We start from the raw sequence: 72,089 nt of genomic DNA on the forward strand, positions 1-72,089 counted from the left end.
ATATAATCCACCTTTAATTCATTTATGTGCATGGTGTGGGGTAAGGGTCAGAGTTCATTTTTTTCTTCCAACTGGCCTACCTATTGAACAAGACCATTCTTTCCCTTCTCACAGAACATTAGCAAAGTAGTGGTCATAAATCAGGTGATTGCATAGGAATGTGTATGTTTCTGGACTCTATTCTTTTCTGTTGGTCTATGTCTACCTCCTCGTGCCATACCATGTCTTAATAACTACAGCTTGTAGTAATTCACAAACTTGATAGTGTAAAACATCCAGCTTTGTTTTTCTTCTTTAAGAGTATCATTGTTGTTCCAAGTCCTACACATTTCCACATAAAGTTTAGAATAATCTTGCCAATTGCTAAAAATAAAAATTTTCCTAGAATTTTTATTTGGATATCGATGAATCTTTAGGTCAATCTAGGGAGGAATGACATCTTAAAAATAGTCTTCAATTTCATTAAACTGTTAAACCTCTCAATTTATTTAGATATTTTTTAACTTCTCTTAGAATTTCTTCTCTCTCTCTCTCTCTCTCTCTCTCTCTCTCTCTCTCTCTCTCTCTCTCTCTCTCTCTCCTCTCTTTCCATATATGTTTATTCATTTATTTTGCAATTTCATTGTTTGGTTTTAATATCAAGGCTATGATGGTTTAATAAAAATGTTAAGAAGTATTTAGTCTTTTCTATTTCCTGGAAGTTTTTATTTAAGTTTGGCATTGTTTCTTTCTTATTTGGAAAAATGTATGAATAAAACCATCTGAGCCTGGAGTTCTTTGTGGGAAGGTTTTTTATTTTAATTTTTAATTATGTTTTAAATTATTTATTATTTTTAAGTTATAGTTGAGATTCAATATTATTTTATGTTAGTTTCAGGTGTACAGCACAATGGTTAGACATTTATATAATTTTTGATCCTCCAATTAGTCTACTACCCACCTGGCACTGTAAGAAAGTGATCTAGTTTCTTTCCTTCTTTCTTCTTCTTCTTTTTTTTTTTTTGCATGTATTTGTCCAGTTTTCCCAACACCATTTATTGAATAGACTGTCTTTACCCCACTGTATGTTCTCGCCTCCTTTGTCATAGATTAAATGACCATATAGGTGTGGGTTTACTTCTGGGCTCTCTATTCTGTTCCATTGATCTGTGTGTCTGTATTTATGCCAGTACCATGGTATTTTGATTACTATGGCCTTGTAGTATAGTTTGATATCAGGTAGTGTGATGCTTCCAACTGTTCTTTTTGTTTTCAAGATTGCTGTGACTATTCAGGGTATTTTGTTGTTCCATATAAATTTTAAGATTTTTTTTTTTAGTTCTGTGAAAAATGTCATTGGTATTTTGATAGGGATTGTACTGAATCTATAGATTGCTTTGGGTAGAATGGACATTTTAACTATATTAATTTTTTCTATCCAGAAAAATTGTATATGCTTCCATTTATTTGTAACTTCTTCCATTTCTTTCTTCAGGATCTATAGTTTTTTTAGCACAAGTCTCTTACCTCCTTGGATAAATATATTCCTAGGTATCTTTTTAAATTCAATTATAAATGATATTGCTTCTTAATTTCTTTTTCTGACTGTTTATCATTGTTGTATAAAATGAAACTGATTTCTGAACATTGATTTTGTGTCCTGCTACTTTACTGAATTCATTTATCAGTATCACAAGTTTTTTGGTGGACTCTTTTTCTATACATAGTATCATGTCATTTGCAAATAATGACAATTTTACTTCTTCCTTTCCAACTTGGATGCCTTTTGTTTCTTTTTTTGTCTGATTACTGCTAGAACTTTCAATACTATGTTTAAAAAAAGTGGTGAAAGTGGGGATACTTATCTTCTTCTTGATCTTAAGGAGAACACTTTTAGCTTTCACTATTCAGTATGATGTTAGCTGTGGGTTTATTCTATTGGGCTTTATTACGTTGAGATGTGTTCTCTCTATTCCCACTTTGCTAAAATTTTTTTTAATCATAAATGTATGCTGGATATTGTCAAATACTTTTCCTTCATTTATTTATAAGATCATATGATTTTTATCTTTCATTTTGTTTATGTGGTGTATTACATTAATTTGGTATGCGGATACTGAACCAACCTTGCATCCAGGAATAAATCCCATTTGATCATGGTGTATGTCTTTTTAATGTATTAGTGAATTCGGTTTGCTAATAGTCTGTTGAGGATTTTTGCATCAGTGTTCATCAGAGATATTGGCCTATACTTTTCTTTTTTCTACAGTCTTTTCCTGGCTTTGGAATCAGGAGTTCCCCATCCTCTTGAACTTTTTGGTACACTTTGAGAAGGATAGGTATTATTTTTTGAATGTTTGGTAAAATTCACCTGTGAAACCATTAGAACCAGTACTTTTGTTTGTTTGGGAGTGTTTTGTTTACTTATTCAATTTTGTTAGTAATCATCAGTCTGTTCAAATTTTCTGTTTCTTCTTGACTCAGTCTTGAAATAGTGTATATTTGTAGGAATTTATCCATTTTTTCCAGATTGTCTAATTTGTGGGCATACTGTTGTTCATAATATATTCTTATAATCTGTATTTCTATGGTGTTGTAATTTCTCTTTTATTTCTGATTTTATTTATTTTAGTCCTCTCTTTTTTTCTTGATGAGTCTTTTTAAAGGTTAATCAATTTTGTTTATCTTTTCAAAAAACCAGCTTTTGGTTTCAATGATCTTTTGTAGTGTTTATTTAAAAAAAAGGACTCTATTTCATTTATTTTCATTAAGATCTTTATTATTTCCTTTCTTCAACTCACTTTGGGCTTTTTTGTTTGTTTGTTTTTGGTTGTTCTTTTTCTGTTCCTTTTGATGTTAGGTGATATTGTGTATTTGAGATTTTTCTTCTTTCTTAAAGTAGGCCTTTATTGCTATGAATTTCACTATTAGGACTGTTTTCACAGTGTCCCATAGATTTTGGATTGTGTTTTTGTTTTCATTTGTCTCAAGGTATCTTTTGATTTTTTTTTTCTTGATCTCATTGCTAACCCATGAAGATATAATGACAGAAAACTTCCCTAATCTGGTGAAGGCAATAGTCACACAAGCCGAGAAAGCACATAAAGTCCCCCAACAAGATGAACCCAAAAAGGCCCACACCAAGACACATCATAATTAAAACGCCAAAGATTAAAGACAAGGAGAATCTTAAAAGCATCAAGAGAAAAGCAGTTAGTTACCTACAAGGGAGCTCCCATAAGACTATCAGCTGATTTCTCAACAGGAACTTTGCAGGACAGAAAGGATTGGCAAGAAACATTCAAAGTGTTGAAAAACAAGCATCTACAACCAAGATTACTGTACCCAGCAAAACGATAATTTAGAGGCAAAGAACAGATAAACTGCTTCCCAGACAAGAAAACACTAAAGGAGTTCATCACCAAATCAATATTACAAGGAATATTAGAATGACTCTTTAAGGGGGTAGGGGGGAGATAAAATATATGAATAATAAAATGACAATAGCTATATGTCTATCAACAATTACTTTCAATGTAAATGGATCAAATGCTTTGATCAAAACATAGGGTGGCTGAATGGCTACGAAAGCAAAACCCTCATATATGCTGCCTATAAGAGACTCACTTCAGATTGAAAGACACACACAGACTAAAAGGAAAGGGATGGAAAAATAAATTTCATGAAAATGGAAATGGAAAAAAAAAATCTGGGGTAGCAATACTTATACCAGACAAAATAGTCTTTAAAACAAAGGCTATAACAAGAGACAAAGAAGGACCCAGTAATCCCACTTCTGGGTACTCATCTGAAGAAACCCAAAATGCTGCTTTGAGGGGACATATGTATCCATATGTTCATTGCAGCATTATTTACAATAGCCAAGATGTGGAGGTAGCCTGGGTGTCTGGAAGAATGGATAAAAAGGAGGTGGTACATATAATAATTGAATAGTGTTTAGCCATGGATGGAAATGGGTTTTTGCCATCAGTGGTGGCATGAATGGATCTGGTGGGTATTGCATTGAGTGGAGTATGTCAGACAGAGAAAAACAGATGTAATGTGATTTCACTAATATGTGGAATCTAAAGAACAAAATAAACAAACAAACAAAACAGAAACACATTTGTAGATACAAAGAACATTTTGATGGTTGCCTGATAGGAGGGGGGTTGAGGGGATGGCTGCAAAATGGAAAAGGATTAAGAAGTACAAATTGGTTCGTAGAAAATAGTCACGGGGATGTAGCATATAGCAGAAAGAATATAATGAATAATATTGTAGTAACTATATATATGGTTTCAGATGGGTACCAGATTTATCAGCGTGAATAGACTGGAGGGGGGTGGGGGATAGGTGAAAAAGGCGAAGACATTAAAAAGTACAACTTGGTGGTTACAAAATAGTCATGGGGATGTAAAGTAAAACAGAGAATACAGTCAATAATGTGGTAACAGCTAAGTATACTGCCAGGAGAGTACTAGATTAGTCAGAGAGATCACTTCTTAAATTATACAAATGTCTAACCACTATGCTGTACACCTAAATTTAATACAAAATAATATCGAGTGTTAACTGTAGTTGAAAAATTTAATAGGTGAAAAAAGGTAAAGGGGAATAAGAGGTTCAAATTTCCAGCTATAAAACAAGTTATGGGATGTAATATACAGCACGGGGAATTCAGTCAATAATATTGTGATAGCACAGTATGTTGTCAGATGGTTGCTGGGCTTATCACAGTGATCACCTCTTTACATACATAAATGTTGAATAACTATGGCGTACACCTGAAACTCATATAATATTATATGCTAACTGTATTTTTTAATAAAAATCTTTTAAAAATGAAGTGTTGTATTATTAAGAGCTTATAGTTGCTTTTCTTATCCTGTCTGATAATCTTCATTTTAATGTAATTACTGATATAATTGGATTTAAGTCTACAATCCTATTTATTATTTTACTTGTGTTATGATGCCACTCTGACTGCTTGCTAGGCATTCTGCTCTCTCCCCTTTTCAGGTGTTGAATGTCAATACTTTCCACACAAAAGACAGCAGTCACAGTAATTTAAATGTCTTTAACTCAATCAGGTGTATGTAAAACAAAGGGCAGTCCTTGGGTAAGAAATGAGGCCCAACAGCAAAACCAATTTCTGAAGAGTGAGCACAAGAGAAATATAGCTCACAGTCTGAAGGAGAAACAGATATAGGACCAGAACCCCAGAACGGCATTTTCGAATAATGCTAGGGGATATCTAATTTCAGGCAGCCTATTCCAGTCTGGGGACACCCAAATGTCCACGGTGGGTACTGTGCATGCAACTGATTAAGATGCAGCAGAAATGAGTGCACGTTGCATTTGTTGGTCCCCACCCAGTAAATTCAGATGACCATCTATCAGTTTCTACATTCACTCTGACAGATATTCAATAACTCAATTAAATGGTTTGATTTAATAGTTTAAGGATGAATTTTCTGGGTGTGACTCAGTTCTATTTCTCCACAATTTGTACTTTTTAGTGTTTTATTCCTTTATTGTCCCTGACTTTCATTCTTTTAGATTAATTAAATATATATTTAATGTTTCTCTGTAATTAGTGGTCTAGTTTTACATCATTGTATAATTTGCAGACTTAACTTATTACAGTCTACTTTAAGTTAATCTTTTTATTACTTTCCAAGCAAATGCAAGAACTTTACAAGTTATCTCCATTTACCTCCCCATCATTTGTGTAGTATATTCTACTTCTATATACATCATTAACCCACAGATGTTATCCTTAATTTTGCTATAAACTATCAATATCATTTTATATTTATCCTTGTATTTACATATTTTAGTGTTTTTTATTCTTCTTCCAGTTCTATGCTTCTATCCAGAATCATTTGCCTTCAGCTTAAAGAATTTTCTTTAATATTTCTTATAGTTCTAATGGCTTGGAGAAAATTTTTCTCAACTTCTGTTTGTCTGAAAATGCCTTTGTTTTTGCCTTCAATTTTGATATCCATTTCACTGCCATTTTCTCATAGAATTTTAACTTTTTTTGTTTTTAACTTTAGCACTTTAAAATGTCATTCCATTGTCATTGGCTTCCATGATTTCATTGAAATGTCAGCCATCAATTTTATTGTCCTTCATTTAAATGTAAGGTCTTATTTCTCAGGCTACTCTAAAGATTTTTTTTCTTCGTTTTGGAGTTTTAGAAATTTGACTGTGAACTAACTACCCTGTTTCCCTGAAAATAAGATCTAGCCAGACAATAAGCTCTAATGTGTCTTTTGGAGCAAAAATTTGTATAAGACCCGGTCTTATTTTACTATAATATAAGATCAGGTCTAATATAATATAATATAATGTAACGTAACGTAATGTAATGTAATATAATATAATAATATTATATTATATTATATATACATATATAATAAATATAATATAATTAATATAATATAATATAATATAATATAATATACTACCGTGTCTTATATTAATTTTTGCTCCAAATGACGCATTCGAGCTGATTGTCCAGCTAGGTCTTATTTTCGGGGAAACATGGTAGAAGTGGTTTCTTTGTATTTATTTCCCTTAGGGCCCACTGAGTTTTGTGAATCTATTGGCTTATGTCTTCAGTCATTTTGAAAAATCTCAGCAATTACACTTCAAATATTTCTTTGAACCTGTTCTCTCTCCTCCTAGAATTCCACTCACACATATGTTAGTACTTCACACTGAACCCCACATTTCTCTTATGTGTTATATGTTTATTCCATTCTTTCCTCCCACCCCAGACTCTGTGCTTCACTTTGTTTCTTATTGATCCATCTTTGAGTTCATTAATCTTGTTTTTTGCTGTTTCCGGTCTTATTTTAAACCCATCCAAAAAGATCTTAATTTTGAATATTGTTATTTTACATTTCTAGATCATCCATTGGTTCTTTTTAATGGATTACAATCCTCTGTTGAAATTCTTCATTTTTATCCATTTTGTACATCATTTCTTATATTTTCTTTAACTTATTAATCATAATTATTGTAAAGCCCTGTCTCGATATATCCAGGCCTGGTTTTTCTCTGAGTCTCCTCTTATGCTTTCTTTCTATGCCTCTTATTATCCCCTGAGTGTAGGTCACATATTGTTGTATCTTCAGTAGTCTAGTAAGTTTGATAATATGCTAGACAGTCTCTACAAAAAAGTCACAAAAGCTCCAGATGACATCTTTTACCAGTTAGTATTTCCTCCTGTTTTTCTGTTAGATCAGGGGTGTCCAAACTTTTTTCAATGTTTTTCACCAAGGGCCATATGTGGTAAAATACACAAACAGCCAGACCACTCACTTGAGGTGAAGTGAAGTAAGTATTGCTTCACCTGGTTTATTTAAGTAAACTAAATATATTTTTGGAATTTGCTGTGGGCCAATTAACAATGGATTGCGGATAGCTGTGGCCGCAGTTTTGACACCCCTATGTTAGATAGATAAGTAATGGGGTAATCACCTGTGATCCAGTCGTACACTGAACTCACACAGGGATGGTTATTAGTTTCAGGGTGACTAATTTCATCTTTTATCCAACTTCTTTTTTCAGGAGGGACTGAGGAGTGGCTCTTCTAAGTTTTCTGATTAAGTCTGACAGATTTCTGTCTCCTCAGCCCTAAAAGACTGCAGGGAATTCGATTCTGCATTTCAAATGTTTTGGAGTTAGTTCTTTTGTCTCTGGCTTCCTTCTTCAATACCCTATTTCTTCTCCAACTCTCACCAGAATCCCTGAATCTAGTACTTCAGTAAATTACTTGAGGAGGAGACAACCTGGGTATTTGTGGCAGGCCATCTTTTTCTAGGGGAACTTTCTGCTCTAAGCCTCCTAAGATTATGGAAGATTTCACTGAGTCTTTGAGAAGCATTTGGCATTGTTTTCAAGACTTTTATGCTATTCCAGTTATGTACTACTGCCCAACAAATCACCCTAAAAGTTTGGGGGTGCTTAAAAGAGCAACATTTATTTTGATTATGAGCCCTACAATTTTGGGTAGGGCTTGAAAGAGATGCCTCATCTCTGTTCTACGGGGCATCAGCTGGAATGCCCCAACTGGGTTTGGAAGTCTCTGTTCCATGATGGCTTGCTCACTTGTCTGGCAACTTGCTGCTGTCTGTTGGCTGAGAGCTTAGCCAAAGCTATTGGCTGAGGTTCCACTCTACATGAGCTTCTCCATGAGCTGTTTGGACATTCCCACAGCACGGTGCCTGAGTTCTAAGAGGCAGGAAAAGGAAGCTGCAAATCTCTTAAAGCCTGGTATTAGAATTTGTTACAGCATTATTACTGTAGTATTTTATTTGTCAAAGCGGTCTCTTAGCCTGCTCAGATTCAAGGGTAGGGACATAGATCCCAACTCTCAATTAGAGAAATCTCTAATAAATTGTGACCATTTTTAATTCACCACATACATGCCATCTTATGAGAAAATGTCCTATGAGAAAAATAAGCCACCTTTTAGATTTTCTGAGTTTCTGATACGTCATTTCAGCCTCCTACAAACATCATAAGACTCACTAGTTTCTCTTTTCTTTAGGAGTGTGCCTCTGAATAGGTCACTCCACGTGTAATCCAGTCTCAGCCCAGAGTCTGAAAATGTCCCCAGAGATGAAACTACTGGGGATCATCCCTCCCCTCTGAATTTCATCGTCCTGTCTGAAATTCAAATCCATCTTTGCTGCTTCTATAATTCTTCAACAGCCTGAGATCACGGCAGTTATTGAGACTTCCCAGTAAGGATATATTAACAATGAGGAGAAAAGGGCCCAAGAGAGAATCCCAAGAACCTCCAAAGGTAAAGAAACAAAGATGAAGATTATATCAAGAAACAGCAGCTAGAGAGGTAGGAAGAAAGCCAGGAGAGTGCAGTGTCACAGAAGCTAAGGTTGAGTGTTGAATAGGTGGGAGTGTCCTACAGTAGTCTACAGTGTCACAGACAAGCCAGTAAGATAAGGAATGAAAGCCTCCTTGGATTTAGGGACAGGAAGACAAGATGCAAGAGATATTTTGGTGCAAGGATGGGTATAGCAGCCAGAAGCCATGAATTAAGGAGTGAATGAGAGGGGATTGATTAAGTAAAGACAATGTAAGTGGACACCTCTTTCAATGGATCTAGTAGTGAAGAGAAGAAGAAAGAGAAGATGATAGTTAAAGGGGGCAGGAGACTGAATGAAAGTTTAATTTTTATTTAAACATAGGATAAACTTGAGTGTGTTGGAATGCTAATAGAAAGATGACAATAGAAAGAGACTGAATCTATAGGAGACAAAAGGGATAACTGATGAATAACAAAGTCTTTCCACAGGCAGCGAAGGATTTGATCCAGAGTAGAGGTGGAGAAATTAGACGTAGGTTAGGATTAGTGTTGTGGGAATGATAAGAAGGTGGGTAAATTTTTCTCTTCTATTAAATCAGGAAGTGAGAAGTAAAGAATGAATGCCTGTGGAGATAAGAATAAGAAAGAGAGATATATGAAGAACACTGGGCAGCTTTGAGTCTACTTGAGGTTTATAAATCAGAATCACCAGTCTAAGAGGATTGTGATATAAGGAAACATGGAAGTCAAGCAGTTAAGTTGATTTGGAGTTGGAGTTCAATGGAGTGTGTGTTCCATCAAAGGAACTGAGAGTTTTGGCAAATGAGTGGTGGATGTAATGGTTCAAGAAGTCCAGTGTAGAAAGATGTAAAATTTAGATAAAGTGGTAGAATGGAATAAATTAATCACAGATGTTTGGATGAGGCCAAAGATTAGGGTAAATTTAGAGGTTTATAGCCAGACAGTAAGATATGGAAACATAAGTTTTCAGAGGTAGAAGAGTTCTGAGTGATAGCAGGGAGCACACAGCAGTCACTTGAGGAGATGGCTGAACCAAAGGGGTGGTGAAGGCCCACCGATGATTAGGGAGTCTAAGAGCCTCAAGGTTTGGTTGCTAAATTAGCAGCACAAATGAAATCATAAAAAAAAAAAAAAATTGCCAAGAGGATTAGAGGTGTTGAGGACTACAACCTGATTCTCAGTTATATGACTGAGAGATTCTGATCAGAGACGGGGTTAAGTGTCACCAACAGAAAGAGCCAAGGAATGATGGCATAAATGGGGCATGTACTTTTCATGTCAAGGAGCAGGAGAGAGGAGCAGCATAGTTTTGGAAGTGGCTTTGGACCCACAGAAGATGAGGACTCTGTCTTCTAAGATGAAGGTCTGTGGAGAGAGGGTCAATGAGCATCATGGTTCTACGAGGGTCAAAGACAATTGGAATCCTCCAAGGGTAAACCAGATGTCATTTGTGGCAGAGAAACTATATCTGATGCTGCTCTCTGTCCTTTGCTGCCACTTGGAAAAGATGAGTCTGTGTGAGCAGTGACTATTTTCAAATGTGTCCTTGGGACAGTTCACCTGACCAAGAGGAAGCATGTCTGGCATCAGTCCCCAAACCCCTCACCTCTGAAGATTGGAAAGAGCCTCCAGACCCTAGAGTCTAGAGCTTTTTCACAGAGGCAGGGCTTCCTTCCAGGGGAATGATCCTCTTGCCTGAGTGACCACAGCTTCTCCCATCTACTGTTTTCACTCTCTGTTAAAGCATTGTGACATTAATTGCCATGGGCTAGTGCAGGAAGAACAGAGGCAGGCGTGGTACATAAATGGACATTCATGTCATGAAAGACCAATGGCTCAGTGTGCTATAGAAAAAACAATTCACTTTCATTCTGACACAGAAAAGTAAGGCAAGGACTGAGTCATCACATGATCCCACTGGTAGCCTAGACAGCAAGCTGAGCAGAACATGACAGCAGTTGTCCCTACAGATTTATATGCAGGTGATATGTTTTCTGCAAAACAAGATCGGGCATCTGTTTAAATTAAAGTTGTTAATTTGAATGTCATTGGTTTTATAGTTTTTTCTATTTTATTTGAAGATTTGTTTCATTATTTTGAAACTATAATATTTTAATGTTTGTAAAAATTTAAGTAATATTATAATTCAACACTGAAATCAATGGACTGTTTTTCTGGAAAGAGGGTCAATCTATACATTTTCTATTTTGAGAAACAGTGATACAAAGAAAGCCAAAAGGCACAGAAGTCTCAGCTGAAGTCAGATGTCAATGGCACATAGCCAACCCATGCAGTTCCTCTAGGTTTGCCTGTGAGGCTTGAGGATGAGATCACAGGTCTTCAGAATCTTTGCTCCAAGTGCCTGGGAAGGAAGGGCTCAGCTTTGCAAACATTGTCTTGTTCATGCTCTGCTTTAGCTTAATAAAGAAGGGGGTGGGGAAAGGAAGGAAGAGATATACTCCTCTATGTCTGGGGGTACTCTAGGGAATGAGTGTATGGAATTACACTGTCTCTCACAAGCACTTTTAGTTTGCTATGCCTGCAATTTGAGGATGGCAGAATGCAAGATACCCTATACTATCAAGATGGTCCCAATTCAAAGTCACTTGGAAATGCCACTTGCAATCTTAAAACAAAACCCACCTTCCCTCTTCAAGAACAGTCAGCATTTTAATTATGCTAGTGCTTTACACCCCAGGAGGCTTCAGGTTGCTGTATTAAAGCAACAGAGTAGCATTCTTTTAAGACTTAAGGCTATATGTTCAGAAAGTGGATAGGTGTCTCACATCAGCAAGCCTAAAAAGTCTTTTAGGTAATTTCCAAGTATGCGTTTTACAAACTCACTTTTTAACTCAAGCAGAGATGATCCAACACCCTAACTCTTTACAAATGATCTTTGGCCTCACTAAAGTTTTCTAGATAAATATGAATGGAAACTTTTAGAACCAACAAAGACAAACATTGGGTTGAACGTGTAAATACAATTGTTTAAGCTGTAAATTCAATTCAATTACGTACACAGAGTAGTATGTTAAGCCGCATGCTAATTATACTTGGGAGTTTCAACTCATTAAACTAAGATAATGCTCGGAAAGGAGGAATCTGGCAGCAGCAAGCATGTATCCCACTGGTCTGGCCCCTCCGTGGCTTTTGTCACTGTAGTTCTGCATGTTGGCAAAGCCAATTTGTCTAAGCAAAAGTAAGAGTCTAAGAAAAAGTAGAGAAAGATATCCGGGATGTGATAATGGAAAATGGAGTCAAGAATAGAGGGCCTGTGTACACCCTACATAGGTATTGGGAAAATGTTGCTTTAGGGATACAAAGAAGTAGATGAGGCCTTCCAAGAGAAATGCTAATACTGGGAGATAATGAATGTTTTCTCACATCCGCCATCCCCATCCCCAGGGCAAGAGTCTAAAGCCAGGCAGATTCCATTTCTCTTCTTGTTGTGGGCAATTCCACTCAGCTGGTGCTCTTCTCAGGAAGCAGAGCTGACTCAGCAACAGTGGGAAGAACATTTGGCACCCTGTTTGGTCACTGAGGCCTTGTCACAATCCTTTCAGCATTACTTCTCTTTTCTAATGTTTACTCTCACCCCAACATTGACCCTTGGTGACTGAGGTATCTGATAAGACCATTCACAGGAAGAGGATGACAGTATGCTAACCAAGCCAGAAATGTTTGCATTTTTAAAAGGCCTCATGGGGAGCACAATTTCAGCACAGAGAACAAATTGCTGATGTTGAAATTTCAAGTATTAATCAAGGAGATGTGTGGAGAAAAGAAGCCTTTCCTACAACCTCCAAATCACATTCAGTGGGTCATTCTTGTCACTAGGCTGGCTCTGATCACAGTAGGTGGCATTGGATTTATTCAAACAATGTTGATCTAGGGACTCCTAAAAACCAGGCATTGTAGTAGGTTCCTGTTCTGGGAAGAGACATGTAAGTCTTGAGAGTAGACAGACCTGAGAGTCCAAATTCACCTTTAGTCAGTGGATTTTGTCATATCCTTTTGTGTCTTTATGCTTCCAAGATATTATTGTGTGTCTCAGATATTCTTCACAATCTTTTGAAGACTTGGCACTGTCACTGTGTCAATTACCTATTGTCACATAACCAACCACCCCAAAACATAGTGGCTTAAGGCAACAACTGCTTATTTAGCGCACTATTTTCCTGAGCAGTTCTTGTGTGGGCTCTGCTGGGCTCACTCATGTGTCTGTGCTCACTTGGTAAGCTGGAGGGAAGCTGGCTGGTCCCAATGGCTGTTAGGCACGGTCAGAGGAATGAGTCTCAGGAGACCAAGATTGGTCTATTAGAATTTATTTGGCGTGTTTGAGCTGCGGGAGGTCAGGCTAGAGCAGAGAGAAAAGATCATAGTCTCTCTGAGCAAAGAGGGGTGTGGAGTTTTATAGGAGGGAGTAAACGAGGCTCTTTCCCCTTCAATGCTTCAGGGGGTTTTCATTGACAAAGGGTTTCACGGCATGACCAAGCCCTCCAGCTCCACAACCTGGCCCCAGGTCACTGTGCGACCTGCTGATCACAGGTCTTTAGAAGATTAAGCAAGACAGGATCAAGACAAGATGGCTTTTAAGGTAAGGTTTCTGCTCCTGGTCTAAATATGGCTTAACAGTGGCCTCACTCACATGGTTGTAGGCTGGTTGTTGACTAGGGCAACAGGGTAACTGGGCCATGTGCCTGTTCATCAGGCTAGCCTAGGCTTCTTAGCATGGCAGTGACAGGGTTCCAATCATAGCTAGAGGGCAAGCTTAATAATGTGCAACCACTTTTCAAATGTCTGCTTGTGTCAGATTTGCTGTTGTCCCATTGGCTCAAGCAAATCCCACAGCCTAGCCTGACTTGTCAGAGGGGTCTATTCAAAGGTGCGGATACTTCTGAATTTCTACTAATTAAACTCTGATAATGCTCAGAAGGAGGGAATCTGGCAACAGTGATAGGGACCATTACTGGGAAAATTAACCCAAGCCACATAGTATTACATATACATGGTTAAACAAAAAAACAAAACTCAAGAATCCTGCCCTCAAAAACTGGGCTTCTCGGATGTTTGAGTTTTGTGGATTATTAACATTTAAGAAGGAAAAAGGGAAATGGGAGTAAAACATAGGATTGCTGAGATTTTTAATTTGTTGACGAAGTATATGAAATAAAAAACAGGTAATTACCATCTACTATCATCATTATTTTTATAAAAGAAAGGACATTTCAATATCAAAATAAGAGCAAAACATAATTTTGGAATACACTAGTCCTCTAAACAGAATACATTCACTTTTATGAAAAGCTATTTCAGCGCCTTCATTTATCTCATTTCACTGAAGCTTAAGGGAAACTTCAATTAGAATGGCCCTAGCCAGGTGACTGACATCTGCGAATCCTTGGTCTAGAGAACGATAATAGGGTAAGGCAGGATTGGTGATTAGTAGTCTCGTGAAGCATGCATTGAGCATGCTTGCTAGCACGGTCTTGCATGCTTTTAAGGAGTAAAAGAAGGATAAGACAGCAATCTTCCTCAAAAATATTGTAGTCTAGCCTGGAAGTAAAGGCTGGGAGTCTTTACATAAATGCTCAAAAATTTGGAAAACAGAAATCCCAAGTGCAGAAAATAATTGCAAAAATAATAGCAGTGAGGCTGTCATATGACCGTGGTATCAGCTTAAAGGCAAGAGAGAAAGAACAGTATTGTTGATTCATTTTACACCTAACTCATGAATCCTGGCTTAAATGGAAGCTTCTTAGAATTGATCTGAAGACGATTTACTTCCTTATCTGTAGTATTCTGTCTTGTCAGTTTAGATTGCGGCTCTCCTGGGCAGGGATGTGTCTGCTTCTAAACTGAGTGCATTCATACTGGAGTCCTCCAAACATGTGTCATTTTTACATATTTGGATTTGTGGATCACATTGAAACAAAGAATGAGAAAATAGAGTTTCCAAGTCCATTGCTTTCTAGGATTCTTGGAATCTCTTTGCAGAAGAGATGCCAGTTGAAATGGCACATATATGCGAGGGAGTTGCTATTCTTTTTTTCTCTGAGACCCTGTAGCTATTTTCTCTAGTGATATAGAGAGTAGGTGAGACCAGAGTGGATTCGCCTATGTTGGGGAAGTTTTTCTTAGTTTCTTGCCTCTTTCCCTCTACTCAGCACGACAGATGGAGGTGGCTCTCAGTTGAACATCAGCCCACTAGAAGCTGAAAAGAAACCACTGCCAAATTCGGATCCCTAAATTGTTATCCAGTATCATCTTTACATTCAAATAAGATGCTTTCCATGGAAAACCACCTTTGGAGAGAAATCTAATTTTAGAATGACTACAATACAAACACATTCAACATAGAAATAAACTCTCAGATTATTTACTTTTTATAAGTATCATTTTCTATCAAGACTTGTCCTTCCGCCAAAAAAAAAAAAAAAAAAATGGCACAGCAGCTACCTTCCTTTACTATTTTTAAGTAAATGGTTTTTTGCTGCTCGAAATGTTTTTGATTGTAGCACTGTAGATTTGTAGCTTTAGAAAGATCTAGCCAGTTCCACAGCATGTCTCATTCATTCTTGTTACTGATAGAAAAATCTGCCCTTTGGAAATGTAATGATCTAGTCCAAGATTGTCATTTTTCAGACTAGATAACTGAAATCTTAGGATATAATGAAAAGATTAGAATCCAGGTCTTTGGAATGTCGATGGATTATTTTTTGAAATCTCCTCCTAATACTCGGTTGTGCCTGAGGAAACAGTCCTGGGTAGCAACTACGTGATGTACTTTTACTTGTTCTATAAGCCTCAGAAAACACTCTCCCAAGACAGTCATGTCCTTTCATGAACTACCACTTTTTGTTCACCTCTTCTAGACTATTCACACAGAAACACGTTTTTCCCACCGTCACAGGTTATCAGAACCTGACTCCTATTAGCACTATTTTTAATTCATAAACTCAGAATTCTATTAGTAAGAGTCATGAATTTAATGAAGACATTACCTCAGTAATTTGAAAGCCTACTCAAAGGGATTTCCCTTTCAAAACACTCCTCTCCAAGTTGCTTTCCTTTAGCCTGGTTCATCTGTCACTCCTATGAGTGAAGTCACCCACCTGTCTATCTCTTTTAAAGCATGACTATGTACCATTTTAGATAAACAGAGAATACTTGCTGCTAGAGGCTTGAATTAAACATCAAAAGATCACTTAGTCCTTGTCTGCCTTTAGCAAGAATAACCTGGACACTAATAGATGGCTTTTATTACCCTTCAGAAGTGACCAACTTTCTGTTGAGGTCACCATAATCAGAAGGTAAAAAACGGTCTCCCCTCACAGATTACCGATCTTCTCCCTCCACAGTGCCTATAGTACTGTAGACAGAAAAGGGGCCACATGTTAAACCTCACAAATTCAGGAGACTGAAAATAACCACATAGGGTGGCGTGAACATAGAATTCCTAACTAAGGTGGGCCGTGCCAGGAAGTCATATCCTTGGCCTGTAGCTTCCTTGACAAAGATCAATCTTTACCATAAGTGAGCCTGTTTGTTGTCTTTTTGCATCTAAGATAACATACCCTTTGGAATGTCAGAGTAATCCCTTTTTCTGGACCCCCCAGGGGGCACAACCCATCACACCAGAGCAGAAAACTACAAAATCTCTCATTGTTATCTTGTTTCTCAAATACCATTTCTATGTGCTGTAAAATGCTATTAACCATCCTGTATCCATCAACGTAAAAGAAGTGTGTGTCTCTCCGTTTTGCTTTTCATCCAATCCCAGAGATTTCCCTGCTTTGCTCTCTCCCACCCCCTTCATTACAATCAGTGGATTTCATGTAATCTTCGTCCTTTGATTCTAATGTATAAAATAAGTTGCAAAATGGCCATTTTCCAGAGCATTTTCTCAATCCATTGAGACTTTGCTTCCTGGCAATTGCTGTCAGTTTGCCTCATGTAAACTCTTATAAGCTTTCTGTTAGGCTGAATGTCTTTTTGTTGACAGTACTCAAATCACACTGCAGTCTTAACACTTAAAAACTATATGTAATTGCTTCTTTGCATGAGGATATCAAATCAACTCAAATTTTTCATTATATACAATTTTTGTAATGGTGACCAAGTGAAAATGTCACTCTCAATTCTGGAATGAGTGTTCAAGTTCCCCACATTTGTCTGCAATTATTACATCCAAATCTGGGCATATGGAAAGCCATGTATATCCATACATGGGACCCAATGCATCATGGTGCATTTAAAGAAGATGATAATATGAGTTGTTTTTTTAACACTTGTAGGAACACATTAGCTACTGCTTCCTGTGAGTCCCTTACCACTCTATCTTGTGTTTGATCTGGTAATGGTTCAAGGTAATTTCAAGTTTCCACTTGTGGGGATTTGCTCATCGGTTTAAAATGCAGAATAATCTAAAGACTCTCTTTTAAAAACAAATCTAAATTCACTACATTCTGAAGTAGATCAGCTTTACTACAACTTTGCATTTAAAAACAAAGCTTTTGTTGTCTTGGTCACATGGCTCATCTACAATGGCTGTAGTGGAACTTCCACATGATTGGGGAAGATGGAGGGAAGAGAACACTTTCTCTTCCATTATGAGGTTTCTTCCAGGTTGGTAGTTCTTTCCTTTTTCCCTAGGCCATCTCTGCTTCCAAGATTACCTGCAGAGGGTAGGTAACATAGTGAACACACACCTTTCATCCCAGTAAAACATTCTATTGACTACTGTGAACAGATACTTCAAATTGTACTTGTCTAGAAGTCTAGAGATGATTTCTTAGCATTTTAAGTGATCAGCTAGATAATGTGAGTTAAGTCACAGATAGTGTAGCCCTGGGTCAGAATGTGAATTGGACACATGTGATGGGGACATATCTGCTGAGAGAGGGGAAGAATATGGTGAAAATACAGAAGTGAGTCTTCTGGTATGGAGATAAAAAATGTGTAAAGCCTGTGTGGTATGATAACTGGGGATGGGATGGGTGGTATGAATCTGAAGAAAAATTTTCCAAAGAAAGGAAATACTAGAGGGTTAAGTAACAGGAATGAAAACTGGGCCTTGGAAGAGGTTCTGTATGTGATCCTGTGTTTCTTATGTCATATTAGAGGAAATTGAATTTATTGAATAAGTAAAATTAGTCAAACCCATTTTTGTCAAAAACAACAAAAAAATACATTGCAGTCAGCAAGACACTAGGAGACACAGCAATAGTAAAGAGGAAGAAAGAAATTTCAAGATTTTTGCAAAGAGGAACTGGAGTGAGGTTCGGTCACTTATGGGTGAGCATGTGTGCAGTAGACAATAGGGACTTACTGCATCCACATGCTAGAAAATGTTGTGGTCTGTTACCTGCTTAGTGGTCCCTAAAGGCATGTTTGCCACCACCATAAAAAAAAAAACAACAAATATTTGAAGACACCCCTTGGCTCAGCTGTTCACCTGATGGGGCCTTCATTTCCAGAAAATTTCCAGAGTGGGTCTGAGTTGCTGAAGAGCCAGAGAAGGCAGCCTGCTACCTGGCTCACTGCTCTTCACCCGCTCCCTTCATACAGAGGCTTGGAGCTTACTTCACACAAGGGTGTCAGCACATGGGTAATCCTAGGTTTGTGAAACAAAAGACCCAGCACTCTCAACTCATTTCTCATATCAAACTGGGTAAAGAAATGCAATAACAAACCTTACCACACCAAGGAATAAAATACCTGAGAAGTGATTTCATTCTCAGATGTATTTCCGATGTCATAAAGGCTTCATAATATTCCAGTCATGGTCTTGGCTAGCGTGGGGTCTGTATTTGAGGCAACAAACCAGCTTGAGCAACTATATTTTAAGTCACCTGCAATTGTTAAGCCTGGAGGTGAAGAAGATATCAGGTCCCAAATCTCAGGGGTCATGGGACTAATTACGGCTCTGACTTTGTTCTTTATAGTAGTCACACTTTTACTTTAAGAAAGCCCTTCTCTTTTCTGAAATGTGAATCTTCAGGCTACTGTCTTTCTTCCCCCAACCCATTTTATTTCTCTTAAGACAAAAGCTTGCCTTGAGCATGATGGAGTAAGAGTGCTCATAGGTGGGGATTTCTAGAGCTGGAAAAAATCTCCTCCAAGTCCTGAACTGGTGCCCGCCATACCTCCATTAGAGTCACCCACTGGGCAGTTACTTTGCCTTCAGAAGACACTGCCATGGGGCAAATATTTCACTCAGACAGGATAAATACTGATTCATTCATAGCTATTATCTATTTATGATTGCCTAGGTTCTTAAATCACTTGGTAAGGTCCATGCGGAATGGATAGTCATAATAATTCTTAATGTTTGGTAGTATTTCTTAGTTTACATACATTTTCATAAACATTATTTTAGCTGATCTTTACCCAAGAGTTAAGTGGACATAATTTCTCCTTGCTGATGAGAAATCTAATAATCAAAAGAGTAGTAAAGGCAGTATGTGGCAGCCAGCATTAGCACATGGGGCTCCTTACTCAGTATGCCCTGTCTACATATGTTACATATAGCTAAGTATATGGATCAATTCAGAAAGAAAAAGATAGGAGAAAGGAGGTGCCTTGAGGATGGGGAGAGAAAAACCATATGGGACACCGAGGAAGCAGTGGGGGTAGGAAGGAGGAATCCAGGGTGCTGAATTTGCAGGTAGTGGGAAGGAGGGACGGGAAAAGGGGAGCTAAACAAGAGATGAGGGACGGAGTCGTGGCCAACATTAGAGCCATGTGAAAGCCTACCATAGACCAATTGTAAGTCGCCAAGAGAACGTGGGGAAAATGTTCTGTCGTATTTGTGGCTTGAAGGAATGTGATCTAGGAAAAAGGACACTGGACTGGGAATAAGAGAACTCATGTTGTTCTGGCTCTGTCAGGAACAAGCCTGGGCATGTGACTTAGTTTTCTGGGCTCAGTGTCTTCAGGTATAAAACAAAGGACTTGACTCAGCTCCTCGTAATATCCTAGGAGGTCTCAAACAGCTGTAACCCTGATTCATGTGCACATATGGTATTGAGGAGAGGGAGGTGAGTACTAAGAATGGCAGAGGGCTGACATGGGCCCCAAATAAATATTTACCAATTTCCTATTTTATGGTTTGCCTTGAGTCAGCCTGGGCAGAACTAGACTGTTGCCTGTGGGGATCTGGGGACTAGATCCCAGTGACAGCATTTGAATGATGTTGGTGATGAGAAGGGACACTGATCAAACGGGACTAACTTTAAACCATTTTTCAAAAGTGAATTGTCTTTATTGGCCTCTTCCAGATGCTTCAAGGAACAGTACAAGGATAAAGGGAACTCTGAGATCATGAATTAGCAGCAGCCTGGACGCCCTGGGGAATTTGTCCACCCTTGTGAGGCCGAGACACTTCAACATTCATCCAGCCTTCCATCAGCCACCTTTGACCAGCACTAAAAGCCTGTTACCAAGAAAAGAGTGAGAATAATTCCTCTCCTTTTAATCCTTTCTCCTTTCCAAATGTGGTGCTAGCCATTGGGAGTTGTAATTGCAGACATCATGCAAGGACTATGGATATAAATTTCACAAAGGGCAGGACCTTCCATTATGAGTGGGAAGATAGCTTTAATTAAAAAAAAAATCAATATATTGTTTCCAATCATTAGAATCCCATGTCTGTGGCAAAAATCAATCCTTTTCATATTAAAATGCTCATATTCACACTCAGATGTTATATTACACATGAGTCATTGAGAGAGGTGGGGAGGGGTCTGCCCCAGGCCCAAGATGGGCCCAGTACTGGCCATGTTGAGCACCATGGGCTTTTCTGATGGTCAGTTTTCAAGGAAGCTGTGAACTAAGAAATTATACATAACACCACAGAAATTTAAAATTCTGTGTAGTGGAAAGGGCGGCTCATCTTGACAGGTTCACTTCTCATTCTCCAAAGTCCTCAAATGAAAGAAAAATAAAAAGGAAAGCTGGAATCCCATTTGACAAGAGTGGGAGTGTTTTCATTTTGCAGTGATCTCTCTCACTCTGCTAGGACGGCAAATTTTTACCACAAGTTTCAACCAAAAATCACCAGAGGATTCTGTTAAAAAACAGCTCTGTTTCTGAAAAATAATTTATCAATTGGTGCAAGAAAATGCCTTTTAATTTAATCAGTGTTGGGGGTGCGCATGTCCCCTCTCATTTCCTTCGAAGTAGCAGCAAATGGAGACAGTGCTGATTTTACAGGAGAGCGTCACATATTACTGAAATAGACTCTTGACAGCATTCAATTCCCAGAGGTGCTATTGCATTTCCCACACAACATAACAGTAATGATCTTATGAAGAAATTTTGCTCTTATGGAAACTGTTTATTTCTAAGAACATTCTAATGTCAGGCTAAGTGTGGAGCTTTCCTAATAAAGAAATAAAAGAAAACAAGGGTTCTAATTAAAAACATTGTTTAAGGAGACACTTGTGAGATAAAAAAAAAAAAAATCTCACTTTACGAGGAAAACTTAATCATGTATATTGCTAAAAAGCACACTGCAGATTATTCAAGCCAATTTCCCAGACTCCGTTTCTTGTCATTATCGATGTTCTTCAAGCCCAGCTCTTCTGGGTCCGGTTTCCCTTAATTCCAGTTGAGTAGTTCTTCCCTTTGAAGTTAGTGTGAACCAGATGCCCAAAGTAGAGATATGTGCTTGAGGAATATCTAGCCTATTTGTTTCTTTTTCTCAATTCACTGGGTTTGGAAAACGGTGGAACCTAGCAAGTAATGCCCAGTTTGATTTGTCATCTATGTGAACACAACAGACACGCTGGGGTGTTGCCTAGGCCCTCACCCTTAGACAATGCAAATGTTTTTATTAGCATTTTAGGAAATTATGGGGCTGATTTCAAAAGCTCATATATTTACCACTTCTTGAGGATTTTTTCCTATCTAGGGGAACTAGACTTTACCCAAGTTACTCCTTGCTGCATATATGAGCCTGGATTCAGCCTGGCTGGATTCAAATGCCAGCGTTGTCCCATTCTGTGACCTTGGGAAGTAACTTTACCTCCCTATGCCTTATCGCTTCTATAATGTGGGGTTGATCCTAGTATCTATCTGATAAGGGTTTTTGGGGGGGAGTATTAGGTCATCAAATTCATACAAAAAGCCTTTATCAGCTAGGTTCTAACATCATTCCCATGTCACAGAGGAGGAAATTGAGGCTCAGGGAGGCTGTTGAGTTGCCCAACTCAGAGCCTATATGAGAGTTATGTGTGAACTTGATGAAACATAACATACTGCCAACTACATAGGAAGGGTACAATACATGTTAACTATGATATTTATCATAATAGATCATCCAGTGATATTTTAAAATAGCAAACAGGAAGGTGGCTGCAGAGAAGACCCTGGGGAGCACCAACAATGAGAGGGCAGCTGGAAGAAGAGAAAAGAGACATTTCTCCAAAGAGGACTTACAAATGGCAAATAGACATATGAAAAAATGCTCAACATCACTAATCATCAGAGAAATGCAAATAAAAACCACAATGAGATATCACCTCACCCCAGTCAGAATGGCTATCATCAACAAGACAAACAGCAACAAGTGTTGGAGAGGCTGTGGAGAAAAAGGAACCCTCATACACTGTTGGTGGGAATGCAGACTGGTGCAGCCGCTATGGAAGGCAGTGTGGAGGTTCCTCAAGAAATTACGAATAGAATTACCATATGACCCAGCAATCGCTCTCCTGGGTATCTACCCAAAAAAATTGAAAGCATTTCTTTATAGAGACGCATGTACTCCAATGTTCATTGCAGCTTTGTTCACAGTGGCCAAGACATGGAAACAACCAAAATGTCCTTCAATAGACGAATGGATAAAGAAGTTGTGGTATATATACACAATGGAATACTATTCGGAGTTAAGGAAAGATGATATAAGAACATTTGTGACAACATGGATGGATCTTGAGAGTATAATGCTAAGCGAAATAAGTCAGACAGAAAAAGCAGAGAACCCTATGATTTCACTGATATGTGGTATATAAACCAAAAACAAGACAAACAAATAAGAAACAAAAACTCATAGACACAGACAATAGTTTAGTGGTTACCAGAGGGTAAGGGGGGTGGAGGGTTGGAGATGAGGGTAAGGGGGATCAAATATATGGTGATGGAAGGAGAACTGACTCTGGGTGGTGAACACACAATGGGATTTATAGTTGATGTAATACAGAATTGTACACCTGAAATTACGTAATTTCATTAACAATTGTCACCCCAATAAATAAATTTAATTTTTTTTTTAAAAAAAGAGAGTTATCAGTAATAAGGACGCAACAATCGGCCGTTATGGTTTGTTTACTGTGAGCCAGACACTATTCTAAGTGTTTACATGTTTTCACCCATTTCACCTTCATAACAACACTCTGAAGTAGACAAGCTTTCTACCCACCATTTCTACCCACCAGTATAAATGAGCATACTGAGACACAGAGAGGTTTGGAAACTTTACAAGGTTATACACCTCATCTGTGCCACAGCCATACCATCGGTCTGGCTCCAGAGCCCATTTCTTTAAGCATCATACTCAGGTGCTGTCCAAAGGCGGCAGATAGGCAGAGCCCAAAGATGAGGAGGAGAACAAGAGATGGCATTATAAGACCAAAGAGGGACTGGGTGGTTGGCAGTGTTAAATTACCTTATATGGTCCTGGTCCTGGTGGGAAAGAGATGACACCTCTGAAAAGAAGAAACCAGAGGAGAGTTTAGTCAAGGGATTACGTACAAAAATGTAGGCAGGTGTAGGAAACTCAAAGATAACACACAGTGACAGGTAACAGCAAAGAGTGGGATCAAGTAGCACCTTTAGGCCAGGATAACTGAAAGGAAAGCATTTCTACTGTGACCCTGAGATAGATAGATTGATTGATTGATTGATTGATCGATCAATAGATGATAGATAGATAGATAGATAGATAGATAGATAGATAGATAGATAACAGATAGATAGAGATGTATGGAGAGGATCCCTTAAGAGGAGCTGTGACTTCTGTCAAGGGCAGCAGCCTACTTTGGCATGCCCACTGGGAAAGAGTGAGAACTATACCCAGCCTCACCCTTTACCCTCTCTCCTATCATTTGCTGGGGCTTGTGTGTGTTACAGGCTGTTGAGTCAGCTTCAGCTCCTGGGGACCCTATGAGTGAGTGATGTCCACAATGTCCTGTCTTCAGAAGCCTTACTCATCTCCTGTAGACTCATGCCTGTGGCTTCTTTTATGGAGTCAATTTATCTCATATTTGGTCTTTCCCTTTTCCTTCTGTCTTCTATTTTCCCCAGCATCATTGTATTTTCCAAATGACCCTACATTCCCATGATAGCTTCAGTTTTGTCATGTTTTCCTCCAGCGATATTTCAGGCTTAATTTGCTCTAGGACACACTTATTTGTCTTTCCAGAGGATTGTAGTGCTCTCTTCCAATACCACATTTCAATTGATTCCATTTTTTTTTCTATCAGCCTTCTTCACAGACCACCTTTCACATCTGTAATAGTAATTGAGAACACAAGGGTGTGGATGATCTTAATCTTGGTCTTTAATAGGGGGCTCCCTGTTGGCCAAACCCAAGTGGCAGCCAGAGGATAAAGAAGGTTATTGAAGCAACTGGTACAGTTTAGCTTCTCAGCATATAGAGGAGGTTACAGAAGTAGGATAGGAGATGTAGAGGAGCACACAGAGGATATCCAGCAGTGACTCAGAAAGGTTAAGTAAAATAAGGACCAAAAGTGTATTACTGGATTTAGCAGCTCAAATACTACTGGTAACTTTGTTGAAAACATTTTTCAGTGGAGACGTGGAGTGCTGGAGAAGCCTGAGGGCCATGAGCTGAATAGTAAATGGAAAATGACACAGTGAGGTCAGTAAACGGAGACTGTTTTAAAGACCAGTGGCTATACAGGGAAGGAGAGAAAAGGCAAATATGGGTAAAGGAGGGAGAGAGGAGAGAAGGAGTCATTGGAATTCAGATGATGGATTGAGGTTTTTGGGAAGCTGAAGGAGCTTGGATCAGGACAACTCTTCCAGTGAAGTGGGAAGGAAAAAGGAAATGGTCTATATGGATGCAGATAAACATATTCTCCTGGAAAACAGGAAGTAGATTGGTTGATAACAGCTATTTTCCTCTATGATAGTGGAAATAAAGTCATCACCTGGGAATGATGGGGAAGGCATTACAGAAAGGGGATGAATAGAGGTAGTGCTTGAGGGAACCTCATAGAAAAAATGAAAAGAAAGAATTAATCAAACAGAATGATTACCAGCTCAGGTAGGAGAAGATGGAGATGCAGAAAGATGGACCTATTGCTTTATATGTTCCTACAGGGAACAGAATAGGCCTGGATGTAGGAGAAGAGAAGGCAGATAGCTGGTTTGGCATTTACTCAGCAGAAATAATAAGGGCAAAACAACTGAGAATGGTGCTGCTCAGTGGTATGAGAGAGAGATAGATACTTGATTCTAGGCTGAACAGAGAAAATAAAAATTGGAGGCTGATTAGAAAAGCTTATAAATGATCTGGAAAACTTGGGAAGATGGAAGTACACATCTGACAAGGGTATGACTGAGAGAGAAAGACTTGGAAGGACAGAAATTCATGATTAGAAAGTGGGATGTTAGAATTTATGACTTGAAGTGATGATAACTTCTTTGGTATAGCCCTGAGTTAATCATCATGTTTATTTTAATCTATTTTTCAACAGCTTATCAATGCTGTAGATGAAGATTGAGTGAAGAATGTCAGCCAATGGAAGGGTGAGGTGAGAAGGAGGTGGAGGATATGGCATAATTTTCTCCAGGCACTAGGGTTTGGAGATGGCACTGGGCCCACAAAGCTTAGAGACGCCCTGAGTGCACGGAGAATTTCACAGTGGCTGAAAGTGGTAGTCACAGCTGGGAGTGGAAGGAGAGTTAAGACGAGGAAAGAACAGGACAGCTTGGGGGCATAGGTGTGTGAGGTGTGTTTGGGAGGTACTAATTCTGCTGAAACACTTTCACGATGATAAAATTTCGTCCAGAGACTGCACTTATGGCAGCACACACGTGATGTGCCCTTAAAGAAGGCAGCACTGCACCACTGGCTCCCCCAAAACAAATGCTTCACAGGGTCAGACAAGGCAAGAACTGGCCCTGGCCGACTGCCTACACTTGTGTGTGTAGTGCAGATTCTGGGCTGTTAGACTTTCACTTGGAAGCAGGACCTGAGCGTTCTTGGAAGCTGCTTAACAGCTTTAATCTGGATTTTCATCCTCTAAAAAATAAATAAATAAATAAAAGACTTTTGTATGACACCAAGGAAAGGATTTGACCCTCTCTTAAATCTGAGCTTGCAAATAATTTATTACAGAGTATTTGGGATGTCACTACTTATTTTAAAGTTTCTTTCTTTCTTTCTTTCTTTCTTTCTTTCTTTCTTTCTTTCTTTCTTTCTTTCTTTCTTTCTTTCTTTTTTTGAGAGATTAGTAGGGGAAGTAATCAAAACAATTCTTTAATTAGAAGAAGACTAAAATAAAGGAGGGGGATCAAGATTTAATTGCTATATTTTTTGTGTAGAAAAATGTGTACTCAATTAAATGCAGTTGGGCAATTCTGGGAAGAATTAAACAAAGGGTGGGGGAGATGAAGAAACAGAAGGAAGAGACTGTTCCCAAGCTGAGATTTTGTTTGCCAAGTTTCAACAGAGAGCAAAGCTTAGTTCCAAAGGAGGAGCCCTGGAGGGACAGAGTTTAGAATAGTAATGTAAAGAGAAACCCAAATGGGGCGAGTTGAGGAGACATTTCTCTAATGCAGTTCATCCTCAACAGGTGCTGGCAACATCTGTAATGAGACTATCCATGATAAAAAGCTTCTCATACCTTAATCCACACTATATTACATTCACAAACACGTCCTCTTCTACTCTCCTTCCCGAGATGCAGGAATAAATAATGTACTATTAAATATCTCTGTTTTCTGCCTAAAAACATTAAAAGTAAAAAGAAAAAAATGGCTTCCACCACTACGCTATCATCAGGGGGAAATTGTAAACATGAAGATATGTTCAGGGTGACCCAGTAGAAGAAACCCTCGTATAACCAGCTGCACCAATATATTAAGAAACCTGAAGATTATACATTGAGTGGGTCCTATGAAAAGTACAAATAAATGAGGAAGCTTAATTTAATTCAAATGTTATTACTACAAGTGCCCATGTTTGCAAAATGGAATCAATTTCTTCTTGAGAGATGCATAACATCAGAGTATTCATTCATTCATTCATCCTACAACAAATATGTGCTAACCATTTACTGCAGACAAGACACAAAAGTACAGAAATTCAAAATCTAGAAAACTCAAGGAAGTACTGTGTGTCACTTATGTTTTATGGTCTATAACAAAGATGACTAGTAATTAGATATTCTCTTGCCTTTCCACCTTAATTTTATCTTTAATGTGGGCATACTGTAAAATTTAGTTAACTCATTTCACAATGTATTTAAAAGTAGAGCTTTATAACCTGGCACACGGCTGTTCCTTATAAAAGTAACATGTGGTGATTGAATTTCATAGTGCAGTTAGTTCCTTTTGATACATAGAAAGTATACTTGGCTTTGGCTTCCTTATCTGTATCTTACCTTTGATTTATTCATTTATGCATTTATTAATGTATGTTCCTCATCTACCAAGCATCAGAAAATTCTTGGTTCTGTTGATACAAAGATGAATGAGATAGAGTTTTGCCTTTAAAGGAACTTATACAATGGGATAACAAGAAGATAGACGCATCCCTGAATAAATTGTTATAGAGGCTGGGATAGCTTGGGCACAGTAGAACCCAAGAGACAAAAGACCATGGGAAGGCCAGAACAATTCCAAGAAACGTTTCATTAAGTTCATGATTTTTGCACTAAATATGAATGACAAGTAGACATGTGGGGGTAAGGAAAAAAAGCAAACATTTTAGGTGAAGTGAGGTGGAAACCATGGCATAGATGTGTGAAGAAATAGCCTTGGGTGTATGGGGAATGGTAAGTATCTGTTTGACCAAGTAGACGGGATGAGAGTGGGTAGAGGAGTACTGCAGAAGTGTGAGACCGGAAGATCCACCAGGTCATGGCATGAAGAGATGGGAGTGGGTGGAAGGAGGTGATGCTTTTCCACTGACAAATCCTCTCTGCTACAGTAGCTAGAGACTCTTCTACTTACAACATAATTCAAGCCTGTCTTTCTTGAAGACTTTTTAAAAACTAATAGAGATTTAGAAAGATCTGTGGAGGACCTGAGAGATAATTCTGAGATAGTTATTTAAAGTCTGCTTATTGATTGAATACATTAGAACATTTCTAGAAATTGCTAAAATTAAAATCTTACACTTTCAAAATGATTGACCTAACATTTTTATTCTGCAAAATAGTTCATTGTAATTTACCAAATCAACATAATTTTTCTTTAAAAAATAGAGGTTGATTATCCTGTAACAAGTCATATAGAAAATATATTTTCAATGTTGAAATAAAGAATGCCAATGAATGTACATTAAAAAATAAACAAAACAATATAAACCTCATATGTCTCCATGGGAGTGAATGTATATACCGTGTACACATTCACATTCACTAGTTTATTTTTATACTTACTGGTCTCCTTCTATGACTAATAATGCTAACTAAACTGACAAAACAAGCAAGCTGTATAATCCAATTCCAATTTATAGAGGAAAACAAACAAACAGAAAAATTTGGATCAAGCATGAGTGAAGCAAAGCTTTGTTTACGTATCATACACAGAAAGAGCACTTGAAGCTCCTATTCCCAATACATATGCATACACATTTAATGATACAACTACACATTAGCATCACTTTGGATGTTTTTATATCCAGATACACTTGAAACATTTATTCTGGGTCTATACCATAAATAAGTCATTCACAGGAGTGCCCTGAATAGCGACTAAGATTTGAACAGTGACTGCCATTTTGTTTCACTATTGTTTCCTGTGGAAGTCTCTGCTAAACAAGAGTCAGAAAGAGTGTTTCAGACCTATGTCACCAGATTTTGTGGGATATGCATGTCTTTGCAATTACATTTTTTTGAATGTCCCTTTTGTCTTTTTCAAATACACATCTTCTGTGACACCAACGAGACTATAAGCTCTGAGCATGGCATCTGGAACAGGTCTCAGAACACATCAGGCCTCAGACAATTACCAACTGGCCAATTGACTTTTGATCAGGTCTGAAGCCTAAAACTTGCTTCTTGGTGTATTAGAGATAAAGGATAACCAGTTCAGCTAACCTTAAATTGCTGTTTATGGCAGACTTTTTCCAAAGTACTAAACAACGTCATCTAGCATATTAATCTGCTTAGGTGATCTGAGAGAACATTTTATAGTTAATTCCTTTGAGCAGGCCTGTTGGTAGGCAGTGGTGATCAAAATCAGTTATACCACAGGATGAACTGTCTAGTTCTTTATCGGAAGGCAGAAGATAAAAGATACCTGTTTCAAAACTTTCCAAGCTACCGTCAACATTTTCATAGTTTCAGCAACTGGGATCATTTGTATTAGACTCATCTGGGTGTTTTTGTTGTTGTTGTTGTTTTGGTTTATTTTTAAAGTAAATTCCTATGCTCAGACCTATACTACCCCAAATAGAATCTTGGAGGTGAAGTCCCGGAATCTGGATTTCTAGAAAGTTTTTCGGGTTTATTTGCTCCTAAAATTTGAGTAGAACTATAATACTTCATGGTTTCCAGAGAGTGGAAATAAGGACAGAACCATTTTCTAGAGAAAATGGTGTTCCTGCCTGCAGAAACCAGTGTAGTCTACCTCACTGGAAATTTCGTGGCCTTACTCTGCTTTCCGCATTGCAAGATGCAAGGCCTTGCTACCTACTCTGCCCATTCGAGTGTCTCACACTATGTAAGCAATGGTCCTCAGAGAAGCATTCAGTCCTCCCAGAGAGTCACAGTCCAATCTCTTACATCACATACTCATAGCTGACCATTTTCACTCCTCTGATGATTTTGAAAGTATGCCACATTGTTAATTTTCTTCTATCCAAATGATCTTTCCTCAAGTTATCAGGCTTGATGTTCTAAAATGGGTGGTAAATTTACCAAGGTGACAGGATGTTTGTAAGACTTAATTAATGAAGGCTTGGAGAGTGCCTGAAGAAGGGTTTTGTATCAGCATTCAATATTATTCTTTATTTGTAATGCAATTTGAGAGCAGTCTCCATAATGGGGGAAAATTACAAACATCCATTTAATTCCTCAGGGTACTAGAGAGTAAAGAGCTGGCTATAGGAGAGCAGGGAATTACTGCAGTCTTACCACCAGCATGTAAATGAAATAAAAACGGATTGGCTCCAGGTGGAAGGTTATATGAAGAGCCTAAATGGGCCTATTGCTGGTATATACATGGCTGGCACAGCAGAAAACCAGACACTCAAAACCCGTCTCCCTTTCTCCCTTTAGAGGTCAGCACTAAAGCCCAGAAACACCAAGTGCATGAAAATGTCAGTGACAATAAATATTTTTTCCAGTTAATGGGCTTTGTGAATACATAGAGCTTTAAGTTAAGGCAATTATCTAATTTCAACTCACCACTTGCTAATTTACTAATTCATTAACTCGAGGAAATGGCTGTCCTGCGTGATGCTGGCCTCCTGACAATAGAGCTGAGTCTCGGCAAGGATTTATTTTTGACAACACCAGGGATAAAAAGCATGAGATATTTTTGAAGAATAATAAAAAATGGATTAAAGGGAATAGAAATAATTTATCATGTGCAGATGTGCAGAAAGAAAAGATGGCGGCTTTGCAGCCTGGTTTTATAAAAACAAATTACAGTGAAGGTGTCTTGCCCAATCACTAGTTTGTGAACACAGGGACTTAGATGTCTGATGAGCCATCAGGTATACTAGCTTTTATAAAACAAAACAAACAAACAAAAAAACCACATCATCAAAGGAATAGTCAGTAAATTTCCTGTCTTCTGATTAACTGACCCCAGACCTTGCAATCTTCATGAGAAGGGAAAGCGAGAAAAATCTGGCAGGTTCTTTGTTGAAATCCAAAGGCTGTGTGCACATCAGTGCCTCTCTAAGAAGGTTCACCACTGGCGAATAAGTTGAAAGTCCCCTACAAGTTCTAATCTATAGGAAAGAATGAAAAAGATCAATCTAAGAAAGGTAGGAAACATGTACTGAGGTATAACTTGCATCTTCTGGAAACTTCCAAGGAGGAAAGCACTTCCAAAAAACACTTAGGGATACTTTTCTGCATCTGAGAAATAAATGAATTACCCCATGAGTCCCACTTTCATAAAGGACTGAAATATTTTATTCAGGGCATTTACTTTAAAAAAAAAACAAAAACAAAAACAAAACAAAACGAATACAAGAAAAAGGAGCACGGTTTTTAGAAAGATTTACAATAAAAATAGCTACAAGTTTTTTCTATTTTGTGACTTGCTTTTTACACTCTTAAAGGTGTCCTTTGATGAACAATTTGGTGATCTTTTTCTTTTTAGTTAGCATTTTATTCTGTTCTGTTTAAAAAATATTTCCATACTTTAAGGTCATAAAAATATCCTCTTATATTATCTTCTAAAAGCTCCCCTCTTTTAGCTTTGACACTTAGGTCAAGAATCTTCTTGGAACTGATTTTTTCCAATATGGATATTCATTTGTCCCAGCACTGTTTATTAAGAAGTTAATAAACAGAGTCCTTTTACCACAACTCTGCCATGTCACCTTTGCTACATAGCAAGTTTATGGCTGTATATGGGTCTGTTTCTGGATTTTCTATTCTGTTCCACTGATCTATTCTCTTGTTCTTGTACCAGTAACACACTACTTTATCTGTTGTAATTTCCAATGGGCCTTGATATCTGGTAGAGCAAGTCTGCCTTCCTCCTCCCCCCCTGTCTTGCCTTCCCCTTCACCCTTGCCCTCCTCTTCCTCCTCCTCAAATATCTTGGCTATCTATGTTTGCCTTCTTTTTCCATATACATTTTATAATAAGTTTGCCAAATTCCATAAAGAAAGAAAGAAAAAAAAAACTATTGATATTTTAACAGGAATTGCATTGCAACTACAAGATAATTTGGGGGAGAATATAAGTCTGTAATACTACTCTTCTAATACAAGAATACTCTGTATCTCTCTACTTACTAAGGCTTTCTTCAATTTTTCTGAATCCTGTGTTATGGTTTTCTATATAGAGGCACTGCACACTTTTTATTAGATATATTCCTGTGTTTTATGTAATTTCTGATACTATTGTAAAAACAACACATATACACAACAAAATATATTTTACATATTTAGAATATATTTCTTTGGAAAATTCAAATCAAAATCAAAGAGACAAAAAGCCCAGTAAAAAATAGCCAAGACTCTTGAAAAGAACTTCATAAAAGAGGATATCCAAAGGGTGAATAAAATCATAGAAAGCACTTTGATATCATTAGTCACCAGAAAAATACAAATTAAAACTACAGTGAAGTATCACCTCTATCCCCAAATTGATAAAATTTAAAAAAATTGACAATAACAAATGTTGACAAGGATATGAAGCAAGGAGAACTCTCATAAGCAGTTGGTGGGGTATAAAACTACTTTTGAAAACAGTTTGTTACTTTTTACTAAAGTCCATGATACTTATACCTTATGATCAAGCAATTCTACCCTAAAGAATGTCCTAGAGAAAGCTCTGTATTTATCTTCCAGACACATGTACAAGAACATTGATAGGAACATTTTTTATAACAACCAGATACTTGGAAAAACTCAAATGTCTAGGATCAGAAGAACGGATAAATAAGTTGAAGTAAATTAATTCAATGGAATATTATACCAGAATTAAAACGAACAACGTAGGAGTATACAGAAAAGCCAGGTAAATCTCACAAACATTACGTTGATTGTAATAGCCAGGCAAAAAGTAATAAATATTGTGTGATTCCATTTATATCAAATTAAAAAACACACCAATCATATGAAGAAAAGCAAGGACCTAATTACCATAAAAGTCAGTCTCAAGGCCACAGGCACCTTGACTAGGAAGGAGAACCACAGGGCTTACAGGATGTTGCATTCCAAAGGTTGTGTGCATGTTACTGCCTCTGAAAAATAATTAGCCTCCCATCTTTCTAAGTTCTGGCGGGACTAATAATCAAGTTAGCATGAGACAGATTAACAGGAGAAAATGACAAAATTTATTACACATGTACATTTGGGGGTTCCATAAAAATATGAGACTGAAGGACACATTGGACAGTTGAGGCTTATATGCCATTTGGGACTAAGGAAAGGGAGACAGGGGTCTGGGATTTCAAAGGGAATGTAGGCAATTCACAGGTAGAGGAGAAAGAGCAAACATGTGGCAAACAAATTCTTGCTGGGCCCCCCAGCAACAATGGGACACAGACTTTATTCCCTGTCTGCCACACTTAATTCATACTGTGTTTCCACGAAAATAAGACCTAGCCGGACAATCAGCTCTAATGCATCTTTTGGAGCAAAAATTAATATAAGACCCGGTCTTATTTTACTGTAATGTTTTACTGTAATGTAAGACCGGGTCTTATTTTAATATAAGATCCGATCTTTGATATAACATAACATAGCATGAATAATATCAGGTCTTATATTAATTTTTGCTCCAAAAGACGCTCTAGAGCTGATTATCCAGCTAGATCATATTTTCGGGGAAACATAGTATGTGCTAAGGTGGATATGCTAGGATTCCCTGAAGCATTTTTTTTTTTAATCTGAATTCCTTTAGGCAGGCAGGTAAAGGGGGAGGATCAAAGGTTCTTTGAGTCTTTTGTTTCTTAAAAACAATCAGGTAAAATCAGTATCACAAAAGGCCTATTCTAGGGTGGGTGGAAAACTCTGGTCCCCTTCATTGTCAATGGTCTCTTTTTTGAGCTAGGTGATGATTACAGCAGTGTTCATTCTTTAATAACTGAGTAAAGTGTACATTTACATTTCATGTAATTTTCTGCATGTGGACATATTACAAAATATTGATAATAAATAAGATTTTTACAATTTAATTTAAAAAATGTAGGAAATCACAGACATATTGTACCTCTCATTCTTCAAAGTTTGTGAATTGTGTCTGTGGGAGTGTAAATGCATGGAGATTATATCTTGGCACATTATTTAAAATCTTCAATTGCTAATTTACCAATTCAATAATTTAAACAACTGTTATAATGTGAAAATTTTGATCATAATGCTTTGAAAAAAATTTTCAGCACCATATATGTATATATATATATACATATATATTATATGTGATTTGTAAACATATATATCAATATATATTTAATTATAAATATATACTCACAAAATATTTAAGAATCTTTACTTTTTACATTAATGTTAGTAAATAGATACCTCTGAAAATGAGACTTTCTCCTGGGAGAAAGCATGTGTACAATTATACTATATGTTGCATTTTCAGTTGGGTATTCATCTGGTTTTTTAATATATAAATATTTAGATGATATGAGTATAATCTCCCATAGCTGTTGAATAACTTTTGTATTGCTAGGAACCACCAGACACAATTTTATTCCCTCCCTATAAAATAGAATTTCTTATGGCCTTTATAAATTACAACAAATGATCAGAGAGGATCTCTATTAGAAATATATGATGATACCTGAATTTGGAATATATGTTTTCCCCAAATATAGTATGGGGACCCACACTGGTTTTTTTTTGTTTGTTTGTTTGTTTGTTTTTTACCCTCAAAGATCTCTTTGATGTATCTCCGATCCATACAAGTAATTACTCGCCAAGCAGTGTTATTTCAAATAATGATAGATTATTGGCTGGTAATTTAGTAAATTCTCAGTTGTTGAGAAAGAAAGGAGAGAGAGGAAAAAGAATTAAAGAATGAAGCAAAGAAAGAAGGGTAGAAGAGTGAAAGAAGAACTATAAGACAAAATTAAAGCATAAAGAATCAAAGCATGAAACACTGAGTGACTGAAAAAATGAATGGATGGATGAAAAATGAATAGATAAAAGAATTAGTGACTGCTTTAAAATCAATAGTATCAATTAGTAATCAATTGGATAAGTTAGTAAATGAATAAAAAATATATGTAAGACTAGAGTGAATGAATGAATAAATAAAAATGAATGAATGACAATAAGAGTAGATGGATAAATGAATGAAGAATGAAAATGAGTGAATGAAGGAACTGTGAATGAAAGAATACGTGAATGAAAAATGAGTGAATAAGTGAATATGTGAAAGAATGAGAACCACAGAGATTAGTCTAATGCCTTCATTTTACATAAATGGAAACAAGGATCAGTGAAAATTACATGGTTGGCCTCTGATGGTGACAAAGCAACTGGAACCTGTGTTTGCTGAATAATTCTTGTATACTTTTCATAGTATGATTTAGCTTGGCTTTCCCTGAGAAAAGGACTTAGTACAGATGGTTTATTTGGGAGGTCATCCGAAGGCGCAGGAGTTATAGGTATAGGAAGAATGAGACAGGGAAGTAGAAAGAGCTAATATAAAAATGTGTTGAGGTCATCTCTGCAGGCAATGGGGGTGAGGGGAAATCCTTGACCATTCCCCTCCCCAAATTGTCCATCCAAAGCGTGGGAAGCAGAGCATTCATTGCTCAGTGCCCACACCCCTTTGGTTGAAAGTGATGCCTGGGGGTGTGAAATCCAGGCTGCACAGGTGGACCAGGCAGAGTAATCCCCTGCCAGTGCTGGAGGAGCCCACGGGACAGAAATGAAGAAGGAAGCCTATGCTTGAGGCAAAAGCTCATAGTAGGATGTGAGTGGAAGCTGGTACTGAACTGTCCACCCAGAGGTGGTTAAATCAGAGGTGACTCCTTGAGGACGTGAGCCCTGGAACCAGAAGCATTTGGAGCACTCTGCCACACTGGTTTGCTTGAGAGAAGTTCAAAAAGGTGTTAGGAAAATGTTAAGGAAAAGGAGATGACTAAACAATTACGATTTAGTCCTGTGGCTAATTAATTCAAACTCAGCCACAAAAATAAAATCCGGTTGACATTTCCGTTTCCTTCAGGATCCAGATACTTCATGATCCTCAAATATGTCATAGTACTAGCAACAGACTTTGAGAGTCTGAAGAGTTCCTTTTATTTTTCTTTCAACTCACAGCAATTATTAAATTTGAAACAAAAAAGAGAAGTCTTTTAAAAATATAAGACTATGTGTAGAAACATTAAGGAAGTAGGGTGACTATTTCTCCTATTGAAAAGCACTTCAGCACTGAAAAACAATTTGCAAATCTTATAGGGGGTAGGGGAGGCAAAAAATCTTTTCTTCTATCCTCTTATATTTAGTAGTTGGGAATCTGTGAATGAAACTGATGAAAGACAGATTAATAGGGGGAAAGGCGAAATATCATTTGATGTTAATATTTTAAGTTTATATGCATGGAAACATTCATAAAAAAGAGGTGAAGATCCAAAGAGAAGGTTTGATGGGGGGTTTATGTTCCATTTTAACAATGAATAATAAACTTGTGGAGAAGTAACAAAAGAAAGGAAAAGGGTTTGGCTTCTCAGAGCAGTAAATTGTGGGAAAGTAAATGTATGGGGAAATGAATAGGATACAAGGATTAGCTTGGTAAGATTTCTTTGTGTAGACCCATCTCACTGCTGACTTTATAACTCCAGCGGTAATGATTATTTTTCCTTCTCCTGGTATGGGAGAGGTAAGGGAAAAGACCTTTTGGGTAAATAGGGGATGGCAGAGAGCTCTTTCAGGGTCTGCTGCTTCTCAATTGCCTTCAGCACAAAACTATCCTTATGCCACAGTTGCAGACTTGAGGTGGCATATTCTGATCCCGTTCATAAATAAAGCTCATTTTTAATGCATTGTTTCTTCTCTTTCCTCTTATCACACATTAGGACAATTTTACCAGAGGACACTTTAAACTTTGGGTGTGGCCATTTTTCTAATGTCTGTACAGATATTGCTACACTCAGGACCCTGTCCATTTGCACATGCTTAGAGTAGGAAAGATATAAAGCTTTAACTATTTATGAAATGTTTTCCTTTAAGCTCACCCTATCTCCACCTTTTTTCAGGGTTCCCCAACCATGTCTTCATGATATCCCCTTGAACCTTCCAATGTGTTCTCACCTGCCTTACCAATAAGAGCCAGTGCTGACCTCTGACACACACACCCCCGCCACCCCAGGAAATATTTACCTGCCTTCCTTCCATTCCCAAGGGCTCCCTTTGCCAGAGGGCCAAGCTGATAATCTAGTTCATACTGAAGCATGTAAGGTTAGTCATGGTAAATCAACTCTCTTTCCAAAGTAGTGTTTACACATTAACATGAATTTTGGTGTTGTAATCCCCAAATAATAAACAATATGGATACTGCTGGGGAGAGCCTACTGTGGGAGGGCCAAAGAAGGAAAGTCTGGAGGTCACGTAAGATTTTGCTTTGACTGACCGTCCATAAGATAAGCTTTGCCTAGGGCAATAATTTTGTTCCCAAATGCCCTTTCTACTGGAAACCCTGTTTTCCTCCTTCATTCCTTTACTCAGTAACAAGGATCGTCACCAATCCAGTACTCAATCCAGAAACTGGACATCAATCTTCACTCCTTCCCTTCCCTAATCTTTCCCCATCCATCTCCTGCCAATTTTTCTGCCTAATCATCTTGCCCAGTTGTACATCTCTCTTTTTCTACTCCTTTAATTGCTGAGGGTGGGTCTATTTTTAATCTACCACATCAGTACTACTCCAACAGACCAGTCATTGTGCTTTAGGCTTCCAGAGAGATCTTCAGGTAACTTACACCTGATCAGGACACTGTCTGCTTACGATCCCTCAGTAGTTTTCTACTGCTCTTGAGGTCTACACTCCCTTTCACATGACACATTTGCCTGTCAGCATGATCTTTTGCCACCATGTCCTCACTTTGGAGACTACACCATGCTTTGTCTTGGCTCCAGGTTTTCACACATCCTCTTTCTTCTGCCTAGAATATTTATTTTCATTCCCCATCTCGGGAATATACTCAGAACTTACCCTGAAATCTCAGCAGGAGTATCACCTCTTTTGGAAGCCTTCCCTGGTCCTCACCCAGTCAGATTGAGTTGGGTGACACCACAGCACGCTCTCATTACCCTGCTCTATTAGACTACTGTGGCTGCTGTAACGAATTACCACAAACTTGATGGCTTACGACAACTGAAATTCTTTTTTCTCACAGTGCTGGAGGCCAAAAGTCCAAAATCAAAGTATTGGCATGGCTGACCTCCCTCCTGAGGCTCTAGGAGAGAACGTTTCCTTGCCTCTTCCAGCTTCTGGTGTCTAGCAACATTCCTTGGCTTACGGCTGCATCTCTCTGTTCCATAGTCACATGCCATCTCCCCTGTGTGCCCATCTTCTCTCTTATAAGGATACCTATGATGGAATTTAGGGCTCACCTAGATAATCCAAGATTGTCTCTTTATCTCAGGATCCTTAACAAAACCATATCTGCAAAGACCCCCTTTCCCAAATCAGGTAACACTCACTGGTTCCAGAGGATATGCTGAGGGTGGGTCTATTTTTAATCTACCACATCAGTACTACTCCAACGGACCAGTCATTGTGTTTTCTCTTTATTCCTTGTTTAATTAGTTGCCACCTTATCAGACTTGTCAGCCTCATTTATCTCTGATTCCCAAATGCAAAGAGCTGCTCAAATCTTTCCAAGAGGACAAGTACACTAAGGATTCAACTGTAGCATACCCTCCAAAACTGATTCTCTGACTAGTCAACCTCTATCCCTTCCTTCCAGAAACTCCAAGTATCTGTTCTCCCAACAAATTCTTCCCAGAGTAGAAGTCCAGGAAAATTCTGACCCAGCAGATGATCTCTCCTGAATAACTAGTCAGATCAGGGAAAGGTCTTTATTTCTAAAGGGGTGAACTTGACTTAGCCCAGCTTCCTGTTTCTCCTGCAGAACTTTCCAAAGGAGACTGTCTTCCTCCAAAAGACTATTATCCAAAACAACACAGGTCTGACAGCACAGGTCAGTTGAGGTTCCAAAGCCATCCATTTTCTTCTCCTTGGGGTCCAAGGGTGGCCTCCTGGTTCTTCCTTAGCTTTGGGAGGAGGGATCCCATAGAGTTACTGCTGTACTTGCCGTTGCTGGCTTCATTCAGGGCATTTCACACATCCCCTCCCTCTCAAAAGTTTTCAGGTCCCTTACCTCACCAGTAGACAAAATTCAAACTTCTTCCCCCTCCCCCAAATTCCAGATAGTCTCTGGTTGGACCTAAGTTTTTTAAAGGCCAGACCTATTAACTCTTCCCTGTGGGTAAAGGAAACCCAGGCCTTAAGCACTCAACAAGCCTCTTAAGACATGAGTACAAACAACAAGAACACTAGTTGAAAAGTAAAGTGCATGGTGACATTATTTCTTCCTGACTCCGTTCCTGAACTCTAATCTTAAAGAATTCTTTTGGGGAGGCTGGTTGGGTCAGTTGGTTAGAGCACAGTGCTCATAACGCCAAGGTCACCGGTTCAATTCCCACGTGGACCAGTGAGCTGTACCCTCCACAACTAGCTTGAAAACAATGACTTGACTTGGAGCTGATGGGTCCTGGAAAAACACACTGTTCCCCGATAAAATTTAAAAAAAAAAGAATTATTTTATGTTCATCCAAATGACAGCATCTACCCCGGTAGGGCAGGTTGACTGGGGAGAGGGGACTATTGAAGAAACCCTTATGAGAAAGGCAATGCAAGTCTAGTTTTACTGACGATAAAGGTGAGAATGGCCCTCCAAGAAGGCAAGGCAATGTTGCCTATTTGAATTGCAGGCATAGGAACTCTCTTCAGAGCAAATTACCTCCAGTCTCCAGTGGGGGCTAACTTCTGCAAAATGGCATTGACCTTTTATGAATTGTATTAATTACATTCTTAAGCCCCATGGAAACTGCAAAATAATTTTTTCCAATTGGGTTAATGAAACCAGTTTAGCACAGGCACACTGTCTTTCAGCAGAAAATTAGCCCAGCATATTTTCTGTAGACGACAGAAATTTGGTGGATTGTTTTCCTGGGCTATAATTGCAGTTTGTTCTGGGATGCCTGCTTTGCAATTTTTGTTCTCTGTGAGTGTGATCCATTTTCCTCTGACTGAGCTGGATGTGCAGGGGACTGTCACACTTTTTGATGGTGTTTTAGCCATCACTGGGGAGCTGCAAATTCATTCTCAAAGTCTCGATACTGAGAGATGTTATTATCACTTAGAAACTTACACTGAAAATAAGAGTCTTTGAAAGTAGCTGGTGGCTTCCTGGCTGATCTGAACTTCTGACAGCCTGGGCCCCCTTTCTTCATGAACGCCAGGCAGCAAAAGAGAAAGTAAGTACTCCCTTCAACTCCCCGCTCTCTGCAAAGGGGCCCAGCTCTATAAGAACCAGAATTCCTCCTCATTCTCCTGACCTTGCAATCTGGAAAGCAGTCAGCCCGAACCATTCAATAGGGCCTATGGCAATTTTGCTTCCCTGATTATTTTCAAGCCCTAAGATGCCTTTGTGAGGCTTAGAAAAAGATGTCTCCTTCAGGCAGAGAAATTGCAATTAGTTGCCCCTCTGGGAAGACCCATCTCTGCACCACAGCAGATAGGCAGCCATTACCTGTCTACTCAAAGCTCCTGTAGGACTCAATTCACACCTGTGCTTGGTAGCCTTTTCCACAAGGACAATCACAAAATGCAAATAGGTGAAGTTTATCATCAGTGTTTAATAAGCTCCCTATTCTCTATTTCATTTCCTCAGTGCTATACAGATGGAAGGAGAAAACCAAATGAAGTAAATTCACTTTAAAGTAGAAATGGCTGTTAATGGTTTAATGTGCTATCTTCCAGGTGATTTACCCTTTTTTTTTTTTTTTTTTTTTGGTAAAACTCTCAGAAATGTTCAAATGTTTCTGACAAAAGAAAGAAAAAGAGTCAAAATCTTGAAATATTTACACAAGGCTCAGCCAGTAAGAGACTTATATTTGGGTGAGGGGTTTTCTGCTTGGGCCTCTCAGACAAGACAACTCCTGTGGCTCTAATCAAAGCAGAAACATGCCAACTGCCTGTGCTCATGGGGAGATGGGATTTGGAATGGTTTTGCTGCCAGACAGTCCTGGAGAACCAAGGTGACTCACAAAGTACAGCTTTCTTTTCTTACCTCCATTCCACGTGCTGACCTGCCCCTCTTTGATTGCCTGGAGTTTGGAGTCTTAGTCAGAATTCTCTGTTTCACTTTGGTCTTATACTCAGCTACAACCTTTCTCAGAAGGTAGAGATCTTTACAACCTATTTCCTCCTTGTGACTGGAATCCTCTTGTGAGAGGACTCCTCCCCTTCCAGACCCTAAGTACTGACTCACTGGAAAACACCTGCCTTCACTCAGCATGAGATCGCCTGGCTTCCTTAAAGGGCCCAGCCTACATCTTAGCTAATTTCCCAGTCCCTTGTCCTGTCTATCCCCAAAAAATGTATTCCTTTACACATAGGTCTCTGGATGTCCTAGCATGCCCAGTATCTGGAATCTGCCTAAATTAATATCAAACAAGCCTCCTCAATATGATTCCTAAAATCAAATATGGTTGGTTCCTGAACTAAACACCAGGTTAGTCCCAATCATTACACGAAAATTTATGATCCCCCTTTCATTTTATCCTCTTGACAATTGGACTTAGGAGATAGGATAGGCATTGGTATTCCAGATGAGAAATTATAGATAAGAAAACAGAGGTTCAACGTGACCGGCCCAGAATCAAACAGCTCACCAGTGACGAAGCTGGGATGACAATCTAGATCTCCTGGCTTTTGTCCCAATGTCTCAACCCCACTACTTGTCACAATGCCAGGCTTCTCTCATTGTCCATCAAAGTCGATTTTAATCTAGAGAGACTGTTTCCATGTTAGAGCATGGCACACTGAACTCCTGGTTACAGTGGCTAAAAAGTACTTTAAAGAGTTCTTCCAGTTTCACAAAATGGGATCAGTTCTTTGGGTTGCAAGTGAAGTAGCAGTTTCCAGAAATCATAGAAGGTGCTATGTTGAAAGATAATTTAGATTCTGGAGTTAGAAATAAGAAGGATATCATGTTTCTACCTTCATCAGAGAACTCACAGTGTTCCATATTCTTGGTTCCTGGTGAAATTGTTGCCGGAAAAATGGGTTCTTTTTATTGCCACAGGAAGGAATTCAAGGACACACCAAACAAGCCAAGCAGGGGGTGAATTTATTAAAGGAAGGATGGTACACTCTCAAGAAGAGCAGGCAGTCCTGGAGAAGAGCAACTGTGCCAAAGAGCAAAGAGGCTTAGGAGTTTATTACTTCTTAAATGAGGGCACAAAATATTCACAATTTGGAGGTAGCGTTATAGGGCTCCCTAAGCAGGTCCTCGCTGACCTCTCCTTCCCGACAGGAAGAGGAATTTTTGTCCTTATTTGGCTCTTGTCAGCACTGTCATGATGGTACAGGGGGGTGGAAATTTTTTCTAACTGCAATGTTAATAATGTTATAATCCATTATAATTAGCTAAGGTTCACCTGAGGGACAAGATGGAGTCCTGGATCCGCTCTAGGCCACCGAAATCTAGTTCTCGCTGGGCCGGTGACTGCACTTTTTCTTAAGGATGATCTCATCTCCTCCCTTCTTTGTTTTCCCATACTTCCTCCTTTCCTTCCTTCCCCTCTCCCCACTACCCTATTCTTTCTGCCTACAGTAACAAAATGCCCCCTTACACTGGGGTCCAGTGGGTAGTGCATGCTCACCTGGCTGCGCAGCTCTCTCCAAGGCGTCCTAAAGGAAATGGGACAGAGCACTCAGGGCTGACCTAGGAAGGCACATATTTTTATTTCCAAGCTCTCTCCAAGGCGTCCTAAAGGAAATGGGACAGAGCACTCAGGGCTGACCTAGGAAGGCACATATTTTTATTTCCATGAAGCGTGTGATTATGAGAGGGGAGCTGCAACTAAGGGTAAATGAATGAATGCTGTGGAGACGAGACTTTTTTTTTTTAACTCCATTCCATGCCTAGTCTCAAAACAAATGTTCACTTTTTTTTTTTTTGATTACCTTGATCTTTATTTTACCCAATGCACTTTAGATCAGTTGACAGCAACTGTTCTTCCTAAAGGACTTGTTAGTAAACATTTTAGCCTTTGAGGGACATTTGGTTATATAAATGAAGGCTGTGACTGTACTCCAATGAAACTTTATTTACAAAAGCAGGTGGTGCACCGAATTTGGTCTGGGGACATATTTTCCCAACCCCTGGTTTACGTTAATAATGTCCGTGCATTTTTCAAATAAAAAAAAAACAATGTTACACCTGAAAAAATGTTACAACTTTCATTACCAGCAGGGAGCATTCCTATAAACACCTTCCAAATGCTTACTCAAAACGATTATTCCAAGTATATGGGTCTTACTAGAAGAGAAAGTCCACCAAGGCCCAGCAAGTAAACCCTCTTACTATATTTAGGAATAAAATCTCTGTTTATCACTCCACTTCTAAAATCAATTTATTGCTTGAGTAAGACAGTTTACTTCCACTAAAGATGTAAACGATGGAAATAATCTGCATCGTATAAGAATTTTAGAATGTGAGAAGCCTCACCATTTATGGAATAGATGACTATCGTTCTCTAACAAAGGTAGATGCTTTATCTAAGCAACCCAAAAAGACAACTGTGACAAAGAAATATGTGTAGTTAATAAAGTTAAATTAATTTTTCCAGAAATAAATATTAGCCACAATTCCTTCTATGTTATAAATATGTTAAAACATAAGTAAAATATGAATAAGTCTGAATGTTCTAGGTCTTTAATGATACATAATATTCCTGTAACATTCAGATTTGTTCATATTTTATTTATGATTTAATACATTTATAATATAATAAAATTGCAGCTAATTTTTTGAAATTAATTAAAATTATACCTAATATATATTATTATTGAATAAATGTAAACATACATAAATATATAAAGTTATCTCTCTATATATGTATATATGTGTATATATATATACATATATATGTATATCTCACTTTAGCTATTTGTAGAAATGCTGCTTATAGAACAATATACACTTGAGTAGGGTTTGAAGGATCTGAACAGTTCCTTAATTTCATGTCCATGTATGATGGAAACGTGACTCCTAACCTCTCTGTTGTACTACCTTACCTCCTGGAAGTGAGAGATGTTATTAATGTGAATATGTTGCTCAGGTAAATAGTGTCAGGCATGAAAAGAAAAATTAGAACCTGTGCATTAAACCAATTAGCTCCTGTGCATCAATGATAATGGGTTGACTTTCTATGTGTTTGGGTTTCGTAGAGGAGTTTCAGGGTCAGAGTACAGTGAGGTCCAGTGTCCTCTTTTCACTCCATGTACTCCTAGTGGCCATATCTTAAGGTAGATTGTGAAAAAAGGACACATAACTGAAAAAGTACCAAGTTCAGTTTCTCAAAGGCAATCATCCCTTCCTGTGTCAGACATTAGTGAAAACAGTGAAATAAGTGAATAAAAGCAAAATGTCTGTAATGGACAAACCTTTCTTATGCAGCACTGAGTGAACTCCAAACAAAATGGAATTTGACAAAAACACGAGGACTCGTGGAAAGACACCACTAATCAAGTCGGTGTGCTTTCATTACAGCTCTCCATCACAAAGGAATCAGAAAACAGAGATTGGAAAAGCCGTTCATCCTCCACTATGGAGATTAGCCAGTAGAGAGTTCTTGCCCCTGACAAATTTACCAAATCTATCAATAGGACCTGAAGTGAAGCTCTTCCCAAGACCAGATTCAATTTAAGCTCTGGCTCTATGCATTTAATTAACTATCTCCGCAAGAATTTTAAACACCGAAATGGATTGCATGTGTGTGGCATTTTTGCAGGCATATAAATCGCAGGGAGGGTAAGCCCCTTCCGGATTTCATCCATGATAGTTTAGACAAGTTCTTCATGTAGATGCACACCCTGAAGCATGAGGAAAAGGACCAGTCTTTCTAATTCCTTCACAGGTTTTCCAGAATCTTCATTGAAATAAATGTACTGGAAACAGCAGAAGTAGAAAATGGCACAAAGGCGATAACGTTTGCATAAAGAAGCCATTAGGAAGGTGTGCCAACGGAACAATTGTGTGATGTTGCATAACAAATGCACACTTTCATTTAGTTATTTTAAAGATTCAGTTTATCTAGTAGTTTTTTTTGCATTTAAAGAGCATGGTGCTGAATGATTCTCCCTTCCTGAGATGGCAGCAGTTCTTGAAAAAGCATTCACAGAAAAGATTAAAAGCATAATAAAAGAGTAAATCCCAATGTAATATTTATCCAGCCTGAATTTTCAGCGTAATACATCCAAACTCATCCCATCCCCTGATTTGCGCAATCACAGCTTAATAAAGGACATATTTTAAACGTAGGCTGTTAAAAAACAGTGGGAGAAACTAGAAACAGAACCACAAAACTCCCCCAAATGTCTCCAAGAGGGAGACTATGTAGACTACAGGCTGGATGGAACTTTCCAGGCCCTGCTTTAAAGTCATTCTGAAGGGTGGGAGCTGAAAAGTCTCCACCCCACCGATGGCAGAGCAGGGCTAAATTCAGTCCAGAAGGCTCAATGCAAATGTCCAATAACTATATGGAAAATGCAGCTTCACAACTAATCGCAAATGCAGATTAAAAGGAGAAATATTGTTCTGGTCTACAAAGTTAGCAACAAGTAGCTAGCCCCTTAACTAGGCTTATTTCCATACTTGCTGCCCTATAGTTTCATCTAAGATACATGCAACAGCCTGAGTGATCCTGAGATAACCGGAGACACATGGACGCCCTCCCCTCTTTGGAGCCTTCACAGGGCTCGCTTCCCACTAAGAACAACCTTCCATCACCTGCTGCCCACTGGCTGCTGCTCCATGCACATACTCTCCTCCGTCTTCTGACTGCTCTGCTCACCCTAGCCACCTTGCCAGCCCTTGAAATTATGGATTAGTGCCAATCTCAGTGCCCTTGGACTGACTCTTTAGCTGCCCAGAATGCTGTTTTTTTGGATCTTCACCAGATTTCATTTCATTCTGTGCTGGGCTCAAGTGTCATTTTCTATCTAAACGAGATAGATAGCACTCTGTCCAAAATAGCATCACCCCACCCTGCTTCACTTTCTTCATATGACTTAAACACTGCACAACAGCACACTGTGCACTTATTTCTTTATTTTTGTCTGTCTTCTCATAGGATCTGAGTGCCTTGAGGACAGGAAATTTGTTTTGTTGTTGGTGGTGGCTATATCTCAAGTGCCCAGAACAATACCTACGTAGCACATAGTAAATATGTGCTGATGGAATGAATTAAAATGGCACAACCTGGTGTCATTAAAGCTCTTCTATCGGTGTCCCCATTCGAGGACTGTGGGGAGAGATGTGGGTCCAATCACGATGGGAAATAATCTTGCAATGTTATCAAACACCTCCAAAAAGTTTATATCCTTGGACTGAGTTTACCACTTTCAGAAACTTACACTAGGGAAATAATCAGAGATCTGACCAAAGGTTTATATATGAAGATATTATTGAAGTGTATTTGTAACAGGAAATGATTGGAATAAATGGTAATGCTAACAATGACTTAGAATGGCTACCACATATGAAGCAGTTATTTAGTATTGGGTAATGTGCTAAGTGCTTTAAATATTCTATGAACTTATTTCCAATTTGCAGATGAAAACTAAGGCAACTGGCCCGAGGCATCATCCCATAAACTTTGTAAAGAATTGGGAATTGAGTTCTGGCTGCCTGGTCTGAGCTAAGAAATAATAAACCATGCGTGAATTACAAAATGATGCCAACATTTTGTCTTATTTGGGGGAAGGCTGCCTGGACAAGGGGAGAAGCAAGGGGACGGCTGAGCAGCAGGGATAACAGCGGCTCTTTCAGCTCTAAACAACCCCAGATCCCTTGGGCCGCACACAGGGAACCTGATCCCTTTGGTCCTCTGAAGTTCTGTGTGTGCAGCCCAGGACTTCTGCAAACATTTATCACCGACCTTTAATAGATCAACATTAAGCAAACAAACTCTTTCCTCTACCCCCACCCTTGCTGCATCCTATTGTTGCCAGGGTCAATGATTTCCTCTCCAATCCCCAAACTATTCTCCGTGGAGTCTCACTCATTTCCTGTCCGGGGAGCCTTGGCATCAGCTCTGCAGGCCAGAAGCAGGCTCGGGAGCCAGCTACCCCAGGGTCTGTTTCTCCTCATTGTCTTCAGGGAGACCACGGGGCTGCTCGGCTCCCCTCTCACCCCACTCCGCTGTCACGAGAACCAAGCCCACGGGTAGGAAGCCATCTGGCCCTGCCGCCAGACCTGTTGATGGGTTGGCTTCCATCCCTTGCTCCTGCCTCTCACCACACCCTCCGTGCCCCCATCCACAAGAGGAAACTCTTAGCATCCCAGATGCTTGCAGCTTCCTTGACTCCTCCAGTCCTCAGCTCCAGATGGTCTGGATTCACTTTTCGAAATGGCTCTGCCTCTAATTCCCCATTTACTGTTCATGTGCTCATTTGAAGATTGTGTCCCATTCCGTGTTTTCTCCCTCTACTTTGGAAATTGTTTTAATTTAAAGCTGATGCTGCCAGCTAATTAATCAAACTTCTGCCAGCCACATGCACATATATATCCTCTGTTGTATTTGAGCGCGCAAGCGCGTGTGTGTCTGTGTGTGTCTGTGTGTGTGTGTGTGTGTGTGTGTGAGTGAGAGAGAGAGAGAGAGAGAAAAAGAAAGAGAAAGAGAAAGAGAGAGAGAGAGAGAGAGAGAGAGAGAGAGAATTCCTTTCACATGGCCTCTTGTCCCTAGAAATCTAAAAGTTTCTTTGTCTTGGCAGTTGTCCCAGCAATACCATCTCTGCCCTTTTCTTTGGCCTATTCTCAGGGTATTTTGAAAAAAAAGCCCAAGGGCTCCTACAGTGCTGATTTTCACAACATCTATGAGAAACAGGACCAGCTTGGCCCAGTTAGGAAAATCCAAGTTACCCAACCGAGGACTCATTGGAAGCTAAATTGTGTCTCCCTTAGCATTCTTCAGATCACTTTTCTTGTGTTTCGTTTTGTTTTGTTTTGGTTTTGTTTTGTCACCTTCCCTCCCGCTATTCCCTCACTTTAGATAGTGAAGGACACCTGATGGCAAGCAAAGGTTGCGGACCATTTCTCCTTCACTTCCCTTAAGTGTCAATTTGTTGCAATCTTTTGGAGAAATATAAAGGAATAATATGATTAGTTAATTCAACTAGTATTCAGAGTTGATGGGCAATACGAAAGTCAGGCAATATCTCTACCATTTAACATTTTACTGTTGTATCAACCATATTTTAATCCAAAGAAGTCATTAATACTGGAACTTCCCCTCCACATAGTGGGGAAATATTTTTAGTTGCCTCTCTTCTCAGTTTGGTTTGTCTTATGGCCTCTCTCATATGACTCTACACCAGTAGACAATGGCTTGTCATGCGGTTGGTCTGACCTCGCTGCCTCTGGCAGGGAGAATCCTCAGAATTAAAGCCCTGCAGTGACTCAGGGCTGCTCTGCTCACCATGGACCTTGGTCACACTGGTGTTCAAATGAATGGTCTGAGAGATGAAATGAGAACCTGAATATGGATTCAGTTTCCAGTAGTGAAAATCAAACATGAATTTCCTCCTTATTCTTTGACTTAAATTCAGGTTTTCCTTTCTCTCTGTTTTTCTCAAAGCAGGATGAAGCAACAAAGGCAAGATGACTGTTGTGAGGCCAGAGGACAAGGCCTCCTTTTTAATATTGTTTTCATTGATGAACAGCCATCTAACTCCATTTCCTGACTCACCCCCCCCCCCGACTGCAGTGCACTTGATTACATTTTTAGGATCATTCTGCCTTATTCTTTTAGAAATTGGTTGGGATTTCAAACAAAGGAGGATATTATTTATTTATTTATTTATTTTGTGTGGTGGAAGGAGAGGGGAGTCAAAACTGCTGTGTCTTTCTGAGAGCGGACTATTTGGTGAGCTGGTGAAATCTGCCAGGCTGGTGCTTTGTCCTCATTTTCATTTCTCCTGTGTGGAAGGATGCCCTGCCTCTCTGCTACAACAGTTCCTGCTCTGAGGTATGGTGCCCCTGGTCACTGGAAAGACGGAAGTGTGCATGTGGACCAGCACGCAGAGGGGAGACTGGTGGGTAACCTGCCCCCCGTGATCCTACCACACCAGAAAAAGCCATCAACTCCAACAGAAAAACCAATCATACTGATCGCCCAGTGCCAATAAGTGGAGAAGGCTAGTTGATTAATGTAAACTCAGTATGGTAGAAGGCAGTACAGGGTCAGTAGCCGAGCGACCAAGGGTTAATTTTTGCTAACTGTAGGTCATGAAATACATCTTTAGCATTCAGCAAGTCTTAGTTTAGTTTCCCTGTCAGTAGAATAAGGCTAGGAAAATCCTTACCCATTGGTACTGTCAGGAGGATCAGGTAAAAGGTCACGTGAAATACTAACCCTAATTATAAGTGGTAAGGATTTATAACCAGTGGATCTGAGTAATTGGAACCAGTTCAGACTTAAGGGAATGTCCCCCATGTCCATTCCACAGAGAGGAAGGCACCCTGTCAGGCTCCCAAGCCTGAGCAGAGAAGAAGACAGCACGCAAATCTGAATGACTTTGAGAGTTATGTGGCCCTTTCTAACTTTAACAGAAGCACACATTTCCTATATAGTTTTGTAGATGCTCTAGAATCACTTGGGTCCATTCTTAGTCAGAGATTCAGTCTCAGCATTGACTGTGTTTCTCAGCGATACAACCTCCGAAAAGAACAATCTCTTACACTCACAAAGTTGCCCACAGGGCCTCCATTTTTTGGGCATCACCAGGCTACTCCTTTGTTGGTAGAGAGAAAGGAGCACACCCAATTTATAGTAATGTGAAGGTTGATTCACCCGCTGGTGCAACAGCTCCTGGCAAAATAGTACTAGCTCTAGTAACTACTAGCTAAGCATTTCTCAACTAAATTTCATAGGCCTATGGACCCACTGATACATATCTTGAGGGACTAGCTCCACACATAAGGCTGCGTAGCAACATCCAAAATTAGTTCCAAAGATATAGCTTGAGGATTCATAGTGGCAGTTTCTTAAATTTTAAAATAAAGCTCCATTTTTCTGTTGCTGTATACTTTTATGTTTTTTCCTATTACTGAATGGTCCTTTGAAAGCAAAGGTATTGATATATTCTACCCTGCAGGGAAATCAATAAAAACTTTAATCACAAAATTAAATAAAAACCAAAGCCACTGACATTACATGGTAACACTCACTGAAACAACAACTTGAAGTTTTATGGTTCTCCTGTGGCTGGATTTATTATTTGCAGGAAAATCAATATCATCTTTAGAGTAATTTGGGATACATCTTATCATCATAGAAAACAAGTTCCTGGTAGACTTTACTAAAAAGGTAAGAATAAGGCATCAAAATGTGTTTATCCACCCAGTAAGTGACTACTCCTTGACACCAGTTGCAAATATAAGTAGGGTGGCCCCAAACGTCATGGCCAACTATATCTCAAAGCATGTCATCAACCAGGGTTCTGGGCCACCTTCTACAAACATATTCTGCTGGTCTTATCCAGGGGTCACAGGTCTTTCTTGAAATGATTAAAAGGTTAGAGTAATACATGAATTAAAATATCCCCCCAAATGCAACACATGTTTCATAGAACAGGTAATAATAGGACTCATTTGTCACATAACCTCGTGAAGTTAGGTAACAAGAAGTTCTATTTCACATTTGGGGGTGGGGGGGAAGCTTTTTCAAGTCACAGAATCATAGATTGGATGTAACCTTCAGAAACAGTAAGTCCAATAAGTCTAACCTCTCTGTAATGAGGAGGCATTCAATAGCATGTCTGGAGGGTGCAATTCCTCTTAACTGTCATATTTCTTTTCTCATCATTCAGTGGCAACGTGTATCCACAAACGTGTATGTATACAACCTTTTATCTTCATGAGCCACAAGTTTTCGAGTTCTAATGAATTATTAGGCTGAAACCCTGCTCTTCTCCCCCATAATACTGTCTGTGTGGTAAGCCACAGAGTGTAAAGTGAAACCATTGGCAACCTGAACCATCAGGGGCTTCCCAGACACGGATGTGGTAATATACTCTGAATGTACTTTAAGAGAACTCTGAGTTGCTGCAAGGGTTTATTGGAGTTTAACTCAATATGCTTTAGTCCCTGTGCTCTTGAGTTAGACCTTCACAATGGCTTTTTTCAGGATTTGAGACTGCCCACTCAGAACAGAAAGCAGAAAAAGAGAATGGAGCCTGATTCATACATGGCAGGAGCCAGCTGGATTAGGAGGGGAGTTTCTGAAAGTCAGGAAATGAAAACCAAAAGATTTTGCCAGGGTGAAGCCAATAGTAAATCCAGCCAAAGTCAGTGCTCATAGGCCTGGAGTCATCAAACTTGAATCAACAGAGCAGGGCTTAGAATCCAATCACTAGACATAAGAACTTTTTCCCAAAGTAAGAGTGAAAACCACCTCTAGTAAGGCCACTCTCAGGAAGCAGTAGAGGTCCTCACACAAGATGACTGAATTCATAAGGTGTCCAATGTCTTTATCTGTTATCATAAACATTGCTGGTCAGTGAGCTGGCTCCAGGGACCAAGGTGGGTGGATAGAGGCTGTAGGTAGAAGCTGCGGGAACACTCTGGGCAGGTTAAGAGCAAAGAAATCAAGAAGTCAGTTAGACTCTTGTAGCGTCAGTGTCAGCACTTAGGACATCAGCACTTTTGTTCCAATATTCTTCTCTTTTTGAGCAACTTCCCTGATCAAACAACTAAGGGTCACTTCAGGATAATTTTCTAAAGGCAATCTGTTCCAGAGGGTTTTCCTCACATCCACAGTTCACATCTTCTTCATCTTTTGTGACCAAATTTCCTCCAGCAAGCCTACCCAGCTACCCACGTTCTTCTGCACTCTACAATCCACACTGTCCAGTTTAAGTGTTCTTTTCTTATGCTAAACACAAACAACAAAAACTGTGCTTAGTTCTATTGTATTATGAAAGTTGCCAATATTTGATCATTTTTGAGATGAAAATGTCAATTTCATACTGTTCAAATGAATAATTATCAGTTTCTGTGTCTATATCCTCAGCCAGACCATGAGGAAGGACTGTGTTCTATTTTCCGTTTTCCTAATCAGATTTAATGTGTCTTGGCATAATTCTGGTGCCCAATCAATGGCTGGTGAATGAATGAAGGGGTTGAGAGCCTGGGCTTCTGGACCTGAGCCGTCTTCTTGGAGAAGATTTAAAGCTGGGGCTGCATATTTGACAATAAGGAAGTTATGTGACCTAGAAACAACCCCTCCACCAGACAGAACGATACACATTTCTTGGGGTAATCTATTTCTTCAATAAAACATGACCACAGTGACAGATAAACTGTTTTATGCTCCAGCTGAAGGATTTTTCTCTCAAGTTAGCATAGCCTCCAACACCTCACCGGACTGGAGCCAAGACTTAGGATTTGTTTTTTTATCTGATATTTTCATGTGCTCTGTTGACAACAAAAGTCAAGGCATTTGGGCAGAAGACACTGGTTTTAAAAATTGCTGCACATCGTCACACAGGACAAATTTGGTTCCTGATTGGATGCTGACACCATGCAATGCTTAGTTCCTTCCTTAAGTAGTCGCCATATCAAACCCACAATGCACCTGGTTCAGTGAGCTATGTCTAATTTGATATTTGTAATCAGGCTGCCTTAATCACTAACTGGCAAAATTTCTGAGGAATCTGACAGAAACGTCTTTAAGTCAAAATATTTTCTTCATGGTCATGGTCAGACTTTTCCTGAATCAGATGAAGACATGCTTCTAACTAAACATAGGACAGTTTCTAGTGCAAAACCTTACCGTGAGCAAAGTGACATAACCTAAAAATTAAGGCCAGCAATCTTTAGGGAAAAAAGATGGAGAAAGACAAGGAAAATAAGTCTGCTAAGAAACAGTTAAATATTATTTTGGCTAAAAAAATTATGTTCATTTCAAAATATGTATATTGGCTGAACAATTCTTCAATGAGTCAGTCCTTGGGTAAAATTAGTGCATTTGGTTTTCCTTCTGATTGTCACCATATATATATATATTTTTTTTTTTGGTGGGTATTGTGAAGGTAGGTTGAAAAATTGGGCAACTTTGGGAAAATAAACAAAGTTCTTGATCTTAATATTCAATTTCATTCCTAAAGTTTATGAGACAATTGTTCTAATGACTGGGCATCATTACATCATCTGCAATTAGATCTGCTAGAGGTTCAAGAGTCAGACACTGTCTATAGGGAGAGGGGGTGACATGTGGGGAGGATGTGCTCAGTTATTGCTCCTAAGGCTCAGGGCCATAACCATTTCAGGTTGGATTTCAGCTTTCCAAATGCCAAAGAGAAACATAAGTTTAGAGATAAAGCTCTATACGTTTGTATAGGCATATTTCTTTTTTTTTTAAATTAAATTTATTGGGGTGACAATTGTTAGTAAATTTACATAGATTTCAGGTGTACAATTCTGTATTACATCATCTATAAATCCCATTGTGTGTTCACCACCCAGAGTCAGTTCTCCTTCCATTACCATATATTTGATCCTCCTTACCCTCATCCCAGTCAGAATGGCTTTCATCAATAAGACAAATAGTAACAAGTGTTGGAGAGGCTGTGGAGCAAAAGGAACCCTCAGACACTGTTGGTGGGAATGCAGACTGGTGCAGCCGCTATGGAAGGCAGTGTGGAGGTTCCTCAAGAAATTACGAATAGAATTACCATATGACCCAGCAATCGCTCTCCTGGGTATCTACCCAAAAAATCTAAAAACATTTCTCTATAAAGACACGTGTACTCCAATGTTCATTGCAGCTTTGTTTACGGTGGCCAAGACATGGAAACAACCAAAATGTCCTTCGATAGATGAATGGATAAAGAAGTTGTGGTATATATACACAATGGAATACTATTCGGCGTTAAGGAAAGATGATATAGGAGCATTTGTGACAACATGGATGGATCTTGAGAGTATAATGCTAAGTGAAATAAGTTAGACAGAAAAAGCAGAGAACCCTATGATTTCACTGATATGTGGTATATAAACCAAAAACAACAAAAGAACAAGACAAACAAATGAGAAAGAAAAACTCATAGACACAGACAATAATTTAGTGTATAGGCATATTTCACACCAACTTGCTGATTTATATTCGACATTCTCACCTTTGGCACCTTTCCTTTAGGAATCAAATCAGATTAGCAGCATACTCGCACTGAGAACAAAGGTTGCGTTAGATTATAAACAATGAAATCCACTTTCAAGTTCCAAACCACAGTGAAAAGCAGACTTCTGCTTAGGGACAACAGAGTTTTGTTTCCTCCTGTCCTGCTAGGTCTGCCTGATTTAGGAGATCAAGAATGATAGATGGTGAGATCTTCTATAATGTGTAGTTTAAGTCTTATTGTGTTACATTTATGTTTGGATTTAGACAACATTATATGATATCTATCTCCTGGTTTCTCAGACTCTTTCAGCCTGGGGATCATCCAGGGCGTTTTGTTTGGTGCTGAGACCCAACCTGCTTTGTTACAGAATTCCAAGTCTCTCTATTGAGAGGACTAGGTGGGATGGGCTGCTTTGTTCTCCCAGTTGCTGCCAACATGTCCCACTGCTCATCCTGGCAGGTGCTTCTGTTACGGGCACACTCAGCAACTCGGCATTTGTTCTGATGAAGGAAAGACTGAGGTCATGCTAAATAACCCCCCAAAATGTTCCCTCTAACCACAGACTCATATCCTAAAAAGGGAGGCATGCACCTCAAATCTCTCTACCACATGACAAGTTCTTGGCTTTCTGGGGACAATATAATTCACTCCCCTCACCTCCATCTAGTTGGACAATTTTGTTCTTCTTTCTTTGTTCAAGAATCCTAAGAGTCCTAACTGAGTGTCCTGAGGGCCTAATTAGCAGTTTCAAAATTCCTTTTCATCATTTCTGAGATGGGTAGGGGGACAGGGATTGGAGGCATAGAAAATTTGCCCTGACAAGCCAGAGTTCTCTAAAAAAGGTTACCGCCCCCTTCCCACACATCTAACAGGATCTCAGAACAATCGCAGATCTCAATGCACTGAGTAGAAATACCACAGGAATAAAAATCAACAGTTTATTTTATAGAAATTGAATGCAACAAAAAGTGGTAGTTATAAAAATAGTGAACAATTTGTAAGGATTGGTCATTCATAGAAATGGCCCAGTTAGGAAAGATGGCAAAGTGATCGCCTGTCACTTACCTCATCCACAACTGCCTAAGAGGATAAAGTCTCTTCTAAGATTAGACAAGAACACGTGCAATGGAAGTAAAATTCTCACTTACCTTCTCTAAGGGAAACTACAATTTCCTTTAAGAGATATTCTAACTTTTTTCTTTTAAGTGGAAAAGATGACTGGTGAATAGGCAATTATGTTTGAAAACATCTACTTAGATATATGTTTGTATGGTTTTTTTGTTTTGTTTTTGTTTTTGTTTTTTTAGATACATCACCTCAAGCTAAAATAACAGTTAAAAGAATATCCTTGGACAATGTGTAAATGTTCACTAGGTCCTATACATGCATGGACTTTTTATGTATATCACTTCTCGGCATGTGAAATATTACGGTTTCTGACTGTATTTCATAGTATCCCAGAAATACTTTGCTTGGACTTGAATTTTAATTTTGGAAAACTTTCTTACAGAAGTCAGGAGATTTATACAGAAGAGAGAGCCATGCTTTATCAGAGGAGATAAAATATCCCCATAGAGAGCATACAGATCCTTAAAGGCAAGCTCTCAGGATTTTAAAGATTTTAAAGCTTTCCACAAACTAGAAGAAGCTGCCTTGACGGGTCAGGTGTGAGGCAGAGAAGGTGCTTCAGACTTGATATAGGAAAGGCTAGAAGGGTAGAAATGATCCCTGCAGCCAGCTCCCTGGTAAACATGAAGTTTACCTAGGCTGTTAGAACTAATGCTGATCTTCAGCTCAGTTATGAATTAGATAGAAGTTGTTTTTAACACTTCCTTTCTTCATGTTTCCTGGACACCTGATACCATTAGGCTATCAGGATTCATATCTGTGCTCTTCTCAGCACTGGGAATGAAGACCCCAAGGTCCAGACCTTCCCTCCACAACCACATTTCTTTCCTACCCACCTCTGCCCTGAGCCCTGCTGCCCTGGTGTCTGACGTATCTATACTCATGGATTACCCTCCTCTGAGAAGATATGGTCATTTGAAAAAGCTATCGGCCTTCATCCAAATGAGTCTAATCATAGAAATGTGCCATGCTGGAGATGCAAGTGGTGACATATTTGGAAACAAAATGGGCCCCTTAAATTACACCACATAAGTGGCTCTGTCTCCTGTCCACACATGTGTCCTCTGAGGAGGCCATTTCTAAATCCCCAAGACATCAGAGATCAATGTTTGTGTTATCATTAAGAGCTGTTCTTGCTCTAAGAGCAAGAGGAAACCTTTCTCACTCAGACTGTCAAAAAGGACAATCTGAATTAGTGAAGGGTGAATAGCACAATGTGTTTCTATTTACAAATGTATAAAATTCATAGATCTAGATTTTTTTTAAGTCTAATAGAGGTCCTGGGGAGCTTGTTTTAATGAACAGATAAGAATGATTTGTAATTCAGCCATTAATTGCTTATATGTAAATAGCTGCTTCTGAAATGCTTAAGGCTCTGTTTGAAACCAGTTTGTTCTCTTTAAACATTGGCCTGAAATTTAATTTGCATTCACAATTTACTCCCAAATCCCTTATTTTGTAGATAATATAAAGGTAAATTTATCCAACTAATCCATACATAAGGTCCAGATTTCTGTGTTTTGTTTCATTTTTTACCAGATTTGCTGATTTTGAATCCTGAGTTAGCTGGTGTTTTCTTATAACTAATGCTCAGTTTTAAGGCACATTTAAAATATGCAATTTTGCTGTCCTTGCTTCATGATGCTAATTTTAGCCAAGGCTGCAATGATAAAAATCTACATAAATAAATACATAAATAAATAAAATCTATAAGGCTTCCTGGAACTACCACTTCCTGAAACAATAGTTTCCAGAAATGATTCTAATTAGTGAGTGTTCCATTGGCTACAGTGGATAGTTTTATAGATGGTTTCCATTTGCAGTAACTTGTTCACAATATGCATCCACATTTATAAACACACACATACACACGTGTGCAAGCTTTTTGTTAGTTTGTTGGCTTCAGTACATGCCATCCACAGTTCAAATTATGCTGAAACTAAATATTAAGTGTGCACGCAGTAGGATCCTGCTGACACTCTAAGCACATTCCATGGTGGAAATAAGACAGAGCTCTCTTTAAGAGATCTGTTTGCTGATAAATCTGTAATCCTTTTTATAACATTTTATAACATTGAAAAATAGAGATCCAAGATCCCAGAAATACACACAATATAAATCCCAATAGCAATGAAGTAGATATTTTGCAGGTGGCCCCCTTTAGTCTTGGGAAAGAGTTGACTTCCCATGTAGCTCTTCCAAACAGCTGGAGAAACCCAACCCCAATGTCAATCAGATTCCAGTGAGTGGAGGTCAGCACTAACATCTGGCTAGTCTGTATTACCACAGCATATCCTCACACTCTGCTCTTTTCTGCACGTGTTCACTCTTTGGGAAATATTTTATTTATTCCACCTTCTGCAAAACAATATGGCCTCTGGAGCATAGATGAGAGTTGGATGTCTTCAAATTTGTCTTAGGTCAGTGAACAACTGTGCAGCAGAAAGTAGTCTTTTTTGTACTGACAGAGTGATTAACAACCTCACCTCTCTTTTTTTTGGAGTTATAGCTTTTATTACGTCTCCTATGAGCACAGATTAAGCCATGAGCTTGTAGTGATTTTCTTTTGCAGGGTAAGAGAATGACATCGTATCAATTAATGTTGGCATGTTACCCAGCACAAGACAAATGAAACTCAATGGTTTTCAATGTTAAAGTCTTTGGAAAAAGCTCGCTGTTGGAGTTACCCATGAGGCTTGCGACAAGCTGCAGACTCACAAAAGGTCCACATAACTGTGCCTTCCCATCACGAGTCCTCTTCTAATACAGAGGGAGGGGCTGCCAGGGGAACTCGGGCAATGGATGGGCTCCAGACATGGGGGACTCTCTAAAGATGTAAATTCTGTTTGTTTTGGAGGGGTACCCCAAAAATGTTGGCAGATCATGTAAGGATTTTTCTTTTGTTTTGGAACTTGCTTAAATCGAACCAAGCTCTGCTGGAATTCTCGTCAGAACAGGCTCTCTCTCATGGTTTCTAGTATTTCCTGTCTCTGGCCAGGCTGCAGCAATCTGAACAAAACTTCTCATGGTATTTTATCCTTTTGGATTTAGTTCCAGTACAAACCTGAGATTAAATTGAGGCAACGGAAAACAGAGAAGAAAAAATATTGAGGAAAAAATTGGCCCTGCTAAAAGAGCGTGATCCCTGTAAAAGAGGTGAAAGTTTATTATTGTTATTTATTTCAGTGGAAGGTCAGTGGAGAGGAAAGAATGCCATATTAAAAGCCAGAGATCTGAGTTCTAGCTCTTATTCTGTTGCTGTGCAAGGTTGAATTTGCAAAGATATTTTGCCTCATTTGTATCGGAGACTAGAATTTCTCTCAAGGCCTTCCAGCTTCCACAGAGCATATTCCAAGGACCTATGCATTTCATTCTGAAAATGCTTAAATATTTGGAAAGGCTGCTTTTCTGACCTGGTTTTTGACCTTAAGTAGAAGCACTTATCTATCATGCGTGTGGAGACTCTATGACTAGGCATTTTCAATTTACCACCAGTAGTGTTATTTCAAGCAGATATCATGGGAATTAGTTACAAACATATTATATTATCTCTAGTTGACAGTTTTGCTGATTCAGGAAAATATATAGCTTTTGTGTTGTTGTTTTTTTTAATAATAGGCAAATCAATTGTCTTTTGCTCCTTTAAATCTTCTACATAACATGAAAAGAGAAAAATAGTATGGATCCCCCTTTCCAAAGTTAACCAGGCCCTCCCTATTCAGCCTCTCATTTTGTGCACTAGAAAACTCCAGAAAATTCTATTCACCTGGAAGACAATGACATGTTGTCTTTTGGTATTTGCAGAGCAATGGCCTTGACCCTCACACCTTCCTGTTCTAATCATAGTGTATTACTTGACTTTCCTGAAGCAAGTTATACACTTCCCTGTCTCTGTATCTTTGTCCACCAGGTTCCCTCTGTCTGAAATTCTTCCACTATTGCATTACAATTATTGCTTTTATTCTATTTCCTCAAACACAATAAAATTCTCACAGGCAGGAACTCTGCACCATGCCTCACAGCACAGGTAAATAAAAGTCTTTGGAAAGTGTGCTGTCTTGCTGTGTTTTGCCCAGTTTACATTATCCAGAAAAACAGCTAATGAAGAGAGGGAGAGATTAAACATTAAATTTTAAGTGACATACAATTAAAATGCCTTGTGGGAATATATACAAACAAATTTTAACCTGTCTTCTTTTGCTCCTGACTTAACACTCCCAACTCAGTCAGCGTTTGACTCCCTTCCTTGTATGTCTCTGTACTGGCTTGTCATCAAGGCCCAGAAGTTCCAGAAAATTCCCAAGTTGCAGTAGCAAGTTTTCTTATTTCTTTTTGTTTAATTTTTCTTCTGTTATTCTGCACATTTCCATTTGTAAGGGCATTATAATACCAAAAGGGGGAAAAAAAGAAGACTCACAGAACATTGAAATTCAGGAAAGTGGGACAAGACATAACATATAAACGGATAAGCAAAGATAAAAGACATAAACAGAAATTAACATTAGGAGAACCATTACAGAGATACAGAACAGTGTAGTGGTTGGGGCATAGATCTTGGAACCTGAATAGTAAGTACTCCTAGGTTTCAATCACAACTCCAGCATCTATTTCACTTCTCTATGCTTCCGAGTTCTCGCTTCCGAAATGGAAATAATTGTTCTAGGATTAAATACGTTAATATACTGTTGATTCTCATTATCCGCAGTTGTTTGTGGTACTTATATTCTATAAAGTGGCAAAGAACTTTGAATTAGAAAATACTGAACCACGGCTCCTAGAAGACACACAGGGTTAGTTTCCCATGAGCTTCTGGTCACATTTTCATCAATTGACCAACACATAATTTTGTTTTATGTGAGTTTTTATTTAAAGACACCTTATTTAATATATATTGTTGACTCATTAACATTGAACTCACTGCCAACAGTACTACAACTCATGCCTGAACAAAGCTAATCTGACACATGTATTATTATTTTCTCCTAAGGCACATCACAGCCTTTTCGTGCTTAGAAACACCAGACAGCACTTCAGCACTATGCTTGGGGCCATTTTAAACAGCAGAACTACCCCCTCAAAAAGCACAAAAATGCAAAAAAAAAAAAAAATGTGGCACTAAATAGACAGCAAAAGCACACTTGTTTACAGTATGAAAGCTGAAACGAGAAGACAGAATGCCACTCTGTTCCACCTCAGCTGAAAATGTGCACCTCTGGCAACTCTTGTCTTTCAGTCATGTCCATGAATGACCATGAAAGCACCATAAGTATTAACTTGTGGTTACAAGTACATTTTAGCGAATAGGTGAATTGGCATATGCAGAATCTACAAATAATGAGGATAAACTATCTATTTTAAAAATCTTAGACTTGTTTTGGGCACATGGTAAGCCCTACATATGTCTTCGCTCTTATTAGAAAAGGTATATTATACAAGGTAGGTACATGTTTGATTGCTATGATGGTTAATTTTGTGTGTCAATTTGGCTAGGTGATAGCACCCAGATATTTAGGCAAACACTAGCCTAAGTGTTGCTGTGAAGAGTTTGTAGATGTAATTAACACCTACAAAAGTAAAGGCAATTACCCTCAATAATATGGGTGGGCCTCATCCAATCTGTTGAAGGCCAGAAGAGCAAATACTGAGGTTTCCTAGAGCAGAAATTCTGCCTCAAGACTGCAGCAAAAACTCGTATCTGAGTTTCCAGCCTGTTAGCTTGCCTTATGATTTGGGACTTGCTAGTCCCCACAATCACGTGAACCAATTTTTTACAAGAAATCTTTGCGCACGCACGCACGCGTGTGTGTGTGTGTGCGCGCATGCCTACAGACGCACACATACACACACACATCTCTTATTAGTTGTGTTTCTCTGGAGAACCCTAGCTAATACATTCACTTTTTATTATTTTCTTTTGTAGTGATACAGTCAAGCGAGAGGGACACCTGATTGAAAATCGGAAGGTCCAGATCTTTATCACATCTGTATTAGGAACTTCATCAGCCACATGGTGGGACTGGCCACTCTCTGTGGGTCTTTCTAGCTCCAAGATTTCCCAGGCAGAGGAAAGAGTGTGAGGACAGGCCTTCCTTCTCCTCACCCTGTCTTCCAACACTCCTCATAGAATCATGAAGTGTGAGAGTTGGCTAGAACCTTGGAGATTATATCATCCAAACTCTTTGTTTCTTTGTTTCTTCAAGTACAAATGTAAAAATGCTGGTTCATGTTCCCTTTCTTCCTCCTAAAACTGGGCAGAAACTCTTGCAAGGCTTGCTCAGTCTGTTACAAGATTCTGTGAACCCTTGGAAAGTCCTGCCAAGTGTGGCCTAAACAATAAAAAATTAGGAAAAATTAGTGGTGGAGGAGGGAGGGATTGGGGAAGATGGGATTCTCTTAAAGCCCTGAAATGCTAGCAGAAAATTGATCAAAGCTGAGATGAGTTTCACCCATCTCGTCTAACGAGCTGCTAATATTGTAGTGGCAGCCCTGTCAGGATAATTTGTCACACATGTCCCTGTGTGGGCTGAAGTCCCTTCAGAGTCATCTTCCCAACCCACTGCCACAGGCAACTTGTCTGAAACAAAGCTCTAAGACAGAATGGAAAGGGAAATGCAGGGGCCGGGGATAGTTAATGGCCATTGACAAGATGTCTGGGCCCACTCCCCCAGATCTTGCAATCACAACCATATCTACCTTCATTAGGCTCGAAGAGCCTACTGTTACCTCAATTACATGTGTGTTACTGTCATGACTGCAATACCCACTGTCACAAAGATGCTGTCCAGAAAAAAAAAAACTCACCTCCTGAGAAATACATGGTGTCAACACTGGTTACCAGACAAATAAAAAGCTGTGATAGCGAGACTCCTTGCTGAGACAGGCTCAGCAGTGATCCCTCAGCCAGGGCAAAGTTCTCTTGGGCAGAATGACGGGCTGTGACCCCAGAAGGACCTGTGTCTGAGCATCAGCTGTGGGGTGAGTGGCTAACACAGTGAGCCCATCCATCAGATGGGGACCCTAGTACTTGCTTAAGTGGCTCTTGGGCAGGCCATCAATTGGCCAACATTGTTGTCACTATCAGGTCTCACAAAGGTCCCATTCTTTCTCTCCGCTTTTAACATATAACACCAACAAAACATCTGTTGTGGGTAGACCAGAGAAGAGAAAGATGGAACAGAATTCAAGGTGCAGTGGGAACTGGGACAGAAATAATGCCCATGTCATAGGCTAGGTTATACAGGTCTCTTTTGGACTGAACCGTACAATGTGGAGAAGAGAAGGCATAATTTTCCCATATTTTTCCATATCTTTAACAACATGCCAAATTATAAAAAAATTGTACTGTGTTTTAGAAGCAAGGAAGGCTTCTAAATTATCTATATGTTTATATGTTTATTTATACATACCCTGCTCAAGCCAAAATAGATCTGAAGATGCATCATTTCTCTAACAATATTAATTGTATAACCTTTATGTGGAAGCTACTTAAATAATGCCAGTTAAAGGCTAGTTACACATATCCTAAGATGCTACAGCTGGAAGGTATCTTAAATACCATCCAGCTAGCCAGGGGTGTCAAAACTTTTTTCAATGTTTTTCACCAAAAGCCATATGCGGTAAAATACACAAACAGCTGGGCCACTCACTCGAGGTAAAGTACGTATTGCCTCACCTGGTTTATTTAAGTAAACAAAATATATTTTTGGAATTTGCTGTGGGCCAATTAACAATGGATTGCGGACCACAGTTGGCCCACGGGCCGCAGTTTTGACACCCCTGAGCTAGTCCAACTCCATTATATATCAGATAAGTGATTTGCCCAGATTGGTGAAGTGACTTTTCAAAACTCGTACAGCTAGTATATGTAGAACCATGTTTGAAATTTGGTTTCCTTCAAAACCCAGTTATTTTCCCCTACTTCCACTATGTTAACTTTATAGGAGTAAAGAAGGAATGAAGGTCTAGGGGGAGCTGTCTGTGATAGGGAGGAGTATCTCAGTGTGGGGACAGAGTCCCAGAGAGCAGTTTCTAGGCTCTCGACTTTATGTGGAAAGGTGCTGGCTCGAGTAGTAGATGGCCATCAGCTGTGACTAGTTGGCCATCAGCTGTTACTGGTTAGCCATTAGCCACTAATAAAACTGCCGTGGCTACGCCGGCAGGTTGGTTGGTTGGTTGGCAGAGAAGTGAACGATGGATTGTGGATCCTGTTGATCCTACTTCCTGTGTCTCGCCTGGCCGCCAGTAAGATCCCTCAACCAGGGCAAAGTTCTCTTCTCAGCAGGAAGACCCCTCATTGGGGTACTGGCAGATGTTTGCTTTTGTGTCGACCAGCCGCCATAGAGACTATAGTGCTATGAAACCCCATCCATAGCTCTGTTGGTGTTCCTGTTTGGCCTCACCATATCCTGAGTTCTTGTACGGAGGGCAGAACCAGAGACCCTGCATGATACTCAGGTTCAAGTCCTCAATCAGGGCTCAAAAAGTCATGTTGTCTGGGTTGGACAGGCAGCTAGAAAGACAGGCTTAATTCCAGGAGGGCAAAGAAAAAGAATCCTAGCTGGAGAGTGGAGTGAAAATGGAGGCAACCAGGAGATAAGACCAACTTAAATAGCTGAGCACAGAAGAAGTTAGGCTAATATGGAATAAGACTTGAAAACCTTGGAAAAAATATTCATACTATGAAATCACTAATTCCCACTTAATATTTTACACTGGAAAAAGCTGAGTTTATAACCCTGCTACATACTCTTAAATTGTAAGCCTCTTCTAAGTAATCTGCTAGATTGCGCAAGTGTTAGTCAAGGAGTTCTTAACCTCCAGACACGAAAATGTGCACATTGCTGACGACTAGAGAAACAGAAATAAAATGAGAACATGGCACAAAGGAGTCTTCAAGACCCCGCTGAATTGTGGGTGGTGACAACGTAGGTGAACAAAGGGGGGGAAAAACTCTGATAAAGTTATAAATAATCTTCCAGGAGGAACAAGTTAGCATAATACAGTAGAAACAACAAAAAGACTGAAAAAATGTTTTCATGCCCCCTTTACTCTGCTCTCTACCCTCTCCCTACTGTATCCCCATGCCTTTCTTCACTTGGTTTCTATGTGAGAAGGGAATATATTGCAAGGTAATTTGGTAGGTACCCTTTTTGGGGAAAATATCAGAGCAATATTTCTTTAACCAGATGTTGGAAGTCAATTTTACCCATTTGCCTTCTATTGTACATTTTCCCTCTAGTTCTTCTTCCCCAACCAGCCAAAGTAAACAGAATCTGGATGTTAAAGATCTACGTGAGGCAGAGCTTTAAACACACTCATTTATCATACACCATAAAAGCAACTTGGAAGCGGAGGAGTAAAGGGCTCAAAGGCATGACCTCAGCAGCTGTGGGTCTTCATGTCTTGCAACTTTCCCCAACAAAAGAATGGTTGAAGAGGTCTTTGCTCCTTCTTAACTCTGTTATTGAGTTGCTGAATTCACCTGCTGCCTTCATTGACCTATGAACGACCCAAATCCTTTAAAGCACAGAGAGAGGCTCCAAACAGATAAATGAGAGAACGCATGGAGAGCACTGAGCACAGGGCCTGGCATGGAGTGAGCACTCAGTAAATGTTCTCTGCTGGTGTAGCCATTCCCGCCGTGAGCTCTGTCCTCCTCCTCTGCTTGCCCCTCCTCCTCATTTTCTCTACCACAGTCCTCAACCAGCCATCTGGCTACTAGGTCACATTTTGTGTTCCAGTCTTATTTTCAAGAATGAATGAATGAACGAATGAATGAATGAATGAATGAATGAATGAATGAATGTTAAATCCTATTATAATCTTTGAACTATCTCTACTTTGGTGAGTAAGTAAAATGAGTTTGGGGAGTAGCTCAGCCAGATCCAGAATGTCAGAGTTTTCTCTCTGTCTCTCTCTCTCGTTCTCTCTCTCTGTCTTTACTTCTCTAACTTAACTTATTTTCTGGGAAGATAGAGTGTACTGAATATTTTGAACCAATCTAGGACTAGATGAAATCACCATTTTTAAATGATAAATGTTCACTTTCATCCTATGAGTATATATCATTGAAAAATCATCTATTGTTTTAGTACCAATTTGACACATAAAACTATGAATTACCTTTTGGATTTTATTTTCACTCCTGAAGTCGACTTGTTGCCCCATTAGGAAGATTTGAAAGGCAATGAATCAATTCTTCGTTTTCCTAGTGATAAAACCCATGTACCCGATACCAGATCAAGTCGGCCTCACACCCTTCCCTTGGGCCTGGTGCTCTTGTCTCCACATGAATATTTCTGCCTTGATCTCTTCAGTGCCCTCTAAACCTTCTAACCTTATCTGTCCTGTGTATTCAGTCCCTGACTCTCCTACCTAAAAAGAGGCCAGAAATGTAAGTGGTCTTTGAATTTGATGCTTGGAACCAGAGCTGTAATAGCATTAACTTAGTGTCCTAACTAGTTAAGATAGGGAGTCAGAAGTGAAACTAATCTTGTCCTTTAGAAAGAAATCCAAGCAAATGAATAAGTATTGTAAATCCCAAGGAATAAAAATAGTGCTAGAAAATTAGACTCAAGGTCAAAGAGTAAAAAGCTAGCAGAACAGGTATTAACAAAGAGAAGACTGTAGAAGACAGGGAAGGAGATGGAAAGGGAGAAGAAGAAAGAGAAGGAAGAGGAGAAAGGGGAAAGAGGAAGGAAAAGAAGAATAAGAAAAACTACCACCATCATCACCACCAAATAGGGCTCTAAATAATTTTCTCAAATTAGATTAAAGTATATGGGCTCAAATGTTCTGGCCCCTGGAGATCTGATCCATGGATGGGTAATGTTGGTACAAAAGAAAGTGTTAGATTAAGGACCTATCACCTTTTTTCTCAAGCCTGGTCTCTGCATCTGACAAAATTAGTTACTCTGATGAATTCAAAAGAAGATTAATATGTTATTCTCATCTAGGTAGTATATTTAGAGCTAAATTTTGGGCTCCTATAAACACCTCCTTAATTTACAAATTAAATTTGGAGGTCTTTATAAGAATGCTAGGATAGGTCATTTGGAAGATGTGATCGTATCTATAATAGCCTATATTTTTCAGAAACTTAGAATTATCGTATTGTCGTGGTAAACCTTACCAAGAACAACAGTAATTATTTTCAATTACCCTCGGTCCTGTACAACTGAGTGAAGATGAGGTGTGTTCATGCTCATAATAATTTAATGGAAGATTCAGTTCACTAGGCTATAAATACCTGTTTCAATATAGGGCAACCAATGTTGGATGCAATAATGATTAGCCAAAAGAGAAATATTAACCCTTGGAGCTTTGATAATCTTATGAAGTAAATATTGACAAGTAGAGTATATTTTCCCAGTTTCACTTTTGGAGCTCTTTTACCTAATTATTATAGAAGCGGGGAGCCTAATGAACCTGAGAGGTAGAAGACTAACATAACATACTGTGTTCCTAGCATGTTCCATACTATTAATACTTATGCCTGCTTATAAATCTTGCATTCTTTCCTGGTACACGTGACTCTTTTTCATCCTATCAGATCCAGCAAGAAAATTTGCCTCCTAAGAGCTTTCTTTTGCAATTCCCAGAATCTTGATATTCCTGTGGCATGCTGAGCTACACAGCAAGAAAATGGAAATTAAGATGACAAAAACAAACTCCAAAGCAGAAAACTATTCTCCGGATCCCCGCAAAATTTCCCAGCTGTGATCCAGAAAGAGACTCATTTTGCCTACTTCTTCAGTAAACTCTCTCAGGCATACCCTAGCACCAGCAGCTTTGTTATGAAACGACCCCATTTTTCCTGTGGGTTCCGGAGAAGAGAGCCTGAAATGACCCAAGAGATAGACTAATGGTCCCAGGAAGAACATCTAAGGGATTGAGGTTGCTCCAAACTTACTTAAATTTCATCTCCTTCATAAAAATTTATGACTACCCAACTGAGGATGCTTTTCCAGTTCTCTGAATTCCTAAAACCCTTAGAATATCTTGCATCACCTGATTTTTAGCTTATATTCCTAAGTACCAGTTTCTGGTTGCTGTTGGTTTAGAACCTTGTCTCCCTCACAGATCTTCTTTACCTGCTCAGGGTTGATGACTCCCAGCTTTCAGGGCTGCAGAATGTCCAGAAAACTAGACTTGGGGACTTAGTAAATACCGATTCAGTTGACCTCAGAGAAATGATCTAATTATTGTCTCTAAGCCAGCAAATTTTTATTTAAAGAAAACAGAGCCACTTTTAATGATCACAGAGTACTAAACAAAAGGAGTTTGACATAAATCCAAGCAGGAGAGTTTCCTTCAGTCTGTTCCAGAATATATGCCAAAGACTTCTGCAGCTGTAGATGGTGTAAATAGGCATAATTTCTTCCCCAGCGAGCTGGTGACTAGTGGATATTAACAGAAAGTTTCTCAGGTAGGTGGAAGACTGCTCCCTAATTCTGCTACATACAGACCTACCTAAATCACAGGGCAGGAGTATGAGGTGGCCAATCCAAGGCTTAGAAAATGAATACAGCAGAAGACAATGCTTTTTATAAAGCAACGTTATTAAGATTGCTTTACAATAAAATGGACATATCTAAAATTTAAAGTGGGCTCAGTAAGGTCAATAGGTTTGGTCTGAGATATACATTCATGTACCCAATACCCCAATTAGCATATAGAACATTTTCAAAACTCTAAAAAGTCCCTGTTATTTTTATTTTTTGCAGTCAATTCCAACCTACCCCCTCCCCCCAGCTCCCAAACTGATGTTCTTTTGGTCACATATAGATTAATCTGATTTTTCTAGAATTTTATATGAATTGAATGGTACAGTACCATACTCTTTTGTGTGAAGCTTCTAAGTACAATGTTTCTGAGATTCATTAGTATCTTTGTATGTATCAATAGTCTGTTCCTTTTTATAGCTGAGTAATATACCATTGTATGAGTGTATCACATTTTGTTTCTGTTCACAATTGATAAATATTTGAGTGGTTTATTTTTTCTATTAAGAATAAAGCATTCAGAAACATATGAGTTCAACTTTTTGTTTCATTTCTCCTGAATAACTACCTTAAAATACAATTGCTGGATGCTTGGTAAGTATATTTGTAACTTTGTGATAAACTGTGAAACTGTTTTTCCAAAGTGGTTAGACCATTTTAAATCTATTCCCACTATTCAATATATGAGCATTCTATTTATTCTGCATCCTTGCCAGCATTTGGTATTATCAGTTGTCTTAATTTTACCAGTTTTGGTGAGTATGTAGTATTACCTCGTGTTTTTAATTTTCATTTACTGGTAACTAATCATGTTGAATATATTTTATATATTTATTGATCATTTATTCACCTTATTTTTCAAGTGTCTGTTCAAGTGTTCGCACATTTTCATGTTTGATCATTTTATCTATTTTATTTATTATTGCATTGTGCAAGTATTTTACATTTTCTTGGTGACAGTTTCTCACTAGGTATAGATATTGCAGATACTTTCTCCCAGTTTCTTCCTTCCCTATTCATTTTCTTGATGGTGCCTTTTAAAGAATAGATATTTTTAATTTTAATAAAATCCAACTACTTATTTTTTATTGTTAGTGACTTTTGTATCCTATCTAAGAAACTTTTCCTTCTTTCAAAGTTATTACGATATTTACTTGTTTAGTCAGGGGTCAGCAAACTTTTTCTGTAAAGGGCAAGATAATCAATATTATCTTTTAAGGGCCAAATGGTCACCGTTGATACTACTCAGCTCTGTCATTGTAACATCCATTGTCAACACATAAATAAATGGACATGGCCATATTTGGCCAGTGGACTAGGTTTGTCAACATCTGCTCTAGAAACTTTATAGATTTCACTTTTTCATTTAGGTTGATGATCCACTTTCAATTAGTTTTGGAGTATGATGTGAGTCAAGAATTAAGATACATATTTTTACATTTTACCATGTGTATATCCGACATTCCAGCAGAATTTGTTGAAAAAACTATCTTTCCATTAAAAGTATCATACATTATGATCAAGTGAAATTAATCCCTGGGCTGCAAGGATAGTTCAACATATGTAAATCAGTAAGTTTGATATAACACATTAATAGAAAAAAGAGATACATGATTATCTAAACAGATGTTTAAAAACATTTGACAACATTCACCATCATTTCATGATAAAAACTCTCAGCAAATTAGGTATAAAAGGAATGTACCTCAACATAATAAAGGCTGTATATGACAAACTGACAGCTAACATCATATTCAATGGCAAAAAGCAGAAAGCTTTTCCTCTACTATCAGGAAAAAGACAAGGGTACCTACTCTTTCCACTTCTATTCAACATAGTACAGAAGTCCCAGCCAGAACAATAAAGCAAGAAAAAGAAATAAAAGTTTTCCAAATCAGATAGGAGGAAGAAAAATTGTCTATTTGCAGATGATGTGATCTTATGTACAGAAAACCTTAAAGAGAACAACAAAAAATGTGTTAGAACTAATAAATGAACTGTACTGTTGCAGGATATGAAATCAATATACAAAGAAGATCAGTTGTGTTTCTATACACTAACAATAAACTATCAGAAAAAGAAATTAAGAAAACAACCTCATTTACAATAGTATCAAAAACAACAAACCATCTACCTGATAAGGTATTGATATCCAATATTCTCATATATAAGAAACTAATAAAACTCAACAGCAAGAAACAAGCAAACAAAACAAAACAATTAAAAAATGGGCAAAGAACCTGAATAGACATTTTTCCAAAGAAGATATACAAATGGCCAATAGGTACAGAAAAACCAACACAGCACCATTGATCAACAAGGAAATGAAAACCAAAATCATAATGAGATATCAGTTTACACCTGTTAGGATGGCTTTTATCAAACAATAAGTGATAACAAGTGTTGGCAAGGATGTGGAGAAAGTAAATTGGTACAGCCATTATGCAAAACTATGGAGATTCCACAAAAAATTAAAAATAGAACTACCATACAATCTACCAATTCCGCTTCTGAGTATATACACAAAGGAAACAAAATCAGTATCTCAAAGAGATATCTGAATTCCTACATTCACTGAAGCATTATTCACAATAGCCAAGATATGAAAAAACCTAATTGTCCATCAATAGCTGAATTGATAAAAGATGTGACACACACACACACACACACACACACACACACAAGGTCAGACAATTAAATTTGTGAACTCATCCTAGAAAAAGTGCTACATACTCCATTGCTGAATATCACTAAGGTCACCTTAGAAGTACTCCCTTTGGGAAGCTATGCACTGATGCCAGCACCTAGTTCACCCTTTAAAGCAATTTTGGAACTCTTTCTAGAATGGCCATTAGAGCTGTCCTGAATGTCATCAAAATGCCTTCCTTTCAATATTTCCTTTATCTTTGGGTAAAGAAAGAAGTCATTGGGGGCCAGACCAGGTGAGTGGGGAGGGTGTTCCAATACTGTTATTTGTTTACTGGCTAAAAACTCCCTCAGACAGCTCCCACAGACAGTGCCGTGTGAGCTGGTACGTTGTGATGCAAGAACATCCTTATAATCATTGTTTTGAACTCTGTATCTGGTAGGTTTCTTGCTCCCATTTCATTTAGTTCTTTTTCTGGATTTTTCTCCTCTTCTTTCATTTGGGACACATTTCTTTGTTTACTCATTTTGGCTGCCTCTCTATTTGTTTCTATGTATTAGATAGATTTGCTGTCTCCCAGTCTTGGCCAGGTGGCCTTATGTAGTAGGTGCCTTGTGAGGCCCAGTGGCAGTCTCCCTGGTCACCTGCACCAGGTGCTCCAGGAGTGTCCCTTGTGTGGATTGTGTGTGCTCTCCTGTTATAGTTGAGCCTTGTATTCTATTGGCATGTCAGTGTGTGGGATTGACCCTCAGGCTGAGTGGGGTGGAGTTTGACCACATCTACAGCTTACAAGCTGCTGGTCGGGGGCCTACCCCACTGAGTTGTATTCTCCTAGTAGGCTCTGTGGTCTGTTAAGCCCTCCCTTTGGGTGTGCTGCTAGTGGGGCTAATTGAACAGTACTCTACTGTGGTCTGAAGGCAACCTCCAAGTATGTTCATTCTGGGCCCTCTTGTGAGGAGTGCCAGTGCAGACCCAGGTTGCCCATTGCCTGTGACTGGCTGGGGACTATCTGATAAGAGCTACAAAGTGACACCCAGTTGTTCGGTGCCTCTGCTAACCATGGAGGAATGTGGGAGAGGCCGCACTTGGAACCGAGGACGTCTGCCACCAGTACCGGGCCTACTGTTGCTCTGCAAAATGCCAGGACACCCCAAGGCCTGCTGCCACCTGCTGAATCCCTTAAGATTCTGTCGTTTATAAAGCCTAATATGGTACTGGTACACAAGTTGGGTCTCAGGGAGTCACTAGAGTGTGAAGAGTTGTGGTCACCTGGTTAATGTAAATTTTGATTTGGTGCCAGTGCTGAGCCTGAAGCTACTCAGCATAAGTCTCAGAGCACACCGAGGCCAGTCACTGCTCACCTGGCGTCTGTCGGATTCTGATATTTCCAAGCCAGTGGGTGGGGTTGGCTGCTCTTGGAGAAAGTACCTCCAGCATTGGGGGAGTTGGGTGCGGTAGAGTCCCCGTGAGTCAGCAGAGCAGAAATGTGCAGCTCACCAGAGCAATCAGATTCAGATTTGGCTGGAAGTGTAGGGGACGGGTTCAACACAGGAAAGATGGTGCCTGCCTGCTGGCTGCACAGGAGGAAGACCCCCACACAGGGAAATGGCAACTCTCCTCCAGTCTTCAACCTGAAG

Source organism: Rhinolophus hipposideros (genome assembly GCF_964194185.1).
Source record: "Rhinolophus hipposideros genome assembly, chromosome: 1".
Taxonomy (NCBI): domain Eukaryota; kingdom Metazoa; phylum Chordata; class Mammalia; order Chiroptera; family Rhinolophidae; genus Rhinolophus; species Rhinolophus hipposideros.